Here is a 72,089-nt window from a genome sequence, read left to right as displayed (position 1 = left end):
ACCTTCTCGGTGCATGCATGAGTACTGAGTCACTTAGTAGTATTTAACTCTTTTGAGACCCCCATGGACTGTGGCCCACCAGGCTCCTTTGTCCAGGGGATTCTTCAGGCAAGAATACCAGAGTGGGTTGCCATTTCCTCCTCCAGGGATCTTCCCAACCCAGAGATCAAACACACATCTCCTTCCTCGTCTGTGTCTTCTGCACTGGCATGTAGGTTCTTTAACACAGAAGCACCTGGAAGCCGTCTATCTTCTCCAGTGTGTGTGTTGTGTGTTAGTCACTCAGTAATGTCTGACTCTTTGCAACCCCATGCACTATAGCCTGCTGGGCTCTTCTATCCATAGATCTCTCCAGACAAGAATACCGAAGTGAGTAGCCATTCCTTTCTCCAGAGAACCTTCCCAACCCAGGGATCAAACCTGGGTCTCCCTCATTGCAGGAGGATCCTTTACTGTCTGAGCCACTATTTTTCCCACTCTTGCCGCTTATAGACAGCCTTGAACAAAATAACCAGAGCTGCCATTGTGAATCAAATCATCCCAAAACTTAGTGACTTAAAACAATGATGATTTATTTATTTCTCCTGATTCTGCACGTTAGCTGAGCTGCTCCTCTGATGGTTTCATCTGGAGTTACTCCTGCAGCTGCATTTGTCTGGAGGCTAAGTTGGGCTGGAAGATCCAAGAGAGCTTTACTCATAGGTCTGACATGGCTATTGACTAGAGAACCTCAGTTTTCTACACAGTCTTTCATTCTCCAGGAGTCTGGACTAGCTAGACCACACATTTTGATGAAAAAAGATACAAAATGATGCAGCCATGCTTTTCAACTAATCACAGTTTACCCTCTGGTTACAGTGATTTCCATTCCTTACATAGGCAAAAAATAATAATAAATTGCTCACCCCTCTCCTCCAGTTCTCATCCTGTTACAGAAACAGGCTCAAACTCCACTATATTACAATCTGCACCTGGTCCAGGTATAGACAAGACTCCTTAGCTGCATTCCTTGTAATCCAGAGATCTGTTTACTAAAAAGACAAGTTATTCAAGCTATTAAGATATCTGTTTCTCCTGCACCCAGCATATGATGGTGAGCTAGAGACAGGACCACTGCATTAAACACTCCTCTTCATTAGGGGAATAACAAAGTGTGTAGCAGCCCTCATTTGTAGCAAGCTGGCAATATAGCTGAGCACATACCTCTCGTTCCCAATGGGTTCTGACAGATCCAGAACGGCCTCTGTGATGCCTTGGCTCTCCTCCATGTGGCTTCTCTTCCTCCAAGACTTTAGAATGGCTTCAGTACATGGCAATCTCAAGGTAGCAACCAAAGTGAGTAAAAGCAACAGCTGCCTCTTGAGATTACCCTCGAAGATCAAATATTGCAACTTGCTAAATTTTATTGGTCAAGCAAGTCAGGTAGCCAGCCCAGCTTCAAGGGTGAAGAAAGAGAGTTGTGCTCATAGCAATTTGTTTTCTCAGATTCAAACTCATTCCTCTATACTCCACTTTGTGATGATGGAGTAGGAATGTACCAGATGATGATGCTAGATTTGGTCAGTAGGGGAGAGAGCTTGCTAGAGCAAGACTGCAAAGCCAGAGGAAGAAGGAACTAGCTCCTCCTTACTTGGTTCCTCCCTGCTTGTGGTTCATGTAAGCATCACCCCATCATCACTTCTTCACCCCTGGTAGCAGCTCTCTCCCATACGAAGAACCCAATCCAATGAGCAGTTTTCCCAGCATTTATCATCAGTCTTGTCATGATCTCTCAGAGATACCAGCTAAAGCTGGCCTCGGTTGTCACTCTAGAGGTCTGATTTTTTTTCAACTCCATGGTATACCTCCTCTAACTTTGAAGTAGTTGAAATATTCCAACCTTTTCCCTTTTCTTCCCAGCCCTACAGGGTACAGATGCTTTCCTCTTTTGGTGACAATTTAAAATTATCTTCTTCATCCTTCAGTGACTATGTTATACTTTTGTACCTGATTATAAGCATTTCATTATATACAGTTCTTTCAAGTAACTAATATGATTTCTGTCTCCTCACAAGACCTTGACTGACAAGATTCCACCTCTAGCTGGGAGGACTTACAGATGCTGGGGTCAGTTTTTTTCAATCTGGCTCCATTCTCCAATAGCTTTCCTCCTCAGAGTAAAAGCACAAATCCTCTCAATGGCCACCATGGTCTCCTTGCTGTTCTTTAAATATGCTAGTTTTACTCCTGTCTCAGAAGCTTCATTTGCTCTTGTATCTGACTAGAAGAATCTTCACCCAGATGTTGAGAGAGCTCACTTCCAACCTCCCCATGTCATCACTTAAATGTTACTTGCTCATTAAGGCATTCCTCGAATACCTTATTTAAAATTGAACCAATCTCTCCCAACCAAAATCTGGTATTCCTTATCTTCTTTCCTTTTTTCTATAGCATTACAATCATTTAATATGCTGTATAATTTATTTATTGCCTAAATTGCTGAGTCGTGTCTGACTCTTTGCGATCCCATGGACAGTAGCTCTCCAGGTTCCTTTGTCTGAGGGATTCTTCAGGCAAAATACTGGAGTGGGATGCCATTTCCTTCATCTCCACTTCACCTGACCCTGAAATTTAAGTTCCCTGAGGGCAATACAGTTTTATTCTTCTGTTCCGTGCTCTTGTACCCATGATCTAGAGAAGTGCATGGCATATAATAGATTCTCAATAAATTCACAAATATGTGTTAATTAGGTTTGCTGAAGTAAGATTATTTTGCAGTGTAGTTAAATCATAAATATTGGAACACAGATGAGTTTATAAGCTCTTTTTCTTAAAACAAGTCAAAGAAATGAAATGGAGAAAAAAATTAAAATATTAAGGATCTGAAGTGACGGAGGAAAAATGGCTAGATAAGAGTCCCAGAAGAGCCTGGGGAAAGGGATAATAAATACAAAAAGAAAGACTAAGCAGCTATGATCTAATTTATAAAACTAGGACGGAGGAGACAAGAAAAACATCTTGGAGTAGAGGAAAGAACATTAAATTTGGAGTCAACTGTAGACCATCTCAGAGTTCCACCCCTCCCCCCAACTCTACTGCTTGCTCAGCTGGTAAAGAATCCACCTGCAAAGCGGGAGACCTAGGTTCAATCCCTGGGTTGGGGAGATCCCCTGGAGAAGGAAATGGCCACCCACTCCAGTATTCTTGCCTGGAGAACCCCATGGACAGGGGACCCTGGCAGGCTATGATCCACGTGGTCACGTAGTGGGACACGACTGAACGACTTTCACTTTCACTGCTGCTTGCTATAAATATATTGCTACGGAAATGATTTAACCTCTCCTGCCCTCAGGTTCTACATTTCTGAATTAAGGAGAACGATTTCTTTTTGTTTCCCCTACAGGGTTTCTGTGAACATCAAAAGACATCACCTAGGTAGATGTACAAATGTTAAAAATGCAGACTGATGATAATGATAATGATGTGACCTCTAATAAGTGTGACTAGGAGGACCAGAAAGGCAAGATAAGCCAAAGGAGTCCCAGGCAAACCCTCTGCCAAGAAGAGCTGAGACATAGCCATCTTCAGCTTCAGGGTTACTGCCTCTTCATCTGGAATGAAATTAGAATGATTGATTTTTAAATCAGTTACATAGTGTGTGTGTATGTGTGTGTGTGTGTGTGTGTGCGTGCGAGCGCACACGTGCCATGCCCTTCCCATTGAGTTGGAATTCAACTGTAGTCATGCACTCTATTTAATTTTATTTTATTTTGCATATTTGGAATTAGGGGCTCAGGAATGTCATATGTAAATATATGCAAAACAGTATGCAAATTGGTATTGAGAGCCAAAAGCCCAGATTTTTTTTTTTTAAACAGAAATATATCATGGGGGGAAAAGGTCTTTCTCACAAGCCTACTGTGCTGTAGCTCTTAAAAGAGTCTTCATTTCTTTATTAGAATTTATGGCTACAAATGATACCAATACAACATTATATATTTCATGCTAGAGAAGCTCACAAAAATTAGCAACTTTGGTGTATTTGACCTAATTCTCTTTATTGAACATATTTCTGTACCTTTAAGAAATTAGCTGGAGAAGTAGGGAATGGATGGGTGGGAAATGGGAATAGAAGGTGAAGTGGCAACTGTCCCTCACACCTGACATGCCATATGTCAAGCCACTACTTACAAATTTCTGTGAGATGAAATGAGAAAAGCTTTTTGTTTATTTCCATAATTAAGTGAGGTCTAGAGAAAGAGATATCAAATCAGTGGGCTTTCTGTTCCATTTTAAAGAAATGATTTTATTCTATTGTTAAACTAACAGTAATTATACAAACATTCTCAATCTCTGAAAATTATGAAGCGTCTGTAATTCTAACTTTCCTTATGCAAACTAAACTATTGTCTGGAGTATGTTTTAACAAATAACCCATTCTCGTGAAGCTCAAATTAGTACAGAATTTTGGTACAGGACACTCCAAAAGCTGAATATAATCATAGTTGTAAAAGAAAAGAAATGCCTGAATTCTGAAAAGTCCTTTCAATGGCACATATTTATTATTATTTTTTTCCATACTAAATCCTTTTGTGTTCTGACTACTAGTAAAAGAGGGCTTGTATATCTGCTCTAAGGAAGACTGCATCAATATGCTTTTGAAAATTTTTCAAATTACAAAAACTGACTTCACATAGCACTTCATAATTTCCCTTATCAAATCCTAAAGAACTATATTAAAACATCTGTTTTTGGAATATCTTGCTGACAGAAGAACGCTATACCCCCAGGGAGTGTCCTAATTTGCATAAAATTTGCATACTCATAAATAAGTTAACATTGGGGGGACAAGTATATCAACTGCAAACAATGCAAGTATCTTCCGTATATCCTTTTTATAAATGGCTTAGAGAAGAGAACTACAGATTTTTTTGACAATGTTTTCCTCAATCACCTTTTAAATGAGACTGAATTCTTTATAAATATTTTTCCCTCTCAATTTTCTTTATCCTGCCCTCAGGAATCCAAAGTTAGCTCAAATTGTCTCAATATTCAGAAATGGACTATATTGGAGCTGTATGTAAATAATATTGAAAGTGAACCATATATGATAGACTCAAAAAGAAATTTTATAGTTGAAGATGCATACCCTGGATTATGGGCTTCCCTGGTAGTTCAGGGATTCCCTGGTGGCTCAGATGGTAAAGAGTCTGCCTGCAATGTGGGAGACCCAGGTTTGACCCCTGGGTCAGGAAAATTCCCTGGAGAAGGAAATGGCAACCCACTCCAACATTCTTGCCTGAAGAATCCCCACGGACAGAAGAGCCAGGCAGGCTGCAGTCTACACGGCTGCAATGAGTCAGAAATGAGTGAGTGACTAAGCGCAGCACAGCACCCTGGATTATACGACATATGAAGACATATAGAGTAAGGTAGATCCAAATCTTTTTCTCTTATCCTGGCACAAAACAATTTTCCGCGATCTTAGTAACCTTAATGCAATTTCGGTAATTCACACACTCCAGTCAAGTACTTAGAAGTGCATTGTGATTTTTTTAATTTAATTAACTGTGTGCCTCAGCTCTTTGAGTTTGAGAGGAAACTAACCTTCTCCAATGTTTATTCAGTCTGAAATTAGCCCTGGGAATAATGGAGCACAATGAGATAGATAGTTACTCCCTGTAGACGACTGTCAAACCTGCTGGCTGCAGAGGCAGCATTATTACATTCTAAATGTAGCACATTATTACATTATTGCATTACTATTACTACTATTACTAAACTATTACTCTAGTATAATGACTAGAAACTAACTCCCTGATTCCCATTAATGCCCAGTTTATTCAGCTAGACCAGTGAGAATAAAGTACATAAGGTCTTGACCCAATGTGCTTTCAGAAAAGACAGGAAGATGCCTTCACCCAAATTACCTAAAACCAACCACTAGTGCACAGAGTCACACAATTAGAACTGTATCTTTTATTTAAGATTTTTAACTATTGCTTAATAAAAATATCTGGGCCAGGGGTTAACACATAAAGTTATTATCTGTTATTTATAACTTAATGAATGGACCCTTAACATAGGACCCCTGAACCTAGGCAAATTTCAGTTCAGTTCAGTCGCTCAGTTGTGTCCGACTCTTTGCGACCCCATGAATCACAACACGCCAAGCCTCCCTGTCCATCACCATCTCCCGGAGTTCACTCAGACTCACATCCATCGAGTCAGTGATGCCATTCAGCCATCTCATCCTCAGTCGTCCCCTTCTCCTCCTGCCCCCAATCCCTCCCAGCATCAGAGTCTTTTCCAATGAGTCAACTCTTCGCATGAGGTGGCCAAAGTATTAGAGTTTCAGCTTTAGCATCATTCCTTGGCCAAAGTATTAGAGTTTCAGCTTTAGCATCATTCCTTCCAAAGAAATCCCAGGGTTGATCTCCTTCAGAATGGACTGGTTGGATCTCCTTGCAGTCCAAGGGACTCTCAAGAGTCTTCTCCAACACTGCGGTTCAAAAGCATCAATTCTTCGGTGCTCAGCCTTCTTCACAGTCCAACTTTCACATCCATACATGAACACTGGAGAAAGCATAGCCTTGACTAGACGGACCTTAGTCAGCAAAGTAATGTCTCTGCTTTTGAATATACTATCTAGGTTGGTCATAGCTTTTCTTCCAAGGAGTAATCGTCTTTTAATTTCATGGCTGCAGTCATCATCTGAAGTGATTTTGGAGCCCCCAAAAAATAAAGTCTGACACTGTTTATACTGTTTCTCCATCTATTTCCCATGAAGTGATGGGACCAGATGCCATGATCTTTTTCTGAATGTTGACCTTTAAGCCAACTTTTTCACTCTCCTCTTTCACTTTCATCACAAGGCTTTTTAGCTCCTCTTCACTTTCTGCCATAAGAGTGGTGTCATCTGCATATCTGAGGTTATTGATATTTCTCCTGACAATCTTGATTCCAGCTTGTGTTTCTTCCAGCCCAGTGTTTCTCATGATGTACTCTACATATAAGTTAAATAACCAGGGTGACAATATACAGCCTTGACATACTCCTTTTCCTATTTGGAACCCGTCTGTTGTTCCATGTCCAATTCTAACTGTTGCTTCCTGACCTGCATACAGATTTCTCAAGAGGCAGGTCAGGTGGTCTGGTCTTCCCATCTCTTTCAGAATTTTCCACAGTTTATTGTGATGCACACAGTCAAAGGCTTTGGCATAGTCAATAAAGCAGAAATAGATGTTTTTCTGGAATTCTCTTGCTTTTCCCATGATCCAGCAGAAGCTGGCAATTTGATCTCTGGTTCCTCTGCCTTTTCTAAATCCATCTTGAACATCAGGGAGTTCACGGTTCATTGCTGAAGCCTGGCTTGGAGAATTTTGAGCATTACTTTACTAGCATGTGAGATGAGTGCAATTGTGTGGTAGTTTGAGCATTCTTTGGCATTGCCTTTCTTTGGAATTGGAATGAAAACTGACCTTTTCCAGTCCTGTGGCCACTGCTGAGTTTTCCAAATTTGCTGGCATATTGAGTGCAGCACTTTCACAGCATCATCTTTCAGGATTTGAAATAGCTCAACTGGAATTCCATCACCTCCACTAGCTTTGTTTGTAGTGATGCTTTCTAAGGCCCACTTGACTTCACATTCCAAGCTGTCTGGCTCTAGATTAGTGATCACATCATCATGATTATCTGGGTTGTGAAGATCTTTTTTGTACTGTTCTTCCGTGTACTCTTGCCACCTCTTCTTAATATCTTCTGCTTCTGTTAGGTCCATACCATTTCTGTCCTTTATTGAGCCCATTTCTTTGCATGAAATGTTCCCTTGGTTTCTCTAATTTTCTTGAAGAGATCTCTAGTCTTTCCAGTTCTGTTGTTTTCCTCTATTTCTTTGCATTGATCGCTGAAGAAGGCTTTCTTATCTCTTCTTGCTATTCTTTGAAACTCTGCATTCAGATGCTTATATCTTTCCTTTTCTCCTTTGCTTTTCGCCTCTCTTCTTTTCACAGCTAAAATAATAAACCCCTTAAACTAGATGCTCATTTTTGTTTAAATGAATTTGTGTGAACATCTGGGGGCAAAGGATTCATCAGTTTTGGCATATTCTGCAGGGAGTTCACATACACACACACACACACAGAAACACTTCAGTGTGAATGAAGTTTTTGAAACAAGATTGGACAGGGATCTGAAAAGAAAGCATATAAGGTTCCTGGCAACTAAGCAAGGTATCAGGAGACAAAAGTTCCATAATTCTAATAGACAAAGAGGATACATAAAAAAAGATACTGAATTCATAGGACCAACTTAATTGGCTTCAACATTTTACTCAAACCAGGCAGAGGCAACATGAATTGACTGGGTCAACTTGCATTCTCAAACAAGTTTTACTGATACTCTTTATTTCCATTTTATAAAAAATTCTTTCTCCAGAATATTGTAAACACCATTTTAGGAGGATCTATATAAGCACAACCAGAACAATGATTCTGTCAATATTAACAACTGAGTCTTAAAGGATTTATTCCAGGGCAGTATATATTTTCTTTCTTAGGATACTTCCCATTCCTTTATCAGAAAACCCAATCCCCCAAAAAAGGAATGCTATGATATTATTTGAATGAAAAGCCCATCAATAGCATCAAACAATAGGCCTTGATCAGGAATGAAAAATTATATAACGAGAAATCTCTTTCTATTTGTCTCCTCTGTCCCTTCATGTCTGTTTATGGCTGCTGCAGCAACCACAACTGTGTCTCCTTGTTCAGATCCATCAACATCCTACTTAGACTAACCAGCAAAATACTTGAGATTAATGGACAGGTTAAGTTATGTGTCCATCTTGAAATCAGTGTAGAGAAGGGTGAAAAAAAAGTGAAAGTGAAAGTCACTCAGTCATGTCCGACTCTTTGCGATCCCATGGACTATAGAGTTCGTGGAATTCTCCAGGCCAGAATACTGGAGTGGGCAGCTTTTCCTTTCTCCAGGGGATCTTCCCAACCCAGGGATCAAACCCAGGACTCCTGCATTGCAGGCAGATTCTTTACCAGCTGACCCACCAGGGAAACCCTTGTGTAGAGAGAAGAGCAAAATATGCTTATTAATTTCACCAAAGAAACTTGGAACGGAACTGATCTGATGCAACCATGAAATTGAGAATAAGGGGAGAACAGAACTGATCTGATGCAACCACGATGTTGAAAATAAGAAGAGAATGGTCTGTCCAAAGAAACTTTGTGGTATTTTTACCATTAAAAAGAGAGAGAGAGAATCACAGAAAGAAAACTATACCAGCTATCAAAACAAACAAACAACAACAACAAAAATCCCAACAATTTCTCCCCTTTTATCCAAGAAAGAAATGAAAGCTCCCTTCTTAACCAAAATATGCTGATGTTCACAGTCAGAAAAACCAGGTTCAAACTGATGAAACAGGAAATTAACTAGATAATAATGTCAAGATCTAGGAATTGGATGGGAGAAAGTCAGGAGCAGAACAAGCAACTTTCAGGACAACAGCTGTGAACTGCATCAGAGCTGTTTTGGTTTATGGTCAGAAGGCATTAATTGTGTGGTGGGTGAAGACAGGTTAAAGGTACAGATTCAAGAATTTATCACCCATACCTATCCACAAGAAACAGCTATTTCCAATATCATCAGGTTTGCACTACATTTAAACTTTCTTTTATTGACAACCTGGCATCAGCAGGAATGAGTAGTGAACTTATCTCCATTCTTTTTTTCATGCCTTGTAATTCCTTTATTTCAAAGTTAGTTCCCCTGCTTGCCTGTCCCCCTGGCTGCTCAATCTCTCATCATGAAAGAGATAAATACTTTGGAACAGGGACACAGTGGGGATTTTTTCCTAGAAGTATCTACCAAGAATTGTGAAGGGTCTGAGATTTTACTGTCCTTGCAGTCTAACAAGTTAGCTCACTATAGTTTCAGGCATACTAGCAAAAGCATTCTGGGTCAAAGATGAAGAATGGTTTACTACAACAACAGCAGTAGTCATAGAACTATCATTTGTGCTGAACCCCAGTTCCAATGGGGCCACAACAAAAGGGCCAGATGATACCTTCATGTGCAGTGGGATGCATTATAGACAGGAACTCTGAGCTCAGAAAACCCAAATATTTTACACTAGACAGTTAGTATGTATGTTCACTGCTCTGGAGGAAAATATTATCTTCCAAATCTGTTCACTGTGGAAATATACTTTAAATAATAGTCCAGAACAAAGGCAGTCAATTCTTCTTCTCAAAAGATGTGCAGAAACATGAGAGAACCAATAGGAATTTTCTCCCAATGATATCCAATTCCATTCTTCTAAGCACCATTCCAGGAGAAGTAAATGGCACCCCACTCCAGTATTCTTGCCTGGAGAATCCCATGGACAGAGGAGCCTGGCAGGCCATGGTCCATAGGGTCACAGAGAGTCGGACATGACTGAAGTGACTAAGCACGCACGCGTACAAGCACCATTCCAGAAATTCGTTTCTGAGAGCCACAGATGCCATACGAGTTCTGGTTGACAATCAACTTGGAAACAGAAATAAGAATGGAGTAGAAAGCAAGACAGAGTAGCTAGAATTATTGGGACATTTCTGAGATCTTCTTGTTAAAATGCAAATAAATATACCTGGAGGAACATCATAACAGCTTTAGCTTATAAACAGCTATTATAGATATTAAATACAATAGCAGTGTTCTCAATTTGTGAAGTGCATTTTTATATCTACTGGTTTACTCTACCTATATAACAACTCTGCACAGCAGGCAAGTATGCCATTTAATAACAATGAAACTGAGACACAGAGAGATTAAGCAACTTGTTAAAACATAACAACATGAGTTATATTTGAATCATTCAATTAAACAGTAAAATCATTAGCAGTATAGCAATAACATTTGCTCCAGAATTATAAATATTTATATATCATTCAGCCTTTAATAGATAAACATAAAGCTATAAAAAATAATAAATAAAAATTTGAATGCTAGATATAATTTTGTGAGGATTTGGGGGGTTGTATTATAATAGCACTGCTTCACTGTAGTATAAAATATTCAACTAAAGGACCCTTGAGCTGTTATTCTGGAGTATATTTCATGTTGGATAAGAATATCAACCAAGTTCTAGTTTAAATTCCACATTAATTTTAGAAAAGATAACCAATTCAGGCATTATTTTTTGTAAGCTGCTTCAAGATCCCCCTATTAAAGACACCTTGTTAGTGAAGAAACATCTACTAATCTGCCAAATTGAAATCTCTTTACAAATGAGGAGACTAATTCTGTTTCTATCATTTAACTATAGAATATTAATCATGTGATGAAACAGAAAGATTTAACAAAATGTGCATGTTCAAACTATTTGGCAAATATCTGCTGAAGAGAGCAGATAAAAACTCTTTGGTGGAGCAGGGGAGAAGATTTTTTTTTACTTAACCTGAAAAGCCAATCATGAAACGTAATGATGTGAGTTTCTTTTAAATTTGTAACCCAGTAGCAGATTGTCAAAAAGGTTAAAGACGATGTCGACCATGACTACTTTCAGCTCTTGAGTGTGGCAACGTGTATTATTTGGCTTGATCATGACACAGATCTGCATGCGTATGTCTTCAATAATTCATGCTGCAGCTTGTCTCACTGTAGGGACAGATGTCAGGGAAACCAGTGACAGCCGATCATGCTGATCCCACAGTGACACTGAACCTTGAGTATATGCCCACTAAGTCTGATTGGAGCGAAGGAAATATGGGCCATCAAGTTTTGGGGTAGCTATTCATTTTGTAACTACATGAAATGCATGTATTTTTATGCATGTTTGTATTCGAATATCTTGCTCCATACAATTCCCTAAAGATTTGGGACTTTTATAATTTGGACTAGTTATACGTGGGAACATTCCTTATATTTGAATGTCAAATTTCTTAAGTGACTTAAAATATACCTGGAAAATGTTATGGACAAAATTAACTACTTATTGTTATGTATAGAAATGTGTATTTCTCCTACAGCTGGCTCAGATGGTAAAGAATTTGCCTGTAATGCAGGATCGGAGAAGGCAATGGCACCCCACTCTGGTACTCTTACCTGGAAAATCCTATGAGCGGAGGAGCCTGGTAGGCTGCGGTCCGTGGGGTCGCTGAGAGTTGGACACGACTAAACGACTTTACTTTCACTTTTCACTTTCATGCATTGGAGAAGGAAATGGCAACCCACTCCAGTGTTCTTGCCTGGAGAATCCCAGGGACGGGAGCCTGGTAGGCTGCTGTCTATGGGGTCGCACAGAGTCAGACACTACTGAAGCGACTTAGCAGCAGCAGCAATGCAGGATACCTGGGTTCAATCCCTGGGTTGGAAAGATCCCCTGAAGAAGGGAATTGGCTACCCACTCCAGTATTCTTGCCTGGAGAACTCCATGAACAGAGGAGCCTGGTGGGCTACGGTCCATAGGGTCGCAAAAAGTCGGACACAACTGAGCGAATAACTCCTCAGAAATGTATCTCTCCTACAGCTGATACAGAGAATTACCAACCTTAATTAATCTTTCATGATTAATTCATGTATAGAAAAAAAATCAATGTCATATATCCAGAGGTTAAACAAGCCTGATTTTTTGTTCTCAAAGATTTATCTTTGTCTCTTACAGTGATTGGTATTTTAACATTTGGCATTAATCAAAAAACTATACTATTCCAGATACCCTAAGAAAAGTATAAATGTAAGTCTGTCAGTAAATGTCTATGAACATTAATTAGTTAAAATATAAAATATAGAACATTGGCTAGAATATAGAAGAATTCTCTATGCCCAAAGTTAGTCTAATCCTTATGCCTTAATAAGTTTCACAGCAAGGAACTAGAATAGGAGATTTAACTGAAGCTTTCGAAGTCTATTGTTTCTACGAGTAGCAATAGTAGCTTGACATAGTTACTTTCTATTTGTGCACAAAGAAATACACAGCTATTAGCTCCAAAGTCTTAAAAGTCAAAATATCGTGTCATATTTTTAGATCCCAAGATGAGCTCCATTTATCCATTTCTTGAATAGTATTAGAGAAAAGTGTCAAGGTCTACTTATAACCTGCAGAATCTTTTATTAGCAACTAGAAAATACTATGTGTATGTTTGTATGTATGGATAAATATGTGTGTGTGTATATATATACATGCATATAAAAATATAACATTTTGAAATATTCAACAGAACAAAACATTCATCTTTATGTTTTCTTGCGAAACACAGTAAGTTCTGCAATTTTTAACTTGCCCTTAGACATAAAGCTAAGGCTTCCCAGGTGGCGCAATGGTAAAGAATCCACCTGCCAATGCAGGAGATGCAAGAAACGTGGGTTTGGTCCTTGTCTCCAGAAGATCCCCTGGAGTAGGATGTGGTGACCCACTCCAGTATTCTTGCCTGGAGAATCACATGGGCAGAGAAACCTGGCAGGCTATGGTTTAGGGGGTTGCAAAGAATTTTCAGACACAGTGGAGCACGTGCATACACACACACACACACACCCCAGACATATAATTTAGCATTTAGCTTTTAAAGTCATTTAGAATCATTATTCTTGGTGATTTTATTGTTTCAGAGAAGTTTCTGGCTTATTCCCAAGGACTTCTTTGATCTGTCGTCTCCCCTTTAAGATCAGTACATTTAGGAAAAGCCTGTGATTTTGATATTTCATTATCTCAGGATTAGACTATTTTCAATATATACTGAGTCAGAGAATCTTGTCATTTTTACCATGCATTATGTTATCTAACAGTGGGTACCATTTTTCTTTGGAGGTGCATTTACATAAACATTTCTAATCACAGCTCCATAAAGAGACACGGTATGATAATTCATGACTTTTAGGTAATATGTCATATGAATCTTAACATATGGCATTACACTCTACAGTGGCAATCTTGGCTTCCAAAGGGACCTGGAAAACATCCAGTGAGATGAGAATAAGCCAAACTTGATAGAAAACCATATCGATGCTAATCCAGGTTTACACCTTTCATTCAGACTCAGAACTCTCCAGCAGATGGTTCAGTGTTGAAGCACTAATGTTAGCAAAATGTCAAAACTATTTTGCTAGACTCCCCAATTGTTCATACAGAGGATTTTTCAAGAGCTGGATATCAAAACAGTATTAATGAATGGTAGCACTAAGGTCTCTGATCTCAAGTCCAGGGTTTTAGTTTCAATTTCCAAAGACAATCTGGCTTTGTTCCCTTGGAATACAGCCAATCAGCTTCTACAGAAGAAAATCGAATTTTAGAAGTTTCTTCGCTGATTCTTTAGCCAACAGTGGCATAATCAGAGAAGACAAAGGAATGCAGAACCATTTGGCAGATAGCATTATTAGTGCTGCTATACCAATTTAATCATCCAAACAAATGCCATGGAAAAGAGGCTCTGAATCACAATGTCTTATCCTAGGATTTGTGGACATAGAGGAGAAAAAAACTAAATGGGCTCGGGGACTCCATAAAGCACCTTAATTTAGAGGCAAATATGGATGCGGGTGTTCCTATGCATACTTTTCATATATTCTGAATATGCAATGTGAATGAATGAATGAATAGGTGTGGCCCCATTTTAGGATTAGCAATGGTTTCAGTATATTACAGGAAGTCAGAATTACATGTATAAAATAAGAATAAATACATTTGTATCTAGATGAAAACATTCTCAAGCATTAGTTGATTACTCAATGTCTATTAAGATCTATGCTGTCTTTAATGTATTTTTTCCTAATGTTAAAAAGTATATTGTGAAATAGGGATTAAGAGCTCTGTTTTGCAGACATCTAACCATGAATATCTCAGAAAGAGGTTTTTCTGTGCTTTCGCAATGGATAGCCTGGAATTAGTCTTCCTCACTCCAAATTCCACTCCATTTCCTTTACATCACTTTAACTTCTTTAATAATGGTTTCTAACTTAGTGTGATGAGACTACAATCCCAACAGCAAAAGACAGAACACAAGTAGGCAGATGAATGGATGAAACATTGCGATATATATATATATATATATATATATACACACACACATATACGTGTATACAAATATATATGTGTGTATATACACACATACATACTTATATGTGTGTGTATATATGCATGCTTGCATGCATGCTAAGTCACTTCAGTTGCATCCAACTCTGTGCGACCCTATGGATTGTAGCCCACCAGGCTCTTCTGTCCATGGGATTCTCCAGCCAAGAATACTGGAGTGGGTTGCCATGCCCTCCTCCAGGGGATCTTCCTGATCCAGGGGTCAAACCCAGGTCTCCTGTTTCTCCTGCATTGCAAGCAGATTCTTTACCACTGAGCTACCAGGGAAGCCCACATGTGTATAGATTTATATATATACACATATTTTTATATAACACATATATTTTATGTTATTAATTATATTCATATATATACACACACACACATGCTCTTCCCTGGTGGTCACGTGTTCACTCAGTCACTCATATATACGTACATATATATGTGTGCATATATATATATACAGGCTACACATACATACAATGGAATATTAGCTATAAAAAAGAATGAAATCTTGACATTTGCAACAACATGAATGGACCTGGAGGGTATCATGCTTAGCGAAAGTTTTCACTTACATGTGGAATTGAAAAAATAAAACAAGTGAACAAACAAAACGATGCAGAAACTGACTCACAAAGAACAAAGTAGTGGTTGCCAGAGGGAAGGGTGGTGGCGGAGGGAGGAAATACGCGAACGAGATTAAGAGCTAGAAACTACCAGTTATGAAATAGTAAGTCACAAGGATGTAATGTACAGCATAGGCAACACAGTCAATAGCATTGTAATCGCTCCGTATGATGTGTAATAAGCAAGACAGGAAAACAAAGACGGTATGCTATAAAAATATTAAATCACTCTTGTACAATTGAATGGGCTTCCCTGATGGCCTGGCAATGCAGGAGACGCAAGAAACGTGGGTTTAATCCTCTCTTAAGAAGATCCCCTGGAGTGAAAGTGAAGTCGCTCAGTCGTGTTTGACTCTTTGCGACCCTGTGGACTGTAGGCCACCAGGCTCCTCTGTCCATGGGATTTCCCAGGCAAGAATACTGGAGTGGGTTGCCATTTCCTTCTCCAGGGGATCTTTAACCCGGATCTCCTGCATTGCAGGCAGACGCTTTAGGAAGTGGCAACCCGCTCCCATATTCTTGTCTGGAGAATCCCATGGACAGAGGAACCTGGCAGACTATAGTCCACGGGGTCATAAAGAGTCAGATACGGCTGAGTGACTCACACACACACAAACTGAAACAGATATTGTAAGTCAACTATACTTCAATTTAAAAAAAAAGAAGACATACAAGTAGGAGACCACTTTCAGGTAACATTCCTTCTCTCAAATTTTTCTTATGAAAGTTTAGAGTCTATGAATATTATTACCTTCAAAAACATATTTTCCCTTGCAAACTTCTTATAGCAGCCACACGGTATTAAATCAATCAGCATAAATCAATGAAACAGCAATGAGAATTTCTATCACATCTATTTGAGTCCTGACCATCAGTCCAAGGCAAAGCATGTGGGTATGCCACCCTGTGAGTCAGTTCATATCAGGGCAGATATTTCTCCTGTTCTTCCATGAGTGTGCTCCTGAGAGTGAGGTCACTGGAAGAAAAATTCATGTGTAGCCCCTAAAAGGCTAGGCCAGATCAGAACTGAATAAATTATCAATTAAAAAAAATTTGATCTGAGAGATTTGACAGCTAAAAAGCAATGTCATGTTCAAATTAGGTCAAGCCATTCAGGACTAACCCTGTAAAGAGGACCTGAATCAGTAGGCAGCATTGATATGTCATCACTTAAAGGATTGTCATGTTGGACTAGACAACGTTGTTCTAATTATATAACTCTTAAAAAGTTGCTACTTAAAGATTTTCATCACTTCCAAACCCTAATTTTGCTCTTCTCACTCTATCTTTTATGATTAACCATGGTCTTATTTTCATTTTTGTTCATTATCAATTTCATTGCTGAAGACTGTCCATATTTCTTTAATGTTGTGACAAGAATTCTTTGCTAAAGCTAAAAAAAAAAACAAACAAGAATGAAACAAGCTAGGAGAATAACACTGTATTCCATTTTTTCCATTTAAAATATGTTACAAAACAGCTTTCAGTTTAAAAAATTTTGACAGTGTATATTCAATTTTTCAACTAACAGATGTACGTACATAAAATTATATGATTGAAATTCAGTGTCAGGGGCTTTAGTCATTTCGTTTGGGCAAATTCAAGGCACTGGTTCATAATATAATTCTTGAAATATCTATTTAATAATGAGAGAGTGGAGTTTCTATGGAACAGTGATATGGAATTGTTTAGTGCATTTAAAAGGATATTTTATGTGAATATTTAAAAAATAAATTACTATGATTTCCTCTTTAAATGAAAAGTGATCTTCTTTGTTTTTTTAAGAAATCAATTCTTAAGGAAATTGAGTGAGCGATATATGGCTCTTCAATGAAAGAAGAAACCAAGTCATGTCTTGGAGACGCCTCATTCAGAGTTCTTAGTGTTAGCCTGTGGTTGTCGTCCAGTTGCTCAGTTGTATCAGACTCTTTGCGACCCCATGGACTGCAGCATGCCAGGCCTCCCTGTCCCTCACTTTCTCCCAGAGTTTGCCCAGGTTCACGTGCATTGAGTTGGTGAAGCTATCCAACCGTCTCATCCTCTGCTATCCTCTTCTCCTTTTGCCTTCAGTCTGTCCCAGCATCAGGGTCTTTTCCAATGAGTCAGTTCTGTAAATCCCTGCTTATATTACCTTAGACTTTCTCGCTTGTGTGATGACGATAAAGTGAATCGCATCTGTCTTATTCAGTTCAGGCTGCTATAACAGAATAACATAGGATGAGTGGCTCAAAGAGCAAACATTTATTTCTCTCAGTTCTGGAGGCTGAGAAGTCTAAAATCAATGTGCTAGTAGATTCATTGTCTAGTGAGGGTCATCTTTTTGTCTTTCAGACAGCTGCCTCCTCACATGATACAGAGGGTGGGAGGGGAGAAACACAGAGACTTAGTTCACAAAGACAATAATTTCATCACGAGGATTCTACTCTCATGACCTCATCAAACCTAATCACTTCCCAAAGATGAGGAGACATTTAGTCCATGGCAATAAAATGAATGTCATTTTTTAAGATATTTTAGTCTCCAGATAGGACTAAATATATGACTAAAACATTTTCAAGATAGAGGTGGGTTATGATAACTATACGACGGAAATGCAGTTGTCCTACAGGGAAACATAGGTTATCCATTGCTCTTTCAAATTTAGTGGGATAATTGAGTGTGTGCTGCAGAAGCCAAAGACTTCTCACACGCTTTGATCCTTTAATTGACAGAAATACCACATATATCATTTAAGTAATAACTGTGGTCATCCTAAAAGACAGAAATTTGAGAAATTCAGGTGCCTTCAATGTAGCACAGTAATGCTGCTGCTGCTGCTAAGTCGCTTCAGTCGTGTCCGACTCTGTGAGACCCTATGGATAGCAGTCCACCAGGCTCCTCCATCCACAGGATTCTCCAGGCAAGAATACTGGAGTGAGCTGCCATTTCCTTCTCCAAGCACAGTAATGAGGCACACAGAATCAGATACACTGAGTCTCAGCTTCATTGTCTGATCTCCAACAATGACTGAGTAACCTTAGGCAAATTACTTGGTCTTTCTCTGCGCAGTTTACCAATCTATAAAACAGAGATAATCACAGGATTTATCTCCAGAGTAAGGATTATATGAGATAACCGAGTAAAGAGCTTAGCACAGCAACAGTGGTAAGCACTCAATAGATGCTACTATGTATTGCTATTTAGATATGGTGATTCCATCTAACCTCAGAAGCTTGGCTTTAAAAATGTGTCAAGGTTAAATAAGATTCCAGTGTCCTGTATGGTAGCAGGCATCATTATTTTTAAGGATATGTTGACCTTAGGGAAATGGGTTTTCCTTACAGACCCAATATAACCACTAACAAATATTATACATGTATTACTTTTAAAGAAGGAAAAAAGAAAAGATATTTTACCTTTAGCTTCTGGACCTTTTGTTCAAGACAAGACTCTTACAGAAACAACACGCAGCTTTGTTATAAGATGTTTTATTCTAGGAACAGTGGTTTTGAATATTCAGTAGGGCTCCAGGCTAGTGATTTTGCAGCTAGGTATCCTATCTTCCAGGAAGCCCTTGACAAAGGTCACAAACAATTTGCTCCTTCCTCTTATTAAAATAAAGATGGAAAGCATTGATGATAACTCTGCCCAGCAGCTAACTTCATCATCTGTAGCGGTTTCAACATATGCTTGTGAGATAATGAAAAATATAGCATTAAATACAGTGGCAGATTGAATCTTGTTTCAGGGTAAATATAGTAAGTCATTTTTTTCCCTCTTCATTTCCTCAGAACCTGTTTAGCATTAGACTGTTAATATCATCCCTGATACATGACAAAACCATTGCATAATATACTGCTTTTCAGACCAACCCCCACATAAAAGTGAGCAACAGAAAACTATGAACATTAATCGGGCATTCAAAATAATGAAGTGCCTTATGCCAGCCCTTTTTAAAAGCCTTCCACTCTTATAGTTTTGTGGGAACAAACAGTTTTATAAATCTGACATGCTTTCCTGGTCCCATTTAATATTATAAAAATGTCGTTTTTCTGAGGGACTGTGAAAATTAAAAGTTTTTAAACATATATTTTACAGCCAATAGTGAAAACACTATACAATCTTTATGATATAATCTTTTCTAAAAAGCAAGGTTTGAATCTAAGAAACAAGTTTGTCAGCATTGAGAAGGAAGGATTATTTACACTTTAATCTTCAAGGACTAAGAAAATGCATATAACAACTTTGAGCAACAAACATTTTGTTATGGTAAATAGTTGCCTGGGGAAAGAATAGCTCTTGGGTTGGTCAAAACGTTTGTTCAGGTTTTTGATTGTCATTACAGAAAAATCTCAATGAAATTTTGGGCCAACCTAGTATTTGAAGACTGTATTTTTTATCCAAAAATAATTTTAAATTATCAATAACAGAAAACATGTAACCATTAATTTCAAGGGGAAAATCTAATGAACTCGCAATAATTCAATCTGTGTTTGTATTGAGCATCTGTCTGTCCTAAGTCCCTTCAGTTGAGTATGACTCTTTGGGATCCGGAGGACCATAACCCTCCAGGCTCCTCTGTCCCTGGGATTCTCCAGGCAAGAATACTGGAATGGGTTGCCCATCTCCTTCTTCAGATGGTCTTCCCCACCCAGATATTGAACCCACATCTCTTATGTCTCCTGCACTGGAAGGTGTGTTCTTTACCACTAGCAGCTGAGAGAAGGCGATGGCACCCCACTCCAGTACTCTTGCCTAGAAAATCCCATGGATGGAGGAGCCTGGTAGGCTGCAGTCCACGGGGTCGCGAAGAGTCAGACACGACTGAGGGACTTCACATTCACTTTTCACTTTCATGCACTGGAGAAGGAAATGGCAACCCACTCCAGTGTTCTTGCCTGGAGAATCCCAGGGACAGAGGAGCCTGGTGGGGTCTCACAGAGTCAGACTTGACTGAAGTGACTTAGCAGCAGCAGTAGCAGCAGCAGCACCCGGGAAGCCTGTATTGAGCGTACCTCAGGAAAATTTTATGTACACACAATTCCAAAAAACAGCTCATATTAAATTGAAATATGGGTTAAGAATGAAAGTGTTTTTTCATATTAAAATAAAAACTGAAACAGGAGCTGACATTTACTGACAATTATCCTTTGGTTGGTCACTGTAGTAAAGTCTGAGTTCTTCCTGCTTTTATGTCACTGTAACTTTTGGTCCCCACTCGCATATGCCTTGCTACCAGATGTTGAACATGCCACATGCCACCTCTCTGTAGTTGTCGCCATTACAGCAGAGGTCACCCTAAGTTCTTTACTCAGAGTTGTCCCGCCTATGCTGTTACCATCATATTCCCCTTTCAAAAGTGATCTCCAGAAAAACATCTTCCCTATTTTGGCTTCGGTTTGCAAAAGCAATAAATTGCTCAGCTGCAGCCATTGCTTCAGGATCTAATTAAACAAGCAATTGCAGATGCTGTGGATTTTTTTTTTTTCCTAAAGATACAAGCACTGCACAGAGCACATATGTTGCTTTTCTGTTCTTTAACAGAGACTATGAAAGTGAAAGTGAAGTCGCTCAGTCGTGTTCGACTCTTTGCGACCCTGTGGACTGTAGGCCACCAGGCTCCTCTGTCCATGGGATTTCCCAGGCAAGAATACTGGAGTGGGTTGCCATCTCCTTCTCCAGGGGATCTTCCCAACCCAGGGATCAAACCCAGATCTCCTGCATTGCAGGCAGACGCTTTAACCTCTGAGCCACCAGGGAAGCCCAACAAAGACTATAGGGAACCTGAACTTGCATCAAGCATGGGATGTGGTATGTTCTTAAGTGTTATTCAAGGTCAAGTGTTTTTAGAAGTAAAGCAGCAACAATTAACAACCACGTGATTTCATGTAATGTAGCCTGAGATTTAGGAGAAGGCAATGGCACCCCACTCCAGTACTCTTGCCTGGAAAATCCCATGGGCGGAGGAGCCTGGTGGGCTGCAGTCCACGGGGTTGCAAAGAATCGGACACAACTGAGCAACTTCACTTTCACTTTTCACTTTCATGCATTGGAGAAGGATATGGCAATGCATTTCAGTGTTCTTGCCTGGAGAATCCCAGGGACAGAGGAGCCTGGTGGGCTGCCATCTACGGGGTCGCACAGAGTCGGACACGACTGAAGTGACTTAGCAGCAGCCTGAGATTTAATGTTCTCTTTATTTAAAACTTGGAACTTATCATATGGATATAACTAGACCAAATTCACTTTAAATTGTGTCTATACAGTCTTTCTTCAGAGTATCTTCCACATGCTTATTTTAGACAAACTTACATTTATCATTTAATTGTAAAATTTTAATAAAGTATATATGTAACAATGTTAAAGCCTTAAAGAATAATAACAAAGCAAACACTTGTGAACCCACCACCCAATCTAGCAATAACATTACAAGTATTGCTGACACACATCTCTATTTTTTTAAGTAGTAAATACTGCCTAATTGCCTTTGTAATATTTTCCTTGACATTTAGAAATATCCTGTACAGTTTCCAAATATTTGGGTATTTCCTAGTATCTTCTGTGACTTATTTCTGATTTAATTTTACTATGGTCAGAGAATATACATTGTACAATTTAAATCTTCTTAAATGTATTGAGTTGTTTTATGGCCCAGAACATGGCCTATTCTTGCAACTAAACCATGTGTACTATAATTCTGCTGTTTGAGGATAAATTGTTCCATAAATTCAATTAAAATTGATTGCTAACAGCAATTGTTCAAGTGTTCTATATACTTGCTGATTTGCTGTCTATATGTTTCATCAGTTACTGAGATCAGGCAGTGAAATCTTCAGTTAGAACTATTTCAGTTCTATCAGCTTTTGCTTCATGTATACATTTTGGAGCTCTGTTGTTAGTTGCATAAACCTATGAAATTCTATCTTGTTGTCCTGTTGATGAATTGATCTTTTATCATTATAAAGTGGCCGTCTTTATCTCTGATGAGTAGTTTGGATATCTAGTAAGTCATGTCCCCCCATATCTTTCTTCTTCAGTGATATCTTGGTTATTCTGAATGTTTTTTTTTTGTTCATATACATTTAATAATCGTCTTCTCAAATTCCTCCAAGTCTCTATTGAGGTTTCGTTAGAATTCCTTTAAAATTTTACATCAATTTGTGAAGACAAAGACAAGGATAAAGGATATCCACCCAAACATAGTAAGTATTATACTTGATGGCTTAGTATTAAAAAAAGCTTTACTTCCAAAATCATAAAGATAATACTTATTACTACTTCTACTCACATTTTATGGAGGACATACCCAGCTCAATAAGACATGAAAAGGCAATATCAAACAGGATAGAAAAGGGGGAAATTTTGTCTTTATTATTTAAATGACACATTTGTCCTCATCAAAAAAAATTTTAAACCTACAAATTACTAAAAAAGTAAGATAATCTAATGAGTTCACTGAATATTATTAATACATAAAAGTTTTTAGCAAGAAAGATTTAGTAAATATAATTCATGAATTATAATTTCAATTAAAAAAATGATCTGGGGGTCTGCCCTGGTGGTCCAGTGGTTAAGACTTTGCCTTCCCATGCAGAGGGTATAGATTTGATCCCTGGTCAGGGAGCTAAGATCTCACATGCCTTGGGCCAAAAACACAAAGCATAACTCTGATAGCTCAGTTGGTAAATTTGAATTGTTACTGAGCATGTATGCAAAAGAAATTCTCTTAATGGGGCCCCGTACGGTAAAACCATTTTGAAACATTTCAGCTAAACTTACAAGAGTTAGAAAACATATTAAAAATAAAAGTCTACAATTACAGAAAATTTATTTTTCTGTAGAAAATATTCAAGGAGACATATTCAAGATGATTCACATACAGAATTGTTTGTGTGGTAGGCAGAATTCTAAAATGGCCCCCAAGAGTTCCATTCTCTGGTTTCCTGTATAAAGCACTCACCTTAAGTGTGAGTAGAACTAGTGAATATGATGATATATCACCTCTATGGGTATGTTATGTGATATGACAGAAGGGCTTTCACAGAAGTAATTCAAGTCTCTGATTAGTTAGCTTTGAGTTAGTTCAAGTGAGTGCCACTCTTGGTAAGTCTGACCTAGTCAGGGAGCCTTGACAAGAAGCAGAAAAGACTCAAAACTAAAGATATTAATTTTGCTGGCCTTGAAAAAGCAAAATGCCGTATTGTTGAATGGTTCACATGTCAGGGAAGGTGGGGATGGTCCCTGTACCTGATAAAGGTCTGCAGTTGGCAGGCAGCAAGAAAGTGGAGACCTCAGTCTAACAACTGCAAAGAACTAAATTGCAACAATTGCAATAAGCTTGGAAGAGGATAGTGTGCCTCTGAGACTGCAGCCCTCACCTACGTCTTTATTCTGCCTTTATGAGATCCTAAGCAAAGAAAACCAACTGGGCCAGGCTGTGCCCAGACTTCAGGCTCACAAATTGTGACAAATTATTCTGTTTTACATCTCTAAGTTTGTGGATATTTCTTATGCAGCTGTAGGAAAAAAAAAAAAAACAGCTTGTAATAGCAAGAAACAACAAAAATCTTGAAATAACTCAAATGTCTATGGGTGGCAAATGAATCAGTTCAGTTCAGTCGCTCAGTCGTGTCCGATTCTTTGCGACCCCATGAACTGCAGCATGCCAGGCCTCCATGTCCATCAACAACTCCCAGAGTTCACCCAAACCTATGTCCACTGAGTCGGTGATGCCATCCGACCATCTCATCCTCTGTCATGCCCTTCTCCTTCTGCCCTCAATCTTTCCCAGCATCAGGGTCTTTTCAAACGAGTCAGCTCTTCACATCAGGTGGCCAAAGATTTTCACTTTCAACATCAGTCCTTCCAATGAACACCCAGGATGGAACTCCTTTAGGATGGACTGTTTGGATCTCCTTGCAGTCCAAGGGACTCTCAATAGCCTTCTCCAACACCACAGTTCAAAAGCATCAATTCTTTAGTACTCTGCTTTCTTTATAGTCCAACTCTCACATCCATACATGCTACTGGAAAAACCATAGCTTTGACTCAAGGGACCTTTGTCAGCAAAGTAATGTCTTCACTTTTTAATATGCTGTTTATATTGGTCATAACTTACCTTCCAAGGAGCAAGTGTCTTTTAATTTCATGGCTGCAATCACCACCTGCACTGATTTTGGAGCCCAAAAAAATAAAGTCAGCCATTGTTTCCACTGTTTCCCCATCTATTTCCCATGAAGTGATGGGACCAGATGCCATGATCTTCGTTTTCTGAATGTTGAGCTTTAAGCCAACTTTTTCACTCTCCTCTTTCACTTTCATCAAGAGGCTCTTTAGTTCCTCTTCACTTTCTGCCAATAAGGTGGTATCATCTGCATATCTGAGGTTATTGATATTTCTCCTGACAATCTTGATTCCAGCTTGTGCTTCCTCCAGCCCAGCATTTCTCATGATGTACTCTGCATATAAGTTAAATAAGCAGGGTGACAATATACAGCCTTGATGTACTCCTTTTCCTATTTGGAACCAGTCTGTTGTTCCATGTCTAGTTCTAACTGTTGTTTCCTGACCTGCATACAGGTTTCTCAAGAGGCAAGTCAGGTAGTCTGGTCTTCCCATCTCTTTCAGAATTTTCCAGTTTATTGTGATCCACACAGTCAAAGGCTTTGGCATAGTCAATAAATTGGCAAATGAATAAATTAATGAGAATGAATTAATAAATTAATGCAGTATAGTCATACAATGTTACAGTGTGAAAAAGTGAAAGTGTTAGTCACTCAGTCATGTCCAACTCTTTGGGACCCCATGGTCCCAAAAGATATGGGACCCAGCCCGGCTCCTCTGTCCATGGAATTCTCCAGGCAAGAATACTGGCGTGGGTTGCCATTCTCTTCTCTAAGGAATATTTCTGATCCAGGGATAGAACCAGGGTCTCCTGCATTGCAGATGGATTCTTTACCATCTGAGCCACCAGGGAAGCCCATTACAGTAGACCATGATAAAATTAAATAAAATACACCAGCACGGATGAATCTCAAAAACTTATTGAGCAAAAAAATTGCAAATCAGAAGTATACACATTACAGTTTTACTAATACAATTATTAAAATAGGAAAAATCTAATAATATGTCATTTAAGGACAGATATCAATGAGGAAATGTTCATGTTATATCCTTAAGGTTGAGATTGCCTCTGAGGAAGGAAGATGCTTGAGAGGACTATAAAAGTGGTTTCAATGGTATTGGCATTAACCTATTTCTTAGGTTCTGCAGTGAGTACCTGAGTGTTTATTTTATTATCTATCAAACTGCAGATGTGTTATAAATACTCTTAAAATGGAAGACATAACTCACCATTGAGTACCGAATCCTTTAAAAAAGGTGCCCAAATTCTAGAAAGTTAATCTGTTGTCTTCCTAGATTAGAAATTGAGTAATAATTTCATCAAGTGGAAAAAAATTATGTATGGCTCTCCAAGTGCATTTAAATACAGCCACAGCAGTAACAGCCATGGTCGTCATCATCTCTTCAACCTAATTAGTGATGGCAGTTGAGGCAGATCAGCGAAGTGAGCCAGGAGACTAGTGACCCAGGTGTCATCTTTCTTCTGCGTTGTGTGCTCTGCATGTTCAATCTGTGCTGTGTTGGGGGAGTGATGCTGAGAAAACCCAAGTGCTAATAACAGTGAGATAGGAGGACACAGAGGTAGAAAATTGAGGGAGAGAAAAAATTCTAAATATGCTTCACATTTCTTGAATTAATGAGAAACTGAATCATAAACCATTGTTAAACTTGTAACTTGATTAGGGATGAATTATTTATCCAGCTGAAACATACAACGTATGCTCCTAATACTGAGCTATTTTGCTTACACATCTTGAATGGTGGTGGATCAGGGAAATCACCAAGGAGTCCTGAGAAATTTCATCAAATGTGAAATTATGATTTTTCCTGGTGAAATATTGAAAGGTAAGCCAGTTCTCTGATTTTACACTAGTTTTTCAAAATCTAACTCTGCTTCTCCAAAGCTAGTCCTGAATTTGATAACAACAGTAGCTAAAGCCAATTATTAGTCCTAGAGTTATGCTGGGAACTACACCTCTCAGTAAGACTGTGTAGATATACTCATGTCTCTTACACACTTATCACTTAGAACAAAGTGATGCTTAATCAGATTTCACAAAGTGTTAGTTATCATAATTGGTTAGAAAGAATTCCTAAATTATTGAACATTTCTAACATATTCTACTTCACAAATTAATTGTAGCCTAGAACTACAGAAATGGTTGTAAATAGGGTGGTACTGTTTATACGTTACTGTTGTGGTTTGAAAAATACAGCCAATTATTTACTACAAAAATCTTTTCACTAACACGGAGAAAAAGACTATCAGTTTTCCCCTTTTGGTGCAAACATTTGAATAGTTATTCCTGATAGGCTAGAAGAAATTATTTTCATTTAGTGAATTTCTATTTCATATCAGTTTCATGTCACCACATCATCCCTCTCCTCTTTGACTCCCAATAGCCCACTCCTCCAGCAAAATTCACCTGTACTAGACTAAAGCCACAGAATTTTAGAACTAGACAAGATTTAACATACCATGTGACTCAACCCAATGATAAAATTACACTTGGCATGGTTGTTAAAGTTTCTTTTTGAAAGAAACATTAGAAAATTAAAACTGAGTTGTCCCAATGGATAATTATTGAGAAGGTTTATTAGCCCCTTGAGTTTGAGGGAAATTTTCATCTTTAAGCAGCTGAATTCTTGCATGCACACACACACAATAATAATTACATCAGCTACTTTCAAAGTGACCAGACCATGCAGCATGGAGATTACAAAGCAATGACATTTATAAATGTTGGCAACTAGTTGTATACCAGGAAACCAAAAGCAATTTATGTAGGAGTTTGGCAGCCTCAGTTCTCTCTAAAATTCTATGACTAATTTCTCAAGTAGTTTTATTTCTCTTACTTAATCACTCTACTTCCTGCTTCACAATACAGATGAGAGCATTTGGTTGCAGCCACTGCTCCAAAGGGATCAAGGAATAAAATATGTCAGTGAGGTTTTAAAAAAGGCTAGTTCTATAACTAACAATGGAACATATTACAAGATTTAAATGGGAAAATGTGAGATAAATTAGGTCTTCTTCTTGTATCCTTTCAAAACCTATGGACTAGTATTCCCACGCTTTTTTGTCAGTCCAGTATTACTTTTCTTATTCTAATTATTTCAAACCCTTTTCATAATGTCTGTCATTCTGCATCTACTGTATTTCCTTCATCCTGTCTCAATTTTTTGTTTTCGAGTGTCCTCAAGTGTATCTATCAGCCAGGACTTTCAGGGCTTCAAAATCACTTCTTCCATATAGTCTACTGCAAGAAGGTCTCACGTACGTTATCCCATTTCATTCTCAAAATAAAGTAGCAGGGTTGATATACAGATTTCTGTCCTCTAGAGGAGAATAGAAAAATCTCCTGTGGCCTGACCAAAATCACAGCTAAAGGAATATTTGAATCAAGAATGAAAGTCAAGCTTCTTCTCACTATGTCCAGCATGATTTCTTAAAGAGCTCTTCTCTTTAGATGAATCAGCTAGTCTCTAGTCATTACTCCGTTACTGCCACTCTTCACTCCCACCTCTATTTCCATCCAATGATGTTTATGAGCTTGCATACAAATTGCTGCTGGCACAATACTAACTACAAGTGACTTCTGACAATCTCCAAACCCTTATAGTGCTTGACTTCCTAATGGTACTTAGAGACAACTGGGACACTTACATGGTAATAATATGGAACTGATAGAATAGGTTTCTAGTACCTCTGCCAGCAGGAATTCTATTAATCTAAAGGTCCTCCCATCTCATATCTGAGAACAGTGAAGCCATGACTGTCCCCGGGTATTTCACCTTATTATCATTCTAAGTGGCTTCAGTATTTAGCTAATATATGTCAGACTGAGAAAAATAACTTAAAATCTAAATTTACATTAAAAACATAGTTGATTGCTACAATATCTCTCAGTCAGGGACCACCTAGCAAACCACTCCAGGTAATTTAAATTGAGGCGATTTAATGCATGGTAGTGAGTGATGGGAAGAGCTGAGAAGCCAACAGGGGATGGTGAAGCAATCAAAAGATTAGCAAAGGCAAGAAACCACTACCAATGCTGGAGCTGGAGGGAAAAAGAGGGAAGTCTTATTACCCTAGACTAGAAGTCATGATTGCCTGATGGAAAAGCAGAGGCTGTCTATCAGGGAGCTGAAAGCCCAGAGGAAACCAGCCACTGCAGGAAGATGGCACCCAAGGATCAGCTAGTAGTGGACAAATACCCTGGCTTCTCCTATCCTTCCTCTCTCCCACCTCCCTCCACCCACCCCTTTCCAGGTTGCCTATGGACCAAATCTATCTGGAAGCTAGTTGGAAAGTAAGTCTGAGACACATGGTTTATGGGTGAGGGGTCAAACTGAATATTAGTACAATAGGCAATGACCAACCCACTTCCCAAAGCATGAAAGAGAAATCTAGAGCTGTAAACTGATTGCTAAATTATGTTCAATTTACTTTCCTTTTACATAATGAAAATGATCTGCATATCTCTGAGTAGCCTAGACATTAGAGCATTTGGTACATAATGTAGTTGGTTAGGGAAAATAATGCTAAGTATAGAAACTGATGCAGCATAAGTACTGTCATATTTTCTCATTACACACTTAAGCAACAATAATGGATGTCATTACACAAAAATATGTACTATAATCATACAATTTATTTAGACTGTACAAAGAAAAGATTTAGTTAGCCTGTCTTAATATATTTATACCTTTAATTACATATTCATTATATAAGCATCCACTCAAGACCTACTATGCAGCAGATAATTTGCTAGTTCCTAGAAAACTGTTTCCATAAGATAGGGTCATATCCTCAAGAAACAAAGAAGACAGAAACGAAAAATAAATGATACACATAAAACATAGATAAGATTGAGAGGAGCACACAAGTAAGAAAGGAGTTCATTTTCCCAGGAGGATAGGAATCAATAAAAGAGAGGATATTTGAGCCAAATCTGAAAAGATAAGAAAAAAATCAAAGTAAATGCTATGCTTGTCTGAAGTCTTCCCAGGCTTTTTGCCTGTGTACACATCTATCATTACAAGCATTGCTTACATATCACAGTCCAAATCAACTACAATGCTGAATCATCTGCTTACTTTAAGAAAATGCCTAAAAAGAACCCCTAACATTTCTATCCACTTGGCATTGCAAGAAACCTAACAGAAATAATCTGAATGTTAAAGATCTTCAAGCACTGCATGCTATGATATTACCTTCTTTTCCCATCATTCCCAGCCCTGTCCCCTTGCTATCCTGTCCTGCTTCCTTCATACTACTGAATATTTTACAGCCGTGGAACTTTGCTATAATTTGCTTTCTTTTCCAGTACAAGCCAAGAACCATATAGACCTGCAATTTACATTGATCCAAATTCCTTGAGATGATGTTGAAAGGTTTTGTCTGATCTTCCACATTCGGAAAGGGATTTGGATAACATTTCATATACTGGAAACTCCGCCCTTATTCAAGATGTTGATGACCTGTTAGCTACCCCTTCACTGAAATCGTACCACTTTTGTAAACCGTATGTTACAAAGCCTCTAAAAATGCATGGTAACACTTGTCTCAGATTCATTACTTAGGACATGACATGTTTATACCAACAGGAGTGAGGTCATCTTTTAGGATAAAAACTAATTTCAGTGTCCCAAGACTCACTTGACTTTCACAAATGTCCACCCTCTTAGATATAGCCAGCTATTGTTTACATAGCATGTCAAATATGCTTCTATTCAAAGCTTCTATTTGTGTGTATGTGAGTGTGCAGTCATGTCCGACTCTTTGCGACCCCATGGACTGTAGTCTGCCAGGCTCCTCTGTCCATAGGATTTCTCAGGGAAGAATACTGGAGTGAGTTGCCATTTCCTCCTCCAGGCTATCTTCCCAACCCAGGGATCAAACCCATATCTCTTGCATCTCCTGCATTGGCAGGTGGATTTTTTACCACTGTGCCACCTTGGAAGCCCAAAGCTTCTATTGCAACCTGTTTAAATGAACATCCCAGAGCCATGATCTTTGTCACAAGAAGCCAAATAGTCTTTTTTCTGATTTAAGCAAATCTTGTAGAGAAACCTAGAACTGTCTTCTTGGTAATGTAAGTCTATATATTTTTTGTTTTGTGAGGAAAAAGAAACTATTTTAAGTATGAACAAAGCTTCATGAAGACAAAGAATGGCCCACTCATTAGTATGAGTCAGTTCTGCCCAGATCTCTTTGACTTAGCTATTCCCCACACAGTCGCAGCATTCCTAAAAACATTCTAATGTGTCTTTAAAATATGCAATTTTACTCTTCTCTGCAAATAGAGAAGGCTGTGTTCATATTAAACTCAACCTGTTTGTTACCACTTCAATACAAGTAGAGTTTCATGACTGTCTTACAGCCCTGCCCACTGTTCAAACCCATTATTAACTGTAAAAGCTTTTTATCCCCAAAATTATTGACCTCATACTTTAGGTAGATATGCCCTCTCAATGGCCAGAAAAAGGTGGGTTTAGCATATGCAGCAATATGGGAAAGCAGAAATTCTTCCATATTGTCTCTTCTTGCTTACCCACATGACTGAATTTATCATTTTTGGTCTTATTTATGGTTATGGACAATGAAGGAAACAAGAGTTCATCACTTCAGTAAGTATGAAAATATTTATTTGTTCATTTATGATCTGTTATACATTATCATGGCTTCCCAACTGGCGCTAGTGGTAAAGAATCTGCCTGCCAATGCAAGAGATGCAGGAGATGCAGTTTTGATCCCTGGGTGTTGAAGATCCTCTGGAAGAGGCAGAAATGGCAACTCATTCCCATAATCTTGCCTGGGAAATCCCAAGGACAAAAAAACCTGGCAGGCTACAGTCCATGGCGTCCTAAAGAGCCAAACACAACTGAGCATTACTACTACTACTATACATTATCATATCGCTGCCATAGAGGGTTTTGTTCTCTAAATGACTTGCACAAGGAAATGCTTTGGCTCACACTACAACCAAAGCTCACACACTAGTAAAGTAATGCTCAAAATTCTCCAAGCCAGGCTTCAGCACTGTGTGAACTGTGAACTTCCAGATGTTCAAGTTGGTTTTAGAAAAGGCAGAGGAACCAGAGATCAAATTGCCAACATCCACTAGATCATGGAAAAAGCAAGAGAGTTCCAGAAACACATGTATTTCTGCTTTATTGACTATGCCAAAGCCTTTGACTGTGTGGATCACAATAAACTGTGGAAAATTCTGAAAGAGATGGCAATACCAGACCACCTGACCTGCCTCTTGAGAAACCTGTATGCAGATCAGGAAGCAACAGTTAGAATTGGACATGGAACAACAGACTGGTTCCAAATAGAAAAAGGAGTACGTCAAGGCTGTATATTGTCACTCTGCATATTGAACTTATATGCACAGTACATCATTAGAAACACTGGGCTGGAAGAAGCACAAGCTGGAATCAAGATTGCCGGGAGAAATATCAATAACCTCAGATATGCAGATGACACCACCCTTATGGCAGAAAGTGAAGAGGAACTAAAAAGCCTCGTGATGAAAGTGAAAGAGGAGACTGAAAAAGTTGGCTTAAAGCTCAACATTCAGAATACGAAGATCATGGCATCTGGTCCCATCACTTCATGGGAAATAGATGGGGAAACAGTGGAAACAGTGTCAGACTTTATTTTGGGGGGCTCTAAGATCACTGCAGATGGTGATTGCAGCCATGAAATTAAAAGACGCTTACTCCTTGGAAGGAAAGTTATGACCAACCTAGCTAGCATATTCAAAAGCAGGGACATTACTTTGCCAACAAAGGTCCATCTAGTCAAGGCTATGGTTTTTCCAGTGGTCATGTATTGATGTGAGAGTTGGACTGTGAAGAAGGCTGAGCGCCAAAGAATTGATGCTTTTGAAGTGTGGTGTTGGAGAAGACTCTTGAGAGTCCCTTGGACTGCAAGGAGATCCAACCAGTCCATTCTGAAGGAGATCAACCCTGGGATTTCTTTGGAAGGAATGATGCTAAAGCTGAAACTCCAGTACTTTGGCCACCTCATGCAAAGAGTTGACTCACTGGGCAAGACTCTGATGCTGGGAGGGATTGAGGGCAGGAGGAGAAGGGGATGACAGAGGATGAGATGGCTGGATGGCATCACCGACTCGATGGACATGAGTTTGGGTGAACTCCGGGAGATGGTGATGGACAGGGAGGCCTGGCGAGCTGCAATTCATGGGGTCGCAAAGAGTCGGACATGACTGAGCAACTGAACAGCCAAAGCAACTGCCACTTTCGCTTTCTGGATCCAACTAGTTGCCTCTGAAAACTTTGTGTTGTTACCTCTCAGATTCAAGATTAAACAAAATTTACTGACTCATAGGGTGCCTCTTCTTCTCACAGTTGTACACGTTCAAAGCTTCTTCTCGATTTCATGGCCTATGGAATGAAAAAGGTAAAGAAAAGTATGGACACGTGTGCTCAATTGCTAAGTTGTGTCCGACTCTTTGCGACCCCATGGACTGCAACCCAACACGCTCCGCTGTCCATGGGATTTCTCAAGCAAGAATGCTGGAGTCAGTTGCCATTTCCTTCTACAGGGGATCTTCTGACCCAGGGATCAAAGACTCATCTGCATAGGCAGGCAGATTCTTTATCACTGAGCCAGCAAGGAAGCCCTAAACAAAAGTAATGACAATACAAGTGATAGATACGTAATTGATATGTGAGTTCTGAGTTCTTCTTAGTTGGTTCACAGAGTGAGGTATAAAATAAAAGAGAAACTTCTGAACAGAAATAATACCAGGAAGTAATGTTTCAACGGATAGAGTCATTAAACCATCAAGGACATAAAATATTATAATAAATCTTAAAAATTTATCAATAAAACACAACTAATTATTAAATTACAACAAAAAATAGTAGCTATTCAAGCTATGTTACACAGACCACATGGCTCTAGATTACTTTAATTAGTGAATGAGTATGAATCCTTATTGGAAAGAATGTTGCACCATTTTCTAGATAAGTTAGAGTATAACCATGACCTATAAGAAAGACTATCTAATCACAGCAGTCCTAGATGAGATGCCCCATATCTGAGGTCTGGGGCGGAGGCCAAGAGGAGCTTCCCCACGCCTGAGGTCAGGGGCAGCGGCGGAGAGGAGCACCCCACTTCCAAGGAGCAGTGGCTGTGAGGGCACAGAGGGCCGAGATGAGATATTCCATGTTCAAGGTCAGGAGGGGCCGCTGTGAGGAGATACCTACCCCTCGTCCAAGGTAAGGAGCAGCGGCAGCGCTTTGCTGGAGCAGCCTTGAAGAGATATACCATGACCAAGGTAAGAGAAACCAAGTAAGACAGTAGGTGTTGCGAGAGGGCATCAGAGGGCAGACACACTGAAACCATAATCACAGAAAACTAGCCAATCTGATCACACACAGCCTTGTCTAAATCAATGAAACTAAGCCATGCCGTGTGGGGCCACCCAAAACAGGAGGGTCATGGTGGAGAGGTCTGACAGAATGTGGTCCACTGGAGAAGGGAGTGGCAAACCACTTCAGTATTCTTGCCTTGAGAACCCCATGAACAGTATGAAAAGGCAAAATGATAGGATACTGAAAGAGGAACTCCCCAGGTCAGTAGGTGCCCAACACGCTACTGGAGATCAGTGGAGAAATAACTCCAGAAAGAATGAAGGGATGGAGCCAAAATAAAAACAATACCCAGCTATGGATGTGACTGGTGATAGAAGCAAGATCCAATGCTGTAAAGAGCAATATTGCATAGGAACCTGGAATGTCAGGTCCATGAATCAAGGCAAATTGGAAGTGGTCAAACAGGAAATGGCAAGAGTGAACGTCAACATTCTAGGAATCAGTGAACTAAAATGGACTAGAATTGGCGAATTTAACTCAGATGACCATTATATCTACTACTGTGGGCAGGAATCCCTTAGAAGAAATGGAGTAGCCATCATGGGCAACAAAAGAGTCCAAAATGCAGTACTTGGATGCAATCTCAATAACGACAGAATGATCTCTGTTCATTTCCAAGGCAAAACATTCAATATTACAGTAATCCAAGCCTATGCCCCAACCAGTAACACTGAAGAAGCTGAAGTTGAATGGTTCTATGAAAACCTACAAGACCCTTTAGAACTCACACCCAAAAAATATGTCCTTTTCATTATAGGGGACTGGAATGCAAAAGTAGGAAGTCAAGAAACACCTGGGGTAACAGGCATATTTGGCCGTGGAGTATGGAATGAAGCAAGGCAAAGGCTAATAGAGTTTTGCCAAGAGATAACACTGGTCATAGCAAACACCCTCTTCCAACAACACAAGAGAAGACTCTACACATGGACATCACCAGATGTCCAACACTGAAATCAGATTGATTATATTCTTTGCAGACAAAGATGGAGAAGCTCTATACAGTCAGCAAAAAAAAAGAAAATACTGGGAGCTGACTTGGCTCAGATCATGAACTTCTTATTGCCAAATTCAGACTTAAATTGAAGAAAGTATGGAAAACCAGTAGACCATTCAGGTATGACCTAAATCAAATCCCTTATGATTATACAGTGGAAGTGAGAAATAGATTTAAGGGCCTAGATCTGATAGATAGAGTGCCTGATGAACTATGGAATGAGGTTCGTGACATTGTACAGGAGACAGGGATCAAGACCATCCCCATGGAAAAGAAATGCAGAAAAGCAAAATGGCTGTCTGGGTAGGCCTTACAAATAGCTGTGAAAAGAAGAGAAGCGAAAAACAAAGGAGAATAGGAAAGATATAAGCATCTGAATGCAGAGTTCCAAAAAATAGCAAGAAGAGATAAGAAAGCCTTCCTCAGAGATCAATGCAAAGAAATAGAGGCAAAAACAACAGAATGGGACAGACTAGAGATGTCTTCAAGAAAATTAGAGATACCAAGGGAATATTTCATGCAGAGATGGGCTTGATAAAGGACAGAAATGGTATGGACCTAACAGAAGCAGAAGATATTAAGAAGAGGTGGCAAGAATACACAGAAGAACTGTACAAAAAAGATCTTCATGACCCAGATAATCATGATGGTGTGATCACTCACCTAGAGCCAGATCCTGGAACGTGAAGTCAAATGGGCCTTAGAAAGCATCACTACGAACAAAGCTAATGGAGGTGATGGAATTCCAGTTGAGCTATTTCAAATCCTGAAAGATGATACTGTGAAAGTGCTGCACTCAATATGCCAGCAAATTTGGAAAACTCAGCAGTGGCCACAGGACTGGAAAAGGTCAGTCTTCATTCCAATCCCAAAGAAAGGCAATGCCAAAGAATGCTCAAACTACTGCACAATTGCTCTCATCTCACATGCTAGTAAAGTAATGCTCAAAATTCTCCAAGCCAGGCTTCAGCACTATGTGAACCATGAACTTGCAGATGTTCAAGCTGGTTTTAGAAAAGGCAGAGGAACCAGAGATCAAATTGCCAACATCCACTAGATCATGGAAAAAGCAAGAGAGTTCAAAAAAATATCTATATATTTCTGCTTTATTGACTATGCCAAAGCCTTTGACTGTGTGGATCACAATAAACTGTGGAAAATTCTTCAAGAGATGGCAATACCAGACCACCTGACCTGCCTCTTGAGAAACCTGTATGCAGGTCAGGAAGCAACAGTTAAAACTGGACATGGAACAACAGACTGGTTCCAAATAGGAAAAGGACTCCGTCAAGGCTGTATATTGTCACCCTGCTTACTTAACTTCTATGCAGAGTACATCATGAGAAACGCTGGGCTGGAAGGAGCACAAGCTGGAATCAAGATTGCTGGGAGAAATATCAATAACCTCAGATATGCAGATGACACCACCCTTATGGCAGAAAGTGAAGAGGAACTCAAAAGCCTCTTGATGAAAGTGAAAGAGGAGACTGAAAAAGTTAGCTTAAAGCTCAACATTTGGAAAATGAAGATCATGGCATCTGGTCCCATCACTTCATGGGAAATAGAGGGGGAAACAGTGGAAACAGTGTCAGACTTTATTTTGGGGGGCTCCAAAATCACTGCAGATGGTGATTGCAGCCATAAAATTAAAAGATGCTTACTCCTTGGAAGGAAAGTTATTATCAACCTAGCTAGCATATTCAAAAGCAGATACATTACTTTGCCAACAAAGGTCCATCTAGTCAAGGCTATGGTTTTTCCAGTGGTCATGTATTGATGTGAGAGTTGGACTGTGAAGAAAGCTGAGCTCTGAAGAATTGATGCTTTTGAACTGTGATGTTGGAGAAGACTCTTGAGAGTCCCTTGGACTGCAAGGAGATCCAACCAGTCCATTCTGAAGAGATCAGTCCTGGGTGTTCATTGGAAGGACTGATGCTAAAGCTGAAACTCCAATAATTTGGCCACCTGATGTGAAGAGTTGACTAATTGGAAAAGACTTTGATGCTGGGAGGGATTGGGGGCCTGAGAAAAAGGGAACAACAGAGGATGAGATGGCTGGATGGCATCACTGACTTGATGGACACGAGTTCGAGTAAACTCCAGTAGTTGGTGATGGACAGGGAGGTCTGGTGTGCTGCGATTCATGGGGTCGCAAAGAGTCCGACACAACTGAGCAACTGAACTGAACTGAACTGAATCACAACAGAATACATTCTGACGTTTGAATGATCAGGTAATGATATGCCAGGAAATGGGAAAGGAAGATTGTATAAGGTACATAGATAATTCTAAGGCTTATAGTCATGTCACATGCAAGTGGTACTAATAAAATGTGACTTCTTTGCACTATTAAAGAAATACCTCTAAATCTTGCTACATCAAGGTGGTATAAAAATGTTTACGTCTATTTAGAAATGCAATTTAGGATTTGTGACAAAGGCAGGAATGCAACACAGTGGAGGAAAGGTGATTTTTTAAATAAATTGTGCTAGATGGATATAATATCCGTGCAAGCAAAAAATAGCTGAACTTCTTACTCACATCATACACAATAGATTTCCTATCTAAACCTAATATGTGAAACAATAAAGCTTTCAGGAGAAAACACGTAAGAATGTCTCTGAGACCTTGGAGTTAGCAAAGTTTCTTAAACAGAGCATGGAAAGCATTAACCATGAAATTTAAAAACTGGAAAATTAGACTGTGGTATGGCAGAAAGTGAAGAGGAACTAAAAAGCCTCTTGATGAAACTGAAAGAGGAGAGTGAAAAAGTTGGCGTAAAGCTCAACATTCAGAATATGAAGATCATGGCATCCAGTCCCATCACTTCATGGGAAATAGATGGGGAAACAGTGGAAACAGTGTCAGACTTTATTTTGAGGGGCTCCAAGATCACTGCAGATGGTGATTGCAGCCATAAAATTAAAAGATGCTTACTCCTTGGAAGGAAAGTTATGACCAACCTAGATAGCATATTCAAAAGCAGGGACATTACTTTGCCAACAAAGGTCCATCTAGTCAAGGCTATGGTTTTTCCGGTGGTCATGTATTGATGTGAGAGTCGGACTGTGAAGAAGGCTGAGCACTGAAGAATTGATGCTTTTGAACTGTGGTGTTGGAGAAGACTCTTGAGAGTCCCTTGGTCTGCAAGGAGATCCAACCAGTCCATTCTGAAGGAGATCAACCCTGGGATTTCTTTGGAAGGAATGATGCTAAAGCTGAAGCTCCAGTACTTTGGCCACCTCATGCAAAGAGTTGACTCATTGGAAAAAACTCTGATGCTGGGAGGGATTGAGGGCAGGAGGAGAAGGGGATGACAGGGGATGAGATGGCTAGATGGCATCACTGACTCGATGAACATGAGTCTGAGTGAACTCTGGGAGTTGGTGATGGACAAGGAGGCCTGGCGAGCTGCAATTCATGGGGTTGCAAAGAGTCGGACACGACTGAGCGACTGAACTGAACTGAAAGTTCCTACCTGATGTCAGAAATAAAAAGAGAATGAAAAATTAAACAATAGGGGAGGGTGCTATTCATTATAAATATCACTGACAAAAGATTTATACTCAGAATACATATTTTTAAAAAACTCTTTAATATTGAGAAAAATACACATAACCCAATAGAAAATGAAAAAAAAAAAGACTTGAACAATCACTTCACAAAAAAAAAACAACTATGACTAATAAGCATGTAAAAAAGGTGGTCAACTTCATTAGTAGGATGTAAAATAAAAACACAATATAATACTAGCACCCTTCCACCACCCCTCACCCAATTGCCCCTCCACTCCACTCCAGCCCCACACTCCACTCCAGCCCCACACTCCACTATGCCATAGCTAAAAGGAAAAAGATGGGGAAATACCAAACGTTGATGAAAATGTACAGCAACCATATTGAAAGGCTTGGCAGTATTTATATAAAAGTTGAACGTCACAGTCTGTTCTGATCCAGTAATTATAATCCTAGGTAAATGTGCACGTTTCAACAAAAAACATGCTCCAAAGCATTTTGTTACACTATTTATACCATTCTCAAATTAAAAATAATACAAATGGCCAGCAACAGTCCAATGGGTGAATGAACTGTGGTATTTGGAGCAATGGAAGATAAAACAGTAAATAGTATAAGGAACTCCCAACTATACACAACTAGGTAGCTGAAACAAGTATTGGGTGGGGAAAGAAGTGAGTGAAAGTCCCTCAGTCGTTTCCGACTCTTTGAGAGTCCATGGTCTATACAGTCCATGGAATTCTCTAGGCCAGAACATTGAGGCAGGTAGCCTTTCCCTTCTCCAGGGGAGCTTCCCAACCCAGGGATCGAACAGAGGTCTCCCACATTGCAGACGGATTACCAGTTGAGCTACAAGGGAAGCTCGTGTGGGTGGGGCTGGGGGAGGGGGGGGATACAAAAATAGTGTTTGCACTGTGAGCTCATGTATATAAAGACTGTTAGTAATCAAGGTCATAGTCACACTTGGGACATGGGATAGGGAGCACTGGAAAGGGGTGGGTGTCAAGGTGTCCTGGGGTGCTTGCAATTGCAAAATGTTCTAGTTCTTGCTCTAAATTCTGGTTACATGGGCTTATCCAGTTTGTGAACATTTATACAGATGTATCCAAATTAAAAAGTTACAGCTGGAACAAATAAGAGAATAATGTTAGCAACAGATCAAACATTAAACATTGTATTAAAATCATTGAGGTCACAAGGAACTCCCCTGCTCCACCCCCTATGTCAGGCGTGCGCACACGCACGGTGAAGTGAAAAACCTCATTGGCTGGGACTAAGTGCGCACTTCCGGAAGCCACACCTTAGCACCGCCCCTTCCGTCTGCTGGTCATCCCGCCTTCCCGCCACCCAGTCTCGGCACTATCCAGCTCGGCAGCTTCCTCCCTGTGGACTCAAACTCCACCGAGGCAAACAGGGTTTGGCGGCAGTAGCCTTTCTCACAGTCTCCTCCGTCAAATCCTGCTCGCTGCTTGCCGCCATCATGAACATCCGCAATGCTCGGCCAGACGACCTGATGAACATGCAACATTGCAACCTCCTTTGCCTTCCCGAGAACTACCAGATGAAATACTATTTCTACCATGGCCTTTCTTGGCCCCAGCTCTCTTACATCGCTGAGGACGAGGACGGGAAGATTGTGGGCTACGTCCTGGCCAAAATGGAGGAAGACCCAGATGATGTCCCTCACGGACACATAACCTCGCTGGCTGTGAAGCGTTCCCACCGTCGCCTGGGCCTAGCTCAGAAGCTGATGGACCAGGCCTCCCGGGCCATGATTGAGAACTTTGGCGCCAAGTACGTGTCCTTGCACGTCAGGAAGAGTAACCGGGCAGCCTTGCACCTCTATTCTAACACTCTTAACTTTCAGATTAGTGAGGTGGAACCCAGATACTATGCAGATGGAGAAGATGCTTATGCTATGAAGCGGGATCTGTCGCAGATGGCAGATGAGCTGAGGAGGCAGTTGCAGCTGAAGAAGGGCGGGTATGTGGTGCTGGGCTCCAGGGAGAACCAGGAGACCCAGGGCAGCACACTTCCTGGTTCAGAAGTGGCCTGTCAAGAGAAGAACCCAGCCACTGATGGTAGCGGGAGTGACAGCAAGGAACCCAGCGAATCCACGGAAAGCCCCGATGCCCAGGACAGTTCAGAAGACTCTGATTCCACCTCCTAGAGCCTGCTTAAGGTAAGTGTTCTCACTTCCTTGACCCAGTTCCTATCTTCCCTGAATTCCTGCACCATACTTGGGTCGCCAGATCCCATCCCATTCTAGCCCTAACGGATTTCACTGTGAAAACACCCTGTTGGCCTCGGGGAGGAGTGTAGAGTGGGTTGGGGGAAGCTCATTGCTCATTATAGGAAGTTAATAGGATTCCATGCTGAAAGTAGATTAAATTCAGTAAAAGAAACAACATTTATCCTGCCTTTTCGATATGAATTGTATTTCAGAATATGCACGTAGTTTATGAAAGAAATGTCTTCTTTATAGAATGACAGCTAATAAAAGCAGAAAGAATGTTAGAATTATAAAGTTGCCATTTTGAAACTCTTGAAACAATAGATCAGGCTGTTGTCATCAGTGACTGATGCCATTAGGTGAAAGTTGGGACAGTTTGCAATGATGGATCAAGCTAGCAACACTTGAAGTCACTGGTCAAGTGTACCATCACTATGTGCTGTGCTGTGCTCTGCTTAGTTGCTCAGTGGTGTTCAACTCTGCAACTCCATGGACTGTCCACCAGTTTCCTCTGTCCATGTGGATTCTCCAGGCGAGAATACTGAAGTGGGTTGCCATGCCCTCCTTCAGAGGATCTTCTCAACCCAGGGATTGAGCATCACTATAAGGGAGACAAATATTATGTGCCTCCTAATGCAATAAGAGGTGCACAGTGACAGCTATGAAATATTCTTGCCCAAAGAAAATATTGTGTGTCTGTATAAAATGTATCTTGAATCCAAAGAAGACCCTGGATCTAACATTTTTATTAAGAAAACAAAAAAACATAGGGACATGTTAAATTACAAACAGCCAAATCCAGAATGAGAAAATTTCTACGGAACAAATGATCTGATTTCTTCAACAAATGAATGTCATTTTTAAAAAAGAGAGGAGGAATTTATCTATTAAAACAAGTTGTAGAGATATACTAACCATATACAACTGTTATGGACAAACTAAATATAAGACATTTTGACAACTAGGCAGAACTTGAACACAGATTGTATCCTATTAAGGAATTGTTAATAATTTTGTTAAGTGAGCTAAATGATATTGTAGTATTGTTTTTAAAAGCCCTAATCTGTTAGAGATACCAGTTCAGATCTGTTGCTCAGTCGTGTCTGACTCTTTGCTACCTCGTGGACTGCAGCACGCCAGGCTTCCCTGTCCATCACCAACTCCTGGAGCTTGCTCAAACTCACATCCATCGAGTCGGTGATGCCATCCAACCATCTCGTTTTCTGTCGTCCCCTTCTCCTCCTGCCTTCAATCATTCCCAGCATCAGGGTCTTTTGTAAGGATGTATATTGAAGTAATTAGAGTTGAAATAATATGAGGCCTTGGATTTACTTCAAAATACTCCAGCAAAATGACAAAAAAAAAAAAAAAAAAAAGAAGAGGTCAGGGAGGTGGAAATAGAAAAAATAAGAATGACAACATGTAATAATTGTTGAAGTTGGGTAATGGGTACTTGGGAGGTTCATTATGCTGTTTTTCACCCTATAATGTGTGAAAATCAACATGAAAAGTCAAAGAACAAAAACGATTATTGTTCTTCATACTACCCATTAACCAGTCACTGAAAAGTAGTTTTAAAAGACTATTTAATTTCCCTTAAAGAACGTTGTAACACCTTAACGATTTGAAGGGTCGATTTAGAAGCTTTAACTTCTAGTCACCTTACCCTTACATATGAAAAAAGCAGCAACTTTCACATAACAAAGTCCAGTTATGAGTGACACACTGCATATAGTTAAATGCCATTTGATTCATTTACTCATTCATAAAAATTTATATATGCCTGGCATGAGACTTGGAGTTTGGTATACACCAGTGATTAGGACAAGCTGATGTTTACATTATATAGCATCTTATCTTTGTGGTTATCAGCTTCTCTTCAGTTGTTATACTCTACCTGAGTAAGTAAGGATCTGTGTTAAGTAATTATCCTTGCTTACTTCAGGAAAGTGAGCAAAAATAATTGGAGATTGCTTAATATCTGATATGAAAAAACAAAACTGTCACTTTAGTAGGGGAAGAGAAAATAAAGAATTGTGAGAAAATTATTGTGTGGCAGTTATAAATCTCAGGGTCCAAATTCAGCAATAACTGAAATGTTTCTTTATATTACTGTAATTGGACTTTATTTCTAAGATGAAAGAGGTGTTCCCTATACTTAGCGTCAGTATCCTTCCATGTTGGAACCTGCTGTGACATCTTCATTGGCTCCATCTAATCTTTGGTCCTTACGAGCCCCTTCTGGGTCCTTTCCAGTCAGAGGCCTCTTCAGGTCTTAGGTGTTCTCTGCCATGTTTGGGCAATTTTGGTAGCAAGGGTATTAATTTGCATAGGCTAGTTGTTCTAAAAATTAATCTCCCAATCTCAGTAACTGAAAACAATAACACACATTTTCTCACATCACGGTCCAGTATGAGTCAGCGATGTGGTAGGGATGTGGAGGGGAGAGGAAAAGAAAGGCCCTTCTCCATGAAGTCATTCAGGACTCTTATCTGCTCCTTGGCCCTGTTTAGGAATCTGGTGAAGCCTAAGGACACCTCAGAAAACTGCCTTTTCAAGGCTTGAAAATCTGTGCGATTACAAAGGAAACCAATTTTTATTAATACTGTTATCAAATTATTTTAAAATAAACCTTATTTTGTTGTTCAGACGCTAAGTTGTGTCTGACTCCCTACCACTCCATGGACTGCAGCATGCCAGGCTTCCCTGTCCTTCACTATCTCCCAGAGTTTGCTCAAATTCATGTCCATTGAGCCAGTAATGCAAGCTAACAATCTCATCCTCTGCCATCCCCTTCTCCTTTTGCCTTCCATCTTCCCCAATATCAGGGTCTTATGTTATTTATGTATTTAAAAGAAAATTGAGTGTAAGTGCTATTTGGAGATAACTCCAACAGGTGTAATGTAATATGAAAACCTGTGATTTGTATTGGTGATAAAGTTGCAAGTATTGTAACACACTACTATGCCTTAGTGTCTATATTCATAATTGAAGGAAATGCTAAATTTCAGTTGGAGGCTAGTGAAAATCCAGAATTTGTTGTTGTTGTTGTTCCAAATCCAAGTTCATGGTTCTCCCAAATTCAGTTAATGGATCCCAGGCTAAAAGCCCCTAATTACAGTGCCATTTTCTAGAATCATATGTCCTCCACTTGTTCATATACATTCAACTTGAAGATAAGGGGAAATAATACACATAGAGGTTTATCTAGGTGTTAAAAGTCAGTCTCATTTTCCTAACTACCTGCAGGGGAGATTAGATAGTGTAGTGTAGTTGTATGCCTGGGAGGAAAAGGATTGAGTTCTGGTAACCACACAGAATAGTTTCTGCAACAGTGGGAACCACCCCAGTGGTGCTCTAGACTTTGAGAAGTTCTGCTTCCATGCCTGGCCAGGAGCCTGGGGTCTCTCTGCTGCCCCCTCCCTCTCCACAGAAACTTCTGCCAGGCTATCTGAGCTGTCTGCTTAGTCACATGACACACATGTCTTTTGCACAAACCTTGGCATGGGAAACTGGGACCCTGCCACCTTGCTGCCTTTATCCTCTGGTTAAAGCCTGGAAGAATTGACCCCTCTACATGGAAATCCCCTGAATTGTCTAAGGCTGCAGTTACCATCCCTCACCTTTATCCCATTCAGCAGGGGTTGATTAGGACATACACTTAGCTGCCTGGTTGGGAAAAGACTTCTGTGAGAAAAGGAAGAATAGAGACAAAAATTAAAAGGTTAATACAACGAAAGTATTATCCAGCCACAGTTGTGGCATTCCCCCTGTGGAACTGGAGTTAAAATACCTACAGAAGAAAGTCCTGAAAGAAATAACTTTTCATTTTTCCTTATCTTCTTTTGGGTCTGGGCAATGGAGACAAAGTTAGAAGATTTAGAAGTGATGGTGAATAGGGTAGCTGGTGAAGGAGACTGGATGTCTTCCTCTACAAAATGGTAATAAAAGTCACTGATAACACTGTGAGAACACTGTGTCAGAGGTAGTGTTGTAGGGACTACTTGTGAATTGTCTCACTTAATCCTCCTAAAATCCCTCTAAAGGAGGTACCCAGGTAGTGCTAGTTGTAAAGAACCTGCCTGCAAATGCAGGAGACATAAGAGACGCAGGTTCGATCCCTGGGTTGGGCAGATCCCCTGGAGGAGGAAACGGCAAACCACTCCAGCATTCTTGCCTGGAGAATCCATCCCACAGACAGCGAGGCCTGGCGGCCTAAATCCATAGAGTCACACAGAGTCAGACATGACTGAAGTGACTTAGCACACACACACACACACACACACACGTGCAAAATGCATTGCTCCATTTTACAGATGAGAAGTGCCTGTCATTCAGACAGTAAGTGGAAAACAGGGATGCAAACTCAGATGATGGGACTCCACCAGGGTGAAGATTAAGTGGACAATGCCTGAAAATTGCTTAGCACAATGCTTCACACACAGTTATTTGTTCTGTAAAGTTTTGCTTTTAAACTGCAGTGATAGTAACCATCCAGCCTCTTTTTCCTCTCCACAGTAATCAAGTGATAGAATGTTGTGTATGAGCAGCAACAGTTTGCAGCCTTGGAAGGGAGATGCATCTTAATGATTAAAATAGCTCTCACTGACAAGCTGAATGTCAAAGCATTCAGCTGAATCAATGCTCGTCAACAGCAGAGTTTCTAAGGAGCCATAGCAATGAAGACAGGTCAGTTCAAAACACGCTAGTTAAGGCAGGAATGCCGTCAAAGTGATGCTCCTGACAAGAAATATGTGGATGATTAATAACAAAAAGGAAAAAATTGCAGAATCTTAGAATTTTCCATTGAGCTGGCAATATTGAGTTAACCAAGGTTACTTGAGCGACTCTCCCTTTCTGGTCTATCCTTTCTGTCGCTAAGCTGTCATCCTAACAGAAAGTTGTTAAATGTTCACATGAGCATTCACTGAAATAGACTGTTCTTAATTTTACCAGACAACTAATTATAACTGGAATGATATCATGAAATATGGAAGAAAGTTAGAGACTGACAGGTCTGGTAAATTCCTAGTATAACCTTACCCCAGATATGCCAGAAACCATAGATTTCAAATGCTGCTGTACTGTATGAAGATAAAGAGGGGAGGGGGGTGAGAAGAGATAAAATATTGTTTTGAAATACTAATCAGATAGATATCATTTGTTGAATTATTTATAATCTCTAACAATGTCACTTTTCAGTCACGGTGCCATATATATATTTAGGATGACTGAAATACCAACTTTGTTAGAGGTAACTGATAAAAGCAGAGGCTTTTCCTAAATGTTATACTCTTTTCATGCTAAGGAGCTCTATGGTGGAAAAGGTAAGGAAGAGACGATAATAACAGTTATTCTGTGAATGGCTGTGGCTCAGAGAGCCTTCTTGAAATATTCTGCGGTGCTGTTTCTAAGACTGAAATCCTCAGACTACCATAGGATTTTTTTTTAAGTTCCAAGGCATAAAATTCTGTTTTGTTCTCTAAAAGTCATGTCAACAATTAACATATTTCTCAGGCTGCCATTGCCTGTCTTTAAGGAATCCTAGTAGTGTAAGAATTTGAACTTAATAAGCTAATAAGTTAAGGACTAATAATATTCATATTTTATCTTAATGTCTTAATTGTATCAAGCAATATTTACCAAGAAAGCTAAAAGAACTTATAGAATTGTTTTTTATATAACTTCTTTTGCATGCCTCTTTTAACAGTGTTTGAAACAAATTATAAAAGATAATGATGATAGACTTTCTGGCCTATTCTCCCACATCTTCCATGACAGCAAATACACTTTTTTTTCAAAAATAACATTTTGTATTATATGCCTCTGCCTATCCTGCTTGATTCACTGTTGTTATTCTGGGAACTGAACTTCTCTATAATTACGATTTTGGCTTTTCTAAAATTGTGATTTTGTACAAAAATGGTTTTTAACTGGCCTGTGCCTAATAGCTTTTATCTTACTACTTCTGTGTGCATCTGATAGATGGGAAAACAATGCATCTTTACAATTTTAAGGTTGTGTGGTTGTTTTATTTGCAGCTACTCAGTAATGGGAAGCAATACTCCACTAGCTTTTCTTTAACTTATATATTCCATTCACATATCACACAAACCTTTCTACCTTATTAAGTATAGGGCCCATGTCCCAGTTTCTTAGACTCCAAAATTACTGCAGACAGTGACTGCAGCCAAGAAATTAAAAGACGCTTGCTTCTTGGGAAAAAAGCTATGACAAACCTAGGCAGCGTATTAAAAAGTAGAAGTATCACTTTGCTGACAAATAGTCAAAGCTCTGGTTTTTCCAGTAGTCATGTACGGATGTGAGAATTAGACTGTAAAGAAGGCTGAGTGCCATAGAATTGATGCTTTCAAACTGTGGTGCTGGAAAAGGCTCTTTAGAGTCCCTTGGACTGCATGGAGATCAAGCCAGTCAATCCTAAAGGGAATCAACCCTGAATATTCATTGGAAGAACTGATGCTGAAGCTCCAATACTTTGGCTACCTGTTACAAAGAACCAACTCTTCGGGAAAGACCCTCATGATTGGAAAGATTGAAGGCAGAAGGAGAAGGGGATGAGATGGTTGGATGGCATCACTGACTCAGTGGACTTGAGTTTGAGCAAATACCAGGACATAGTGAAGGACAGGGAAGCCTGGCATGCTGCAGTCCATGGAACTGCAAAGAGCCAGAAATTACTTAGCAACTGAACAACAACCACCATGTCTCATTTATCTTCATTTCCTTAACTCCTGACACGTTATTCCTTCATTGTAAGTTCTCAGTATATAGTCATTGAAAGGAGGGAAGGACTCTTCCAAATTACCAATGTAGAATTTAAAAATGGAAAGGAGAGAAAATGTACTTAAGGCACTACTTCCTATTACCTATTGTAATTAGAATGCTTTTAAGTTATGAATAAAGAAACATAATGGGTAGTTTGGTTTCATATCCAGGTCTCACAGAAAGAAAATATGACTTCTAGAATTGGACGCATTACATCTAGCTTATCAAGAGCTAAAAAGCCTTTTCATTTCATTTGAGTTGAGATAAATTTCCTTTTTCTCTCTCTCTCTCTTTTTATTTTTGAGATAAATTTCTTTTTGAGTGGAGTAGGATGGGGTAGAATTTGAAGACGGCAAGCAAAAGTGTCATAGTTTCTTTAGGTTTAAAACAAGATCTTTGGGGTAGATCTCAGCCTTTCATTGTTCTCCCCACTCCTCTTTCTCCTGGAAGAAATGGCTTTTCGATTTGGTTCAGTCGGTCAGTTGTCTCTGACTCTTTGCCACCCCATGGACTGCAGCACGCTAGGCCTCCCTGTCCATCACCAACTCCCGGAGTTTACCCAAAACTCAGGTCCATTGAGTCGGTGATTCCATCCAACTGTCTCAACCTCTGTCATCCCCTTCTCCTAACTTAGATGTCAAGAAAAGTTCATGTGTCTTCACCACAGAGAGGGGAGAGAGCCTCAGATTTACGTGTGGCTCTTTGTGCTGTCATCTGAATTCTCACTGGCTCCCAGGGAGATATAGCGAGTCTAAACTGGCTATTAGTGCCTTGTTGATCTGCTGCCAGAATCTGTTATTGGTTAAACCCAGATTTTATTCTCTCAGAGTCTATTGCCCTCCTTTACTCACTTGCTCTCTTTTCACTTCTCAACAGCATTGCAGGTCCTCGTGTCTCAACCATATCTGCTCTCTGAGTCCTGGCTTATCCCGTGAACTCTGTAGCATCTGCTCGGGGGTCATCTCAGGCCAACCCCAATGGCTTCTCACTCTCAACCTTCCACATACCCCACCAGGATCATGACGGAATACGTGGACACAAGAGCCTGCTGTGCAAGTGCCAAGGAAGTTTGAGGCCTGCCATCACCGAACCTTTCCTGGCCTGCTCACATCATTCCTGCCATTTTATTGTGTTTGTAGTAGTCCTTTGTTGGGTGTGGTTGACTTGTAAGGTTGTCCCTTTGTAAGATACAGAACAGGAAATGGGGAAAACTCCCAAAGCTCCCAGGCTTTTAGTTTTTGCCATTGTTTCTCTGGGTTTTCATTCTTGAGGGGGTAGTCAGGACCATCAAGTCAGACCTCATGCCCCCTTCCTCTTCCTTTTTCACCTCTTGTGGTAGAAGTATTCTGTTTCCTCTTCCTTTCTCCAGGAACCTGTCCGCTCTCATGTCCTCTCCTTTCTTGAAGAAGTATTCTCCTCCTTCCCAGTGGGAGGAAGTGGTAAGGGCTTCTATTATGCAATCAGAACTTGGAGATTTTAAGAAAAGGACAACCAGTAATTAAATTGGAATATCTAATCTGCTTGTTTGTGTCTTTTTTTTTGGTTAGTGACATAACTTGGCTGTTTATTGAGAACCTATAATGTTTAGGTACAGTGCTAGGGCCTTTATTACCAGTATATTTAATCCTCTCAGCAATTAGGGGAGGTTAAGTATTGTTATCCCTATTTTATAGATGGGGAACCTGAAGCTCAAAGAGGCGAAGTAAATATCTAGGACCTGAACTCAAGATATTTGAATTCAAAGCCAAAATTCCTTTCACTTTCCTCTTGCTCCTTTTTGCATTTTATTTACAAAAGTGTGAAAACAATAGCAAAAAAAGGGAGAATTGAGTTATAAAATGTGTTGACAGGTGACAACTATATGTCTTTTATAAATATTTATATAACCCACTATTATAATCCTGTTTACTGTTTTCCCCAGTAAAAATAAGTAAAGGCAAAACATTTTAACCACTTTTGACAAAGTGCAGCAGAGGTCACCAGATAAAATCGTTATCATTCCTTAATGTTTTTCTATTCACTGAATGTGAATTACCATAGCATGTGATTTTTCTCATGTTTAAATTTTTATGAAAACTAGTGTGTATCGTTTAAAGTTAAAGCCTTGACATTAAGCATCCGATGACGAGAGAAATCTGTTCTCTGTAGTCATCATCAGCCCTCCTAAGCTCTTCTTACAAATCTACTCTAAGAATGCACTCTAAGAATGCCTGCCTAATAGGAAATGATCGCCTGAGGCAGACATAAAAGTTTTTTCCTACATGAGGGTTTGACATTACAAACCTCTCATCCATCTTTCCATCTTTACTGTTTTTCTTTTTAATTTTCTCTCCCAACTCTAAAACTATTTTATTTCTTCCTCTCAAGCATGTATTTATCTCTTTATTTTTAAATTTTACAGCTTTCTAACATCTGTCTCTAGGGCAGCATAATCTTACTGGTGAAATATTCCATGTTTTCCTTGAGCCCTTGTCAATATGTCTTCGTGTTAACAGCTTAGCAGATGGAGAAACAGAAGGAGTAGCCTCAGCTTACCTGAATGATTTCTCTCCGGCACCCAGCACATGACTTTCTCTACTAACTTGATGATAGGAACTGGAGTAATTGGAAGATAAGAAATGATGCCTGACTCTTGCAGTGTTGTTTACTAAAACTATTGGCAGCTTTTTTACATTACTGTTAGATCCTTTTTCTCAGTCTCTATACCGGGAGAAGACAGAATTATAGCAACCTACCTGGTTTGCACTGTGACTACTTAGATAATGAAAGTAAAATAATAATAACTAATATTGCTTTGGACATAAATTAGCACATACCCAGGTGGTTCCAGGGTAATCACCATGATTTAGCAGGAGCAATAGCTTTCTGCAACAGAAAATGTGGGAGCCTGTGATACTGCTTTATGTAATAGCATTGTTCTTTTTACATGGGGCTTATTGTTGTTATTAAATGGGCTGACTGCTTTTTACTTAAGTATTGGGTTAGCCAAAACTTCATTTGGGTTTTTCCACAAGATGTGGAAAAACCCAAGTGTTTTTGGCCAACCCAATACAAACCGAGAGACCAAAGCAGGACTTTGAAACAAGGATGTAGGAGAGTCAGTGGTGAACACCCCTGGACTAGCTGTAGGAAATGACCCACACCCACTCCTGTACTTGCTGCTTTAAAGAAACTATCTGGGTAGGCTCAGGTCTGTGAGCATATTGTTCAGAAACACGAATCATTAAGATGCAGGGTTTTCTCTGGCTAATAGAAACTTGTGAATGAAGTCTGTGAGTTACCTAGTTGGAATCTGTGTGTTTTCTCTTTGGAGATAAGAATAAGGAACCGAAAATGACTGAAACAATAATGGGGAAGTAGACATGCGGGAGGAACAGAGAGGGATGCTGGAAGTTAGTCCAAAGCTGGGTAAACTAGAAAAAGGATAAGCACTCTGAAATAGCTGAAAGAAAGTTTTCTCAAGCTTCTACATGCAGATGGGTCATTTGGGGACCATGTTAAAATGCAGGTTTTGTTTCAGTAAGTGGCGAGGGGTGGTGGGGATGCTGAGTGTCTGCATTTCTAACTAGCTCCTGGACAATGGGCAATGCTGATGTTGCTGATCTAGGTATCACACCTTGACTTGTAGATGTCTTTAACAGTTATCTCAAGACATGGAACTAGTCCAGAATACCTATGACTGGCCTATAGGTTGGTTTGTATTAGACCCCAAATAATTTAGAATCTCATTCTTAAATACACATGCAAATCCTGTTTGTCTTAGGAATTTTGTCATATGAGGTTGATGACTTAATGATTTTAATAAAAATTCCAAACCTGTTTCATCGAAATGTGTAAAGCAAAATTTATATATACAGTATATGAGATATAGTGATAATAGACATCTTCTATTATATTAGAAGGTAGGCTCAGCAGGTAAAGAATCTGCCTGCAATGTGGGAGACATGGGTTCGATCCCTAGGTTGGGAAGATTCCCTGAAGAAGGGAACAGCTAACCCACTCCAGTATTCTGACCTGGAAAATTCCATGGACTGTATAGTTCATGGGGTCACAAACGGTCTCACAGAGACTGAGCAACTTTCACTTTCTTTGATATGTTAATATTTCCTTCCTCATCTTTGACTTCCAAACAAGTGAATGGGTAGATGAGATTTTTGAACTGTCACTCAATTTTTTTTGTTTGCTGCTCCATAGATTACTCCAGACACTAAGAATGTTTCCCATGCTGATATTTGAACATGAACACATGAAAAAAAATAAAGAGTATGAGATCTTTATGTGGGTTGAAGTCGTATGGGAAACAATTTCAAGAAAAAATTTCTCATCCAGGGATAAGAATTTCTAGCCCAGGTTTTCTCAAAGTACAGTTCATCAAAGTTACCCAGGTACCATGTTGAAAATGCAGTTTCTTTGACCCCAGCTCAGATTTACAAAACAGATTGTATTTTTAACAAGCCTCCAGGTGAATGTTTTGTATGCTGCCATCTGAAAATCACTGATTAGTAAGACACTGAATTCATCATGAAGATAATTTGAAGAGCAATTTTCCCATGGTGACACTCTCCAAATTTAAGTTAATTTGTTCAAAGAAGCATTTTGCTGTTGTCTGTGTTATTACTTGCCTGCCCATCCTTTCCCCAGTCCTCCCACATCAGTGTCCCCTCCCTTCTCCTAGTTTTATCCTTGTTTTTTGTCTCCAAGCCAACAATACCTGTAGTTTGGCAGTAGTGGCATATAGCACAGACGTGCAGAGTCAGAATACTCACAAATACTCTCGCTGAAATTGTCTTAATTATTTTCCAGAACAAGAAGCTAAAATACTGCAACGTCCAGTTACGAGTCAGATACCAGACCAGTCTGGAATCACAGGCTCTTCTACTTCTGTGTCATTCATTCCTCATAGCCCTTCATCATCTGGGTGTTCTGAGAACTGTTATTAACAGTACTCGGCCAAAAGCCTGATGAAACAGACCAAGTGACTTATCACAGCCCTTCTTAATACTTTTTCCTAAACATGAATGCTTCTTTGAAATCTTAAAAGACACAGATCATTTCCTTGAGGCACGCTTGAAAGGTTATTTAAACAGCTTGTTCCCTTATATGGATATAAAGATTAAATTTTGTGAAGTACTGCAAAAAAAAAGAAAGTCCTTTCATTATAAATCATACATATATTGCTTTCACACCAAAGTTAAGCTAGATTTTGTGTAAGGTCATCACCTCAACTGCATATTTTAAGACCTTACTTAGAGAACACAGTCCTTAGCAAGTAATTGTCACAAGAAGTGACAGAGTGAGAAATCACAGACCTGAGTCCAAAGGCTTAAATTTTAGTCCTAGTTTGGCTTATTACTACCTGGATATCCTCTGGCATGTCAATTTTCTCATATATAAAATAGAGACATAACTTTCATATCCTCTGGGTTATTGTGTAATGAGGTATTATAGGAAAAACTGCACTGCAATTTGTAAGAAGATGTGTAAATGTTATTACTAACGTTTTTTACTTTCAGAGATTTTTATCCTCAAATTCAAACTGGTGCGAAATATTGATAATTTTCCTCTCTAGCCATCTAGAAAAAAAAAATCAGCATTTCTGCAGTGATGACTGTGTGCATGTGTGTGAATATTTTAAGAAATGAAGTATGACAAAGGGAGTGAATTCCTATAAATGTAGCAAGTCAAATTTCTACATATTCATTTAAAAGGAAAAGAAGCTTAATAAAGTTGTTTATCTCTTGCTCTTTATGACCTAAGCATTCATATGTAATAAGATTTTTTGTGTGAATCAAATTGTACTTGTTTTCCCATTTGCATGGTTTTGAGTAAAGGAGACTTAAAAAAAAAAATCACCACAGTGTTCACATATTCAAAATCTTAAGTAAACTATGGTGATACATTAGGGCAAGCATCTAAATCTGGCTACTTTTCTAAAACATCACCAGAGCCAAAAGCTGTGTTAAGTCCCAAGGTTCATACTTTCATTACTGAAAGAAGGTACAAAAGGTAAAGTTTGTTAAATAACAGATGTTGTAAAGAATCTTGGAAAATTATGGGCTCCCTCATATAAAGAGCCTTCTAGGAAATAAATGTTTCTATTGTTCCTTTGGTATTCAAGACAGTTTTGTGCCTTGGTATATGTGCTGTGCTTAGTTGCTCAGTCATGTCCAGCTCTTTGCAACTCCATGGACTGTAGCTCATCTGTCCATGGGGATTCTTCAGGCAAGAATACTGGAATGGTTTGCCATACCCTCCTCCAGGGTGGGGTCTTTCCAACCCAGGGATCGAACCCAGGTCTCCTGCATTGCAGGCGGATTCTGCATCTGAGCCACCAGGGAAGCCTTGGTAAGTATGCCCTAGTTAGTAAGATTCTCAGTTAGTTAGAGGTATGCCTTTCTTTTAAAAGTGGCAAAACAGTTAGTATGAAGGGAAGTTGAGAAAAGAACCAACACCACACAAGGGTTTTTAGGCAGATCAGCCTAGGAAGATGTACATTTGGAAACTGATAACAGATTTTGAGTCCCTTAAAATTACTCAGTGCCTGTGTATCCCTTATAAAGTGCTAAAGGATGAAAAGCGATGATCCATGATATATTTTCTACCACTTCATATATGTTCATTAATTTTATTCTCTTCTTTATATTGGGGAGTCAGAGGGAGCAGAGTGGGTAGATTAATTTGTATCCAGTAAGTTTTTTTGTTACTGAAACTTACACAGTGAAAGGAGGGAGGTTCAGAATAAATGGACACCCTGAATAAAGAAAGAAGGCTGTATTTATAATTTAAAATTATGTATACCAGTACAATTCTGATTCTAAAATATCTTGGTCAGTCATGTGAAAATATAGGTTCCTGTCTTTGATGAGAAAAAAATAGAGAGGGCTTATCACAGAATGTACAGCTTTTAGAATCACTGTGTCATTCATGGCTTATCCCTCAGAATTCAAACTTTATAAGTTATAAACATTTTCCAGTATACGGTACACCCTGTCTCATGTCAGAGTGCTAGGATAATCCAAGGGCATAAATGAATTTTCACTTTTCCACCCTGAATTATTCTTTCATCCCTCATACCCAGTATTCTATTATTCTTTCCTGGCTTAAATTCCACCCTTAAGCGACGCTGAAATTCCTTCAAAATAACCTATACCTATATCACTTTTTAAATTCCTTTGCCCCTTTGCCCCTTCTGTCCCCACTTCCCATAGATAGATTGATAAATAGATCCTACATCATGGCTGGTAATAAGCATTTTTAAGAATTCACATGAAATTATTTATCACTGGCAGGCTTGCACCTCTAAAGAATATTTATATTTAATACAAATGAATCTGGTAGGATAAACCTGCTTCACTGATACTCTCATCTTATCTACTGGAAGATCTAAACTGGAGCTCCACTGGGTGGCCTGCCACCTTGGGCCACAGTTTTTGTTTTAAAAAGGAAGAATGCATTTCTTACCTATGAGCAAGTGAAGTACTAAGAAGCAATGTTTTTTTATGACCTGAAGCTTTCTTTTATGCATCTTTCCTTCAATTCTTTTTTTCTCCCACATCTTCAACTATCTTAATGTCCCAATTTATACATCTATAAAATAGGAATCATTGAAGGGTTGCTATAAGGACTACAAAGTCATTACAAGGGTTAAGTAAAAAATTCATCCAGGTACCCACCCATCCAGGTGCACAGTAAATATTGGTACCAGTTACTTCTCTTCTAATTTGTGCATAAATATTTGAATAAAGCCTTAATTCTAATATAGGACTTTACATTTGAGTATCGTTTTATGCAAAAAATTATTTAGTGATCATAAGCTGTTTCTGTCTTCCAGTGTCTTCTCCATTCTCTTCTGATTTACCTCTAAGTGTGCCCAGGCAATAGCAGATGCTCAAGGCATTAATGAACCAAGTGAAAGGATTCACAGGTGAGGAATAACTGAGCCAATGAAGATTATACAGAACCCTGTGCTGTGCTGTATCTGACTCTCTGACCCCATGGACTGTAGCCTGCCAGGCTCCTCTGTGCATGGGGATTCTCCAGGCAAGAATACTGGAGTGAGTTGCCATGCCCTCCTCCAGGGGATCTTCCCAACCCAGGGATCAAACCCAGGTCTCACGCATTGAGGGCAGATTCTTTCCCCTCTGAGCCATCCGGGAAGTCCAAGAATACTGGAGTGGGTAGCCTATCCCTTCTCCAGGGTATCTTCCTGACCCAGGTATTGAACCAAGGTCTCCTGCATTGCAGGTGGATTCTTTCCCCGCTGAGCTACCAGGGAAGCCCCACTTTATATCAAATAATGGTAAGACAAGGACCCTTTGCAATCAAAGAATAAATGTTATTTTAAGGAGAACTACTCTAGTGCAGTTCTATGTCAATAGTAAAGTATTTCTATTTTCCCTCTATTTTCAAATCTGAAAGCCAGGTAATATTATCCTAATATTTCTTTGCCCAAAAGGTAAAATAAGAGGTGCAAATAACTGAGAACACTTAGCAAATCCCTCAGTATGTGTTTCTCCAAATATAACAACCAAAATTCATTAAAAGTAAGAAAGCATGATCATTGGTGAAAACCAGGACATTGCATACCTAGTTTTCACTTTGCAAATAAAACTAAAATGATATGTGAAATGTTTTTTGAAATACCACAGCAAAATGTGATTTTCATAAGTGTTTATGCTTTTGGAAAAGGAAAAAAATGACTACCATTTCATTCTTTGTGCAGAATAGTCTGTTCTATTTAAAAAAAATAAATAAATGAGCAGTAATCTCCAAGAAATCATCTTGACCAGCATTAATGACTAGTGTGATAGTTAACAGCCCGAGGCATAGCCAGAGGCCATTAAGGCTCTTGGGGGGAAAAAAGGTTGGGGGATTGTGGTTTACCAGTAATTAACCATAGTTATGAAGCAAAACTTCCTAAGAAAAGAGATTAAAGTTTCTCTGCTTATTCTATCTTTTCATATACCCCTCCCCCACCGTTTTTCATAAACAGGAAAAGAGGATGCTGCCATCATTTCACAAACCAGGTTGGATTGGAAATAATTCATTTAATGAAACAGGGACACTCAGGGGACCAATTAATGCCTTTTCAAGCTTAGGCTAGACAACTATAAGAGCCACTTTAAAAAAAAAAAAAAAACTCAGCCTAACACATTAGTTGATTGTTGGTGAACTGAAACTCAATCATCAGATCATAAGGATTTTTGGGGGGAGCTTTTTTTTTCCAGTTTTTAATCTTATCTCAATAAAGGTAAATACATAAGGATTATAAATAAACAAATCTGAAGTAATATAGATTGGGGGGAACCTCAAGAGGGTCAGGAGATAATGAAGATTATACCTCAATATTGGGATTATGATGTTAGTTCTTTATTTCAATAAAAGTGGATAGAGATCTTTCATATCAGGGACAGGGCTTAGCTGTAAGGACAAAGTAATCTTCTGGGAATTATGCATACAGGCTTGACATCATTTTTATTGGATGGCTGATGAACTGGAAAACTCCAGGATAGCCAGGCTTTAATTTGTAATCTTAATTTTCATATAAATCGGTACATTTCAGGGGGAGGGAGTGGGGGATGTGGGGACTTTGATGCTTGCTGGCCTGATGGTAATAAGACAGCGCTGGAGCAGTACAGCGGGCTGCAGTACTAATTCATTCAGTATCTGATTCTGTCTTTTCCTCTATCCATCTGTCTTCCATCTTTACATCTATCATTTAAAGAAATTTACAGCCTGCAAATACCAGAGAAGCTAATGTTAGTGCAATCTTCCCTCCACGTTCTCTTGGAATGATCTATAGTAATCTACTTATCATAGACATGCACACTATAATGTACAATAATTTAATCTTCAGCCAGGAAAATGACTGCTATTGTTTTCCAAGCATGCATTAATAAGGTGTTTTTTTCCCCCTTCTTTTTAACTTTTTTAAAGGCTACAGGGCATGAGAGAACACTAGTTTCCCTTCATAAAACAATTATCTTGGTGTCTCTCATATATACTTTCTTATCCACAGGATCACACAGGGGCAAGGTTATCAAACTGGAACGTACTGCTGATTTATTTGGTGGTCACAAAGAAACTGGACCCATACATTTCCAATATAGAATGCAGATGCTTTTCACATTGTAAAAGAAGTAAGAGCTCTTGTATTGAATATGTTAGCAATATATCAATATATATCTTAGCAATATATCAATAAAATTAAATTTTCTTTCTAGACTGTCCTAGTCTTTAACATCATAAGTAAAACTGAATCTTCATGCAAAATTATAATCAAAGACTATGAGCTGAATTGATCATAGAAAACAAGTAATACACAGAGGGGAAATTGTTTGTTCATAAGCACACTTTTTTTTTCTCTCATTTCAAGTAATGTTTCTACAGTTTTTCTTTTCCGTTTAAAATTTGTAAGTTGTCCTTTTGTTATTTTGTTATAGTTCTACAGCTACTTTACTTCCTGGTCCAAAAATAATATGCCTTGACATTCACCACTTTCTTTCTACATACCTTGCCTCCTTTTGCAGAAATGCTGCCATATGTCTTGTCTCTGTTTAGGCTAGAATGATACTTAACTAATTAATCCACCCATGCATCTATCCAGTGCGTTAGGCACTATGTAGAGTGGCAGATATATTGATAGGATATGCAGTATTTTATCTCCAGGAATTTATGACTTAGTAGGGAGATAGACTTGTAACAACAACAACAATAAAAAAAAAAAAAAAAAACCCAAACCCAAGAAGGCCTCCAGGAAGAAGGGACACTGGGGCTAAGATTTAAAGATATGAAGAGGTTTGCAAAGCTGAGACAGTAATGGATAAAATGGGATAGTACAACATTTGTAAAGGCAGAGCAAATGAAAGGGAATTTGACACATAATACATGAATGGAGTTACAAGGGTTTACAAAAATGAATGAGTCTGGTGAAGTTTTATTTGGTAAATGGTAGACCCTCAAAGGAAAATATACTGATACAATCTTCGGTTGAAGGTATGAATCTCTAGTATCACATCCATTAGCATTTACCTGAACAACTTCAATGATTGGAAACTCATTACAATGAAAGCCTGAATTTATTTTCAAAATTCTCATGTTTGGAAAATTTCTAAAATTTTTAAAATTTTTTGAACTAGAAAACATATAACATATACTGATACATTCTAGTTCTGTCTTCTGGAACTACACAAAGTATGATTAATCTTCATGTGAATTGAAATATTTGAGGACATTTATAAAGTCGTTCAAAACTCAGTTGCTTAAAATGCTCCTTCTTTATAAGAGTTTTCAAAACTTTTAAAGGCCTGATTTCTATTCTCCTGGAAAGCACCAGATTGGTTCCTTTTATAGGGTGGCATTTGGAACCAAAAGTAATAGTCTATGCTTAGTATGACCTGTCTGGAGAAGGGCATAGCAAGCCACTCCAGTATTCTTGTCTGGAGAATTCCATAAACAGAGGAGCCTGGTGGGCTATAGTCCATGCAGTCACAAAGAGTTGGACACGACTGAGCGACTAACACAAGAACGAAGCATGACCTGTAGTGAGCAGGGAGAGAATATTCAACCACCTTTTCCTCATCACTCTATTTCTATTATTGTGTCTAACTTGAATTAGATTTTTTTGGCAGACATATATTGGTTAGTCATACAGAACTTTTAGTCTTAAAATACCAAAGTCCTTGCCACATATGCTCCCATTTAGCCAAATCTCTGCTCTCCTCTATTACTATACATGGATTTTTGAACCAAAATCTAGAACATTACTTTTATCCCCATTTAAGTTCATTACTTTAATTCATTACTTCCCCATATAATAAGTACCAAGAAATCTTACGTATGATTCAGTGTAAAATTTGCCAAAATAGGTGAATACAGTATTATTACTATGAACAATATATTTTTTATTTTAATAGCAATTAAATACAAGAAACAGAGGACACACAATACACAATGATCATTGACAGTTAAAGTAGCTCTTAAGTTCAATAAATACAAATATTTAAATACTCAGATATCTCTCTTTATTCTTTAACCATTGACTGGTAGATAGTGGTAAGATTCATTCATTAAAAGTGGGTTTCATTTATTGGCATACTCCTGTCCTCTATAGATAGTGAGGATGGATAAAATATATATAAAAAAAAGAATGACCATTCCTCTGTTGATGAGCATTTAGGTTTCTTCCATGTCCTGGCTAGTGTTAATAGTGCTGCAATGAACAACGGGATGCATGTGCCCTTTTAAATTGTAGTTTTCTCTGGGTAAATGCCCAGTAGTGGAATTACTGGTGAAGGCGTGGTACATGTATGCAATGGAATATTACTCCGCCATAAAAAGAAATGAAATAAGGTCATTGTAGAGATGTAGATGGACCTGGAGACTGTCAGACAGAGTGAAGTCAGAAAAACAAATATCGTATATTAACACTTATATGTCAAATTCAGAAAAATTGTGTAGATGATCTTATTTGCAAAGCAGAAACAGAGACACAAGCATACAGAACAAATGTGTGGATACAAAGGGTGAAGGCGGGTTGGATAAATTAGGAGATTGGGACTGACACTCTACACTACCATATTTAAAACAGGTAACTAACAAGAACCTACTCTATTGGATAGAGAACTCTACTCAGTGCTCTGCGGTGACCTAAATGGAAGGAAATCCAAAAAAGAGGGGATATTTGCAAAGGTATGGCTCATTCTATTTTTGGTACAGTCAAAATTAACACAGCATTATAAAGCAACTATACTCCAAGAAAAATTAATTGAAAAATAAAAAGAGAGAATGACCAAAACAACTTAGCCAGGCTCAAAGTGAAAGTGAAGTTGCTCAGTCGGGTCTGACTCTTTGCGACCCATGGACTGTAGCCCACCAAGCTCCTCAGTGCTCAGGGGTAAGATAAATATCTTTGTGGACCAGAATAAGACAGAAACTCAAAAGGCATGAGCCACAGGTCTGGGAGCAGACAGTAGCAGACAAGCTTCCTGTGGGATGATATGAAATGAAAAGTTTCCCTGGAACTTCAGTCTCATGCCTAGAAACTAAGCCAAGATATCACATAGTAAAGCTTGGTACAGCTGGATGGAATGAAGTCTTCTGGTCTTGGAGACTGACTGTGTGAAGGCAGATTCATTAATGTCAAATAATTAGACAGGGTGGTAAGAGTAAACAAAAAGGTGATATAAACAGACAACAAAGGTCACAAACAGAACATGTATTCCTTCTAGAAAAAAAATACAAATATACAACATATCACAATAAATATAACTGGATTATCAGACTGAATTCACACACAAAAATTTTGTGATGTGCTGTTTACAGGGATTATATATTTAAATTATATGTCATTCAGCCTACTTCTCCAGTAACCTAAAAACATGTTCAATAGGTTCATGTACAAAGTGTTCATAGTGTCAGAGATGGAGACTATGGATGAGTTCAACAAGACAGTTTTCCTCTCACCAAATCTGACCTGACACCCACCACCACCAAGCACCCAACATGGTAGCAAGTTAATCACATTGGATCTCTTCTCTCATGGGGGGTGTAGCAATTTGCCTTTATATAAATATAAACTTATTCTGGATAGGAATTTCCATTCCAGTCTGCAGCACTTCTGCCAATACCATTATTAGTGAACTTAAGAATACCTTATTCATTCAAGTAACAAGGCATTCATTGCTACATGAGGAACCCTGAACAAGAAACCCATTGTACAACAAAGGAGATGTAGCAATGGGCTCCTATCTGCAGAATCACTGGTTTTACTCTATGCCTTGCTTCTAGATATGACTGCTATAAAACAACAATAACTGAACTGAAAGCTCCGTGGTATTCAACCTTGGGAAACTTTTTGTAAGCAACAGTATATGCCTTAAACCAGGAGCCAGCAAACAGTGTTACATCTCCAATAGTCAAAATGTACAGGTTTGGGAGCCAGGAGGTAGGGGTGGTAGTAGTCCATATCAGCTACACCTAATAACTCCCTTAAGCAATTTCTGCTTCTCAATCCTGCCATCTTGCTTCAGTGGGTTTAATAGTCCTAGTGTTCTAGAGAGGAATGTTTATACCAGGTGTATTAAATCAGAACCTGTGGCTGCCCCTGGCCATTTTGGGTTCCTCATGCCTCTAAGTTCTTCCTTGGTGGCTCAGACAGTAAAGAACCTGCCTGGATACCTGTATCTGCAGGATGCCTGTATTCAATTCCTGGGTCAGGAAATCCCCTAGAGAAGGGAATGGCAACCCACTCCAGTATTCTTGCCTGGAGAGTCCCATGGACAGAGGAGCCTGGTGGGCTGCAGTCCATGGGGTCACAAAGAGTCAGACACAACTGAGTGACTAACACTTTTACTTTTCACTTTCATGCCTCTAAACCAGAAGTCATTTTGAACTGGAGGATAGATGCTATTTTCCAGAAGGAAAATTGAGTTGTTGTCACATACTGAGGCAAAGAAGACTATGTCTAGAACCCAAGAGTTTTACTGAGACAAATCTTCATACTCTCTTGCTTAATAGTACTAGCCCAAAACTGCAGTAACTTAATGACTCAGATCCTACAAGCATAAACGTTTGAGTCATCTTACCAGGTAAAGCCGACTCATTGAAAAATACTGATGCTGGGAAAAAGGAGAACAGGGCGGCAGAGGATGAGATGGTTAGATAACATCACTGACTCAGTAGTCATGAATCTGAGCAAACTCCGGGAGATGGTGAAGGCTGGGGAAGTCTGGCATACTGCCGTTCCTGAGGTCGCAAAGAGTTGGACACAACTGAGCAACTGAACAACAACAACCAGGTAAAGCATTCAGCCTGCTGTGGCTCAGCAGAGGGAAACGGGAGGATAGTGTAAGAGCGTGTGGCTAAGATGGACTGCTCTATACCATGGGAAGCTGACCTCTACGGGTCACCTTAACTGGATTGCTTTGCTCTTTAGTTTCAAGTTGAGATGGGCCAATGCAACCAAGTAGAAAGAGAAAAGAGACCAGGCTATCTATTCCCCAGCCCTTTTTCCCCAGCCAAAATTTGCAGGGTTGATTGATTTTTCTCTACCCATTGAGACAGATCTCGTCCAGCAGACACTCTCCCACCAGTGCTTCTTTCTTCATATTCTGACAGTAACTTCCTCCCTTTGCCTCTTTGGGTCCAGGGATGGTAGTAGTTTCTTGATGTTATTACATGGTCCCTTGTTCATCTCTTTTTCTTTCTTCTCAGGCTTTTATAATCAGACCCTCAATAAACTCTCTTCAGTCACTCTTTTTTTTTTTTTAAATTTTATAGTGCAGTATAGTTGATTTACAATGTTAGTTTCAGTTGTACAGCAAAGTGATTCAGCTATATATATACATATAACAATTCTGTTTCAGATTCTTTTCCCATATAGGTTATTACAGAATATTGAGTACAGTTCCCTGTGCTATGCAGTAGGTCCTTCTTGATTATCTAGTCTATACATAGTCATGAAAGTGAAGTCGCTCAGTCGTGTCTGACTCTTTGCGACCCCATGGACTGTAGCCTACCAGGCGTCTCCATCCATGGGATTTTCCAGGCTACATAGTCATATGTTTATGCATATGTTTATACTTTAATCCAAAACTCCTAATTTATCCCTTCCTCCCACCATTGGTAACCATAAGTTTGGTTTCAAAAGTCTGTGAGTCAGTTTCCAAATTGTAAATAAGCTTCCCAGGTGGCACTAGTGGCAAAGAACCCTCCTGCTAATGGAGGAGATGTAAGAGATACAGGTTCAGTCCCTGAGTTGGGAAGATCCTCTGAAGAAGGGCATGGCAACCCACTCCAATATTCTTGCCTGGAGAACCCAATGAACAGAGGAGCCTAGCAGGCTATATATAGTCCATAGGGTTGCAAAGAGTAGGGACAAGCCTGAAGTGACTAAGCATGCATGCATCATTTTTTTTTTTTTTGATTCCACATATAAGTGATATGATATGGTATTTGTCTTTCTCTGTCTTCTGTTATACACTTGAGTGTGTTATCTGTTCCCTGATACCACCAAAATCAATTCACTTTTATATCTCTAGATATCCTTATATCTCTATTACTATATAAGCTTTAAATAATATTGTTATCCATCTTGCAATAAAAAGAGATTAGTATGTTTATTCTACCTCTTACTGCTTTGCTTCTCATCTCACTTGGTTCGATATATAATTTTTATATTGGCCAATTTTTAACATTTGCATTCTAACTTTGACCATAATTTTCACATCTGTTTCAATCTTAGTTCCAGGGAGAATGCATTCAATTCTCATAAACAACCTTTTTGCTGTTAATTTCTTCATTCATCAAAGGAAGGTTGAAATTAAAAAGAACTCAAAAAACTATACTCCTTGAATTTTTATATGTTCAAAAGTGTTACCTTTATGTTGCAATGCAGTTTGTCTAGGTGTAAAGATTCCTGAGTCACTCTTTTTTCAAGACTTAATTGGCATCAATGGTTCCACAGCTTGTTTAGAGTACTGATATAGAGAAGTCTGAGATTACGGACATGAGTTTGAGCAAACTCTGGGAGATAGTGAAGGACAGGGAAGTCCGCTGTGCTGCAGTCAATGGGATCGCAGAGTCGGATACGACTGAGCGACTGAACAACATCAGCGAGTTTATCTTGCATTTTTTCCCTTAAGTCTCTTGATCTTTTTATCTGGATGCAGACTATATATCCATATATATTGAACTGATGCAACTTTACTAGGATGGATTTTGGTGTTGGTCATTCTCTTATTTTTTTTCTCTTGGATAAGAACTATATATACCATGTATAGAATCAAGTTTGGTTTTTGTGTGTTTTTTTTGGTAAGTTCTGGAATTATATCTTTAAATATTTATTTGGTTACATTATTTTGGTTCTCTTTGACCCTGACACTGATTTGCCTGTCTTCTATATCTATGCTTTTCTCTCTTGCCTTTTTAAGCCATATTTATTTTTATTTTATGTTACATCTTTTCTAATTTCTACCATTAATTGTGCCTGTGTCTTCAGAAGAACCTATTTTCCTTTGTGCTATTTCCAATCTGGTTCATTTCTAGAGTATTTAATTTTTTTCTCCCTCTACTTCATTTCTGAGCTTTGCCAGTTTCATCATCTTAGTTAGGATTTTGGCAGAACATCAATGGCACACTCAAACTGAAGAGCTTTAATATAGGCACTGTTTACAAAGGTGAAGGCAGAATATAGGGAACTCATATGGGTGTGTGCAGGACCCCCTTTGGCGGGGGGGGGGGTCACTGTAGGTCTGAAGGGACAATGGGAGGGAGTGGCAACTAGAACCCAAAGATAGAACCATTTAAAAGCCCTCCTCTTCCTTAGTCAAGGGACCCAGCCAGCCCAGAATGATCCCACAGAGGGCCCCAAGAAAAAGAATAACTTGACCCCTCTTCTCCCTCTCCATTCTTCTGCTGGTACCCTCAAGTGGCAAAGCCCAACTAGAAGCCAGAAAACAGACCCTTTTGAACTGAATGGTTCAGAGGCCAGCCTCCTGCGATAGATCAGGGTAGAGAAGAGTAAGGAGTGGATCTGGAGGGGGATCTTTCCTGAGCTCTTCTGCTGTACTGTGCCCCTTTCTTTTTCAGTTATAATCATCTCATTAAGGTTTTTTTTGTAATAATTCTTGATGACATGTATGGCTATAATTTTTATCTCCTCCATGGAATATTTTCCTTGGTGAAATTTCATCATTTGCTATTAGCCTTTCCTGTTTCTTTACCTCTTTTGTTTCCCCTTCTGTAACAGCTTTGTTTGAATCCTCTACTTGTTCCTATTAGGATCCCTCCTCTTTCAAATGAGCAACCTCCCCATCAGCCATTTGAGGAAGGTTTGGGTGGCACAGTGGAACAGGCTGTGTTGCAGGTTCCCAGCAATTCTGCTAATGACAGAGTTGCCCGTGCCCATCTTCTTGGCTGGCAAACTACAGCACTGCTAACCACATTCTTATAAAAGAATTCACAGACCTCACTCCATCATTTTCAAACCAGAAATCACATATACCCTTTTAATCTTCCAACAACTACGTATATAAAGAACACTTAAGGCTCATATTCTAGCATGTAAAAGAAAAAAAATCCCTAGCCAAAGCTAAAAATGCATATAACACATATGAATATTTTCCAAGTGCTGAGCTTCTAAATGACTCTGGTTTCAGATTTCTCCTATGGTTTAGAGGGGTTTTCATTTTTCAAAGATAAAGCATCCATTCCTAAGCCTGTTTTTCTTTATTTGTATTCTGAAGTCTTCCTAGATGCACAGTCTACTGAAATGTCAAAATACTACCTTCAGAGCAGAAAATAGATTCTCCTAGTCATATCTTATCCTCTTATCCTCCAAAGCTCCCAATTTGCCAGTGAAGTAACAGGAAAGTTGATAAAGATAAATTCTTCGACTGTAATCCCAAATGGGAGGCACACTCATCTCTTAAACAGTTCTGGCAACTTGGATTTATCTTCATGGAAGGCATATAAAGCATCGTTTACATAAATAACGTGGAGCTTTGAGTCGGACAAATATCAGAGATGAGTAACTGCCCTGGAGTAGACCTATTAAATCAATCACTGGGGTTCAGACAATCAGAACAGCATTGACGATAGCCATACAAAGCCTGATCATAGCATAATCTTCCTCTGCTTCTTGATGAGGTAACAAAATATGCCGTGTTCATTGAACAGCTGCTTTCATAAGGAGAGCAATAATGAAAAAAATCTCCCAGAACCTTTAGTACTTGCACATGGAAACAAGATTTTCAGTGAGAAAATTAAAATGCCAACAAGATTTATACTTGCCTATGTAGATGTCCTACGATCTTAGACATGTTCCATTACTTTTAAAGCGCAAGAAGGAGAAACAATGTCATTTTTTTAAAGTACTGTTATTGAACTATAAAAGCCAATAGGCATGGTTCCTCTTAAGGGCTGAATTATGCACCCCCTCCTCCAATTCATATATTGAAATTCTAAATGATCGTACCTCAGAATAAGAATCTATTTATACACAGAGTCTTTAAAGAGGCAATTAAGTTAAAATGAGGTCGTTAGAATTGTCCCTAATTGATATGACTGAGCCCTAATCCTTATAAGAAGAGGAGATTAGGACACAGACACAATAGAGAGAAGGCTAGGTGACTTACATGGGGAGAGGATGGCCATTTGCAAGCCTTGAAGAGACACCTTAGAAGAAACCAACCTTGAGGACACCTTCTGGTCTGAGAACTGTGAGAAAATAAATTTCCCTTGTTGAAGCTACCCGGCCTGTGGTACCCAGTCTGTGGCAGGCCTAGCAAACACACTGCTCTCTTTTAAAAGTAAATAAAGAAATGAAGATAGAAAGGCCCAAGGGAAGTTCCCTTTACCTTGTTCAGACAAAATTCTGACACTTGGTGTAAACGTCGTTTTTCTGTGGCTACGTATGGAAATCAATGTTCCCTTAATTGCTTAAACTTTGGCTGTGAATATTCTGCCATCACACGCTCACTACTAAGAAGAGTGAAGTGTTGTCACTGGTTGGAAAGGGGCTTGCCAGAGCGGCAGCATACAGAAAGCATGAAATCATATTCCCCATAAAAAAAAAAAGTGTTACCAATGAGTTAACGGAAGAAATAGACATACAAGTAGTATATGCTAATTGATTTCAAAGTAGGTGTAAAGGAGAGATAAGTGTAACTTACTAGGGAAAAAATGATGGAAAAAAGCTTTTCAAGGATTACAGGGTTGTGACATTTCAGATTCTTTTAAAGTACCCAGTTGCTCAGTTGTGTCTGACTCTTGGCAACCCCCTGGACTGTAGCCCACCAGGCTCCTCTGTCCATGGGATTTTCCAGACAAGAATACCAGAGTGGGTTGACATTCCCTACTCAGGGGATCTTCCCAACCCAGGGATAGAACCCATGTCTCCTGTGTCTCCTGCATTAGCAGGCAGATTCTTTATCACTGAGCCACCTTGGAACCCTCTTATTCTTTTACTGCTGCTGCTGCTGCTAAGTCACTTTAGTTGTGTCTGACTCTTTGTGACCCCATAGACGGCAGCCCACCAGACTCCCCTGTCCCTGGGATTCTCCAGGCAAGAATGCTAGAGTGGGTTGCCATTTCCTTCTCCAATGCATGAAAGTGAAAAGTGAAAGTGAAGTCACTCTGTCGTGTTTGACTCTTAGGGACCCCATGGACTGCAGACCACCAGGCTCCTCTGTCCATAGGATTTTCCAGGCAAGAGTACTGGAGTGGAGTCTTTTACTACTACCTAAAAAATAATGAAAGGACCTAATTTGAGATCCTCATAAGAAAGATGACAATTTTTTTTTATATCAAACATTCTATCATCCTAAATGTCCTTATAATGAATAAATAAATGATAATATCACATCTCCTTGTTTTTATGGTTGTATGAAAAGCTTCCCCATTTCACTGCTTCCTAGTATTTGAGAACAGGAAGTGAAATAAAGTCTTCGGAAACCAGAACATCACTCACAAGAAACAAAGATAAGCCAGCAACCTAATCAGATGTACATCTTAGAAAGAAGGCTCCATTTGCTTGCTCCATACTGGCTTTTCTGGAAGATGTGAACAATCTTTCAACTGACTCCTCTATAGACTATGATATTTTTAGTCAGGAAAATACTATCTATAGGTAATGAGACACTTAATAAGATCAGAGGAAATTCTGATAAATAGAAGAAAACCTCAATTTTAATTGTATTAAAATATATAAATATTCCCTGGAGAACGAAATGGCAACCCACTCCATTTTTTCCTGGGAAATCCCATGGACAGGGGAGACTGGTAGACTTCAGTCCATGGGGTCACGAAAGAGTCAAACATGACTTAACAACCAAACAACAACAAGAAACATAAATATCACAGTCCGAGTATTTTAACAACTGAAAGACAAAAGGGAAATAAGAATGGGAAAAATAGAATGATAGATGAGGAACTCCCACTAAGAAAAATATGCCATGATATATCTGGAAAAGACGAAAACTTGAATTAGAAAAGATGCATGCAAGAATACTAGAGTGGGTTGCCAGGCCCTTCTCCAGGGGATCTTCCCTACCCAGGGATTGAACCTGTATCTCTTATGTCTCCTGCTTTGGCAGGAGACTTTCTTTACCAGTAGCGCCACCTGGGAAGCCCTAATATGCCATGGAGAGAAGAAAATCATGACCATATATGTCCATACAAATTTGAAAAAATAAATGAGCACGTCTTAAAAACAAAACCATAATGTGAAGATAAAAGATCTCAGGGAAGATATGAAGATTTCCCTCTAGTCTGGGCAATCTAGGTTCATTAGAGACATTTGAATCATTATCATACTCTTATTCCTAGAAGGCTACTTGGTTTCTATGCAAACCTTCCAACTTATCCACAGCAAGTTTTAAACCATGGACACCTTATCTTTGACAAAGGAGGCAAGAATATACAATGGAGTAAAGACAATCTCTTTAACAAGTGGTGCTGGGAAAACTGGTCAACCACTTGTAAAAGAATGAAACTAGATCACTTTCTAACACCGCACACAAAAATAAACTCAAAATGGATTAAAGATCTAAATGTAAGATCAGAAACTATAAAACTCCTAGAGGAGAACATAGGCAAAACACTCTCAGACATAAATCACAGCAGGATCCTCTATGACCCACCTCCCAGAATTCTGGAAATAAAAGCAAAAATAAACAAATGGGATCTAATTAAAATTAAAAGCTTCTGCACAACAAAGGAAACTATAAGCAAGGTGAAAAGACAGCCTTCTGAATGGGAGAAAATAATAGCAAATGAAGCAACTGACAAACAACTAATCTCAAAAATATACAAGCAACTTATGCAGCTCAATTCCAGAAAAATAAACGACCCAATCAAAAAATGGGCCAAAGAACTAAATAGACATTTCTCCAAAGAAGACATACGGATGGCTAACAAACACATGAAAAGATGCTCAACATCACTCATTATTAGAGAAATGCAAATCAAAACCACAATGAGGTACCACTTCACACCAGTCAGAATGGCTGCGATCCAAAAATCTGCAAGCAATAAATGCTGGAGAGGGTGTGGAGAAAAGGGAACCCTCCTACACTGTTGGTGGGAATGCAAACTAGTACAGCCACTATGGAGAACGGTGTGGAGATTCCTTAAAAAATTGCAAATAGAACTACCTTATGACCCAGCAATCCCACTTCTGGGCATACACACCAAGGAAACCAGAATTGAAAGAGACACATGTACCCCAATGTTCATCGCAGCACTGTTTATAATAGCCAGGACATGGAAACAACCTAGATGTCCATCAGCAGATGAATGGATAAGAAAGCTGTGGCACATATACACAATGGAGTATTACTCAGCTGTTAAAAAGAATTCATTTGAATCAGTTCTGATGAGATGGATGAAACTGGAGCCAATTATACAGAGTGAAGTAAGCCAGAAAGAAAAACACCAATACAGTATACTAACACATATATATGGAATTTAGGAAGATGGCAATGACGACCCTGTATGCAAGACAGGGAAAGAGACACAGATGTGTATAACGGACTTTTGGACTCAGAGGGAGAGGGAGAGGGTGGGATGATTTGGGAGAATGACATTCTAACATGTATACTATCATGTGAATTGAATCGCCAGTCTATGTCTGACGCAGGATGCAGCATGCTTGGGGCTGGTGCAAGGGGATGACCCAGAAAGTTGTTATGGGGAGGGAGGTGGGAGGGGGGTTCATGTTTGGGAATGCATGTAAGAATTAAAGATTTTAAAATTTAAAAAATAAAAAACTAAAATTAAAAAAATAAATAAATAAATAAACCAAGCAAGGAAAGAGAGGTATCATTCACTATCCAAGTCAAAAAACATTAATTATATTTTCCCCCCAAACAGTTGAGGAAGCATTACTGACTTAATTCTAAAATGTCATCCAAATGGTTTTTCTCAGAGCAAAGTCTACCTCCTACAAGAAGCCTTCCTGAATTCAGTTGTAGAGACAGAATGGCTAGCTACATTTAAATAGCCATCTTCTCCCTTTCCTCTCCCTTAAATTAGGTCCTACTTCAACAAGCTCCCTACTACATTATGTTTAGCATCATCATTGATTAATTAAGGTTAAGAAGAAATGACCAGATTTAAATCTGAAAATAAAGTTTGAGAAAACCGAGTCACTTTGCAATGGTTTTTCAGCAATCTATGTCAGCAGTAGTAACTAACCTATAAATTTACCTCTCTTGTCTCCTTACCAAGTAGGGATGATTTTGCATGTTTTAGAAAAAATGATGAGAGGTGCATATGAAAAAAGGGTTGAGAAAACAGGACTGAAAAGAGAAGAATGTGTGCAAATATAAAAGTCAAGATGGCAAACATGTTACTTGGGGTATATTTTAAGTAGATATATATATATATTAAGACCCTATATTTTAATGGCTCAAACAAAATGGAATTTTATTTATTTCTTAGTTAAAGGTCCAGTGTCCATTTCCAAGCTAGTGGGGAAGTTGTTTCTTTACAGTTACTCTTCCACTTCCTAGGATATTCTTCTCTGCACTGGATAGGGCTGGATCTAGTCCAAGTTCTAGCTTATAAGAAGGGAGAAAGAGATGAAGTGGCAGGAAAGCAATTTCTTCCTTTAATCGTGTTATTTGGAAGTTGCACATAACACTTATTATGAGATAGTCGATGCCATAGATATGACATATGAGATATATGGCATATGAAATATATGTGTGTATATATACACACACGTATATATACACACATATATATGCACATATGCAATACAAATACCCTAAACATATAATGATATATATGCTATATATACATATATTTATATAATCCCAGATGATGCAATGACACTACTAAATGAGACTGTAGTATGGTGTAACGAAGCATTTGAGTGTTTTTATAGAAATAGACTTAAAGTTTGTTAAATCTGACATTGGTCATCAACTGCTTTTCCCTTCTCATTTTGGCCTACCACTGTTCTGATCGTTTTTTAGATTTTTGGCGTTAGCCACCCAAATTTAACAGGAATAAGTCAGTCATATTTTCTTTGGATCTTGTTGCATCAGAGTACTAAGAGCACTTCTCACAGGATAGGAAATTAGTACATTGGGAGCCTGACAGAAGACTGGATAGATAGATGGAAAGATATTTCAGTATGACCTCAGGAGCCATGCAAGTTCAATTTTACATGGAATTCCTTTTATGTGATATCCTTCCTTATTCAATTACAAATGAGTTTTAAAATACAGATGCTAAATGAGATAGAAGAAAGATACTACATTAAACAACAACAAAACATCATAGATAACTTGTTAAGCATGATGCTTAGATCTTTTGTGACAATTTCATCAGGTTATTAAAAGCAGACATCTGCAATGTAATTTCA

At 39.0% G+C, this 72,089-nt stretch overlaps 1 protein-coding gene across 1 annotated transcript; it reads left to right on the top strand.

Annotated features, from left to right (window-relative positions):
- Positions 1-40,177: 40,177 nt before the first annotated feature.
- On the top strand, positions 40,178-49,232 carry NAA11 (N-alpha-acetyltransferase 11, NatA catalytic subunit). The gene is made up of 2 exons (XM_069593202.2): positions 40,178-40,879; positions 48,593-49,232. The coding sequence occupies exon 1, from the start codon at positions 40,178-40,180 to the stop codon at positions 40,865-40,867; it is 690 nt and encodes a 229-aa protein (XP_069449303.1). The 3' UTR covers positions 40,868-40,879; positions 48,593-49,232.
- The last annotated feature ends 22,857 nt before the right edge of the window (positions 49,233-72,089 follow it).

This window comes from Ovis canadensis, chromosome 6 (assembly GCF_042477335.2).
Source record: "Ovis canadensis isolate MfBH-ARS-UI-01 breed Bighorn chromosome 6, ARS-UI_OviCan_v2, whole genome shotgun sequence".
Lineage (NCBI taxonomy): Eukaryota > Metazoa > Chordata > Mammalia > Artiodactyla > Bovidae > Ovis > Ovis canadensis.
The sequence above is the reverse complement of the archived record's forward strand: the minus strand, read 5'-3'. Positions and strand labels throughout refer to the sequence as shown.

Excerpts from the sequence above, each read along its gene's own strand:
- NAA11 (XM_069593202.2), top strand. The coding sequence starts at position 40,178 with ATGAACATCCGCAATGCTCGGCCAGACGACCTGATGAACATGCAACAT.